At 39.2% G+C, this 72,089-nt stretch overlaps 2 protein-coding genes and 1 pseudogene across 2 annotated transcripts; all 3 read right to left on the bottom strand.

Moving 5' to 3' along the window:
* Positions 1 to 24,916: 24,916 nt before the first annotated feature.
* LOC125478690 lies at positions 24,917 to 25,786 on the bottom strand. The gene is made up of 2 exons (XM_048587108.1): positions 25,242 to 25,786; positions 24,917 to 25,145 (listed from the first exon to the last, which is right to left on the bottom strand). Exons 1-2 carry the CDS (start codon positions 25,723 to 25,725, stop codon positions 25,054 to 25,056), a joined length of 576 nt encoding a protein of 191 aa, XP_048443065.1. The 5' UTR covers positions 25,726 to 25,786; the 3' UTR covers positions 24,917 to 25,053.
* Positions 25,787 to 26,807: 1,021 nt separating this feature from the next.
* Positions 26,808 to 30,741, bottom strand: LOC125478677 (annotated as a pseudogene).
* Positions 30,742 to 33,086: 2,345 nt separating this feature from the next.
* Positions 33,087 to 39,175, bottom strand: LOC103938896 (nuclear poly(A) polymerase 4-like). The gene is made up of 12 exons (XM_048587156.1): positions 38,559 to 39,175; positions 38,394 to 38,471; positions 37,391 to 37,498; positions 37,124 to 37,186; positions 36,862 to 37,023; positions 36,070 to 36,183; positions 35,890 to 35,952; positions 35,465 to 35,794; positions 35,156 to 35,320; positions 34,255 to 35,067; positions 33,792 to 33,862; positions 33,087 to 33,701 (listed from the first exon to the last, which is right to left on the bottom strand). The coding sequence occupies exons 1-12, from the start codon at positions 38,691 to 38,693 to the stop codon at positions 33,677 to 33,679; spliced, it is 2,127 nt and encodes a 708-aa protein (XP_048443113.1). The 5' UTR covers positions 38,694 to 39,175; the 3' UTR covers positions 33,087 to 33,676.
* Between the last annotated feature and the right edge of the window lie 32,914 nt (positions 39,176 to 72,089).

The raw sequence follows: 72,089 nt of genomic DNA on the forward strand, positions 1-72,089 counted from the left end.
GAACAATTATAATCATAGCCAAGGAAAGCATTGACCAGAAAACCATTAAAGTCGTGTACATTAGTCCCCCAAGCTGGTGCCATTCGTGATATCAGAGGCAACCTAGCAATCTTTCAAACCAATATCCTCACATTTTTTTTTTTATTTTTTATTTCAGCCCGAGAACTAACATTGATTCTTTCTACATCATTATAAGAGACATCAAAAATTCATTTACATTCTCAATTTCAGTCTTTAAACACTAATATATCTTAGTCCGCAAAAGCAGCCATAATCCACTTTATTTTGCAAGCTTTTGCACGTAGATAAATATTAATGCCCAATTTCTATTATTTTGTAAGTTCCGTATATAGAAGATCCTTGTGGCTTTCTGCTTAAACCTTTTCGCCAAGCTTCCACTAAACAACAAAGCCAACTTTACATACTTTTCTTTTCAAGTAACAATACATGAGTATCCATCCTGTCAGGCTTATTGTATAGACACGGCTCCCTTTTGAGAAACGACACACATGCATTAGTGCAATAAAGGGCCGTTTAATACAGATGCAACTGAAAAGTGACATTTCGGGCATTAGATGAGCTGTTGATACATAGGACTTGTGGAAGCAACCGAGGTTAAACAGTCATATCTTGTCTAGATAAAGTCTGCATGCATACCCCTAATAACGCATATAACATGAACTCCTCCACTACTTCCCTTTTAAGCTAAGGAGAATATTCCAGCAGTTCCAAGTGTCACGGGCCATAAGTCACAAACAAAGAAAATGCCCAAGACATCATTTATCTAAGCCCATAAAGCCTTGTCTTCATGGAAGCTTCCGGAACATCCCGGAGAAATCAAGAACATGGCGGAGCATTCAAGATAATCTAGGGCATTCCGGAACAATCCACACAAGTGTACATATTCAAGCCTCACCTAGAACAATCTAGATTAGGCAAGTTGTACCTAGAACTATTCTAGATATTTTTGGATGTAAGTAGGGAATTCTAGAACCCTCCATTGAGGAGGTTACTTAGGCCTATAAATAGGAGGCAAGGCCATTTGGCCAAAGCATCCAAGAGTTGTAAGCAATTGTAAAGCTCTCCAAAGTTTCAATACAAAACTTCCATTCTCCCATCTTCTAAGTGATCTTAGCATTCTCCAAGCTATCTTAGCTTTCTTTGTGATTCAATCCGGGGAAGCGAGGCTTCAAAGGCTTACTTAGCTTGTTCATCGAGGTTTCAAGTCTAAGTGCCGCACGGGCGGAAGGCTTAAAGAGTCATCCCGTGACAGCTGGTATCAGAGCCAAGCTCGTGAATCACTTGAAGGAAAGTAAGATATGGCAAGTGGAGAAATGGTGTCCGGAGTCTCCGACCCAAGGGAGCGTACTGCTGAGGTGCAAGATGTTGCCAAGAGCAAGCCAAAGTTAAAGGACTTGCAAGCATCAATGGAGACCATGGAGGAGCGACTCGAGAAGGTGGAACGAACCATACTCGAGTTCGATACTCGACTTGATGAGGACGTTGTCGACAAGGAGGAAATCCAAACCATGGTGGAAGATGGTAAGGATGAACTACGTGGCTTGGTGGAAGGGCTACGAGATGAGCTCCTTGGCGCCCTCAATACCATGGCCGACAAGATGCGGAGGGAAGTCCAGGTTCACCTTGACAACATGGAGGCAAGGCTTGTGGCGCTTCAAGAGGAGATAAAAGACACAAAAGAACTTAAGGGAGATGTGGCGTTTTGCAAAGAAGCAATTGTGAAGCAATTCGTGCAAGGGCCGAGGGAAATCAAGGCGTTGGACTCCAAGGTAATCGACTCCTTTAAACCCAAATCCTATAATGGGAAAAGGGAAGCAAAGGAGCTCGACACATTTGTGTGGAACGTGGAGCGATACTTCAAGTACCTGAAGCTTGAAGATGAAGAGTCCAAAATCGCAACGGCAACCATGTTCTTAGCTGACAATGCCCTTATGTGGTGGCGTCGCCGGAGCATGGAGATTGAACAAGGTACGTTCTCCCTCACCACTTGGGATGAATTTAAGAAAGATCTTATGTTGCACTTCTATCCCCAAAATGCCAAGTACGAAGCCAAGGAGAAACTAAGGTGGCTCAAGCAAACGGGGAGTGTCAAAGACTATGTCAACACCTTCGTGAGCTTGTTATTCGAGGTGCCCAACATGTTAGAAGAAGACAAGCTCATGTACTTCATGAGTGGACTGCAAAATTGGGCAAAACTCGAACTACAAAGGAGGCACGTGCAAACATTGTCTGATGCCATTGCCGCCGCCGAATCCTTGATTGAATTTAGATCAAGCCACCAAGGTGATTCCAAGTCGACGGGGAAGAGGGGTAACCATGAGAAAAGTGGGGGAGCACATAAGCCGAAGGATAAGGCGGAGACAAGCAAAGGGGCTGAGACAAGCAAACCGAAGGAGAAGAAAGCCGATAAGCATGACAAAGGCAAGGGTAAGTCTTGGCAACCCACTTGTTACTTATGCAACGGCCCTCACATGATGCGAGATTGCCCACAAAAGAACGCCCTTAAGGCCATAGTTTTCAAGGAGAACAAGGCTGAGGAGAGTAACGATGCAAGGATGGGATGCATCCGTCTCCTGAATGCCATCCAAACAACCCTTCCACAACCTAAGGCTCAAGTTGAGGGAGGATCATTGTTCGTCGACGTCAAGACTGGTGACAAGACGACGCGTGTGTTAGTGGACACAGGAGCAACACACAACTTCATGACGTCGGAGGAAGCTATAAGGCTTGGCCTCCGAGTCACAAAGGAGCCCGGTAGCGTGAAGACGGTAAATTCCGCTGCCACCCCCATCGTCGGAATTGCGCGCAATGTGCAAGTAGACATTGGCGCATGGAAGGGAAAAATCGACTTCACCATTGTCAAGATGGACGACTATGGCGTAGTCATTGGGCTAGAGTTCATGGACAAGGTACGAGCCTTTCCCATTCCCTTCTACAATATTTTCTGTATCTTGGACGAAGGAAGACAACCTTGCCTGGTGCCATTGGAGAGGCAAGCCAAGAAGTGTACCCAGCACTTGTCGGCAATGCAATTTGCCAAATCCTGGAAGAAAGGCGAGGCCACATTTCTTGCAACCCTAATGTTGAATGAAGGGGAGGAGAAGTACGGGCCTTTGCCGAAACAAGTGGAAGCAGTCCTTATGGAGTTCGCGGACGTGATGCCTAAGGAACTGCCAAAGAAGTTGCCACCAAGGAGAGAGGTCGACCATGCGATTGAGTTGGAGCCTGGTGTTAAGCCTCCCTCCAAATCACCTTATAGGATGTCGCCACCCGAGTTGGAGGAATTGAGGAAGCAACTCAACGAGCTACTTGATGCTGGCTACATCCAACCCTCCAAATCCCCATATGGTGCGCCCGTCTTGTTCCAACGCAAGAAAGAAGGTAGCCTAAGGTTGTGCATCGACTATCGAGCATTAAACAAGATTACCATCAAGAACAAGTACCCACTCCCGTTGATCGCCGACTTATTCGATCAACTTGGAGAAGCAAGGTACTTCACAAAGTTAGATCTTCGATCGGGATACTACCAAGTGAGGATAGCCCCTGGAGACGAATCGAAGACGGCGATGGTGACCAGATATGGATCGTTCGAGTATAAAGTCATGCCATTTGGTCTGACCAATGCCCCTGCAACATTCTGCACATTGATGAACAAGGTATTCCATCCTTATCTTGACAAGTTTGTCGTTGTTTACATTGATGATATTGTTATCTATAGCAAGACATTGGATGAGCACGTCAAGCACTTGCACATAGTGTTCAAGACCCTCCGGGAGCATGAACTCTATGTCAAGAAGGAGAAATGCTCCTTTGCCACAAAAGAAGTAGAATTTCTTGGCCACAAGATAAAGGATGGGAAACTTATGATGGAAAAGGGCAAGATCAAGGCCATTCAAGAGTGGGAACCGCCGACCAAGGTACCAACACTTCGATCCTTTCTGGGGCTAGCCAACTACTATCGGAGATTCATTAAAGGGTACTCAGCTATAGCGGCACCCTTAACAGACCTTCTTAAGAAGAACAAGGCATGGGAATGGACGGACAGGTGTCAAGAGGCCTTTGAGAGGTTGAAGAAGGCCCTAATGGAGGAACCTGTACTAAGGTTGCCCGACCTTAGTAAGCCATTCGAGTTGCACACTGATGCTTCCGACTTTGCCATAGGTGGAGTGTTGATGCAAGAGGGACATCCGATAGCCTATGAAAGTCGCAAGCTAAACAATGCCGAGAAGAGGTACACGACCCATGAAAAGGAGATGACCGCCATCGTCCATTGCCTTAGAGTTTGGAGGCATTACTTGCTTGGTACTTCCTTCATCATCAAGACGGACAACGTTGCCACTAGCTACTTTCAAACCCAACAAAAGCTCACACCTAAGCAAGCAAGGTGGCAAGAGTTCTTGGCGGAGTTTGATTACAAGCTAGAGTACAAGCAAGGAAAGGAGAACGTGGTGGCCGATGCTCTAAGTAGACGAGTAGAGTTAATGGCTACGGTACTCAAGCCGCAAAGCCATCTCTTGGGCCGTGTCCGAGAAGGTTTATCACATGACATCCAAGCCAAGAACATTGTGGAGTTTGTCAAGGAGGGGAAGACAAGAAGGTTTTGGCTTGAGGACGGCTTGCTATACACCAAGGGCAAGCGGATCTACGTCCCAAAGTGGGGAAGCTTAAGGAAGGAAATCCTGAAGGAGTGCCATGACTCGATGTGGGCAGGACATCCTGGCACTCACCGCACGTTGGCCTTGGTGAGTGATGCTTATTATTGGCCCCAAATGCGGGATGATGTAGATTCCTACGTGAAGACTTGTCTTGTGTGCCAACAAGACAAAGTGGAACAAAGGCAACCGGGAGGACTGTTGGAACCGCTTCCCACCCCATCAAGACCATGGGAGTGTTTAACCATGGATTTCATCACACATTTGCCCAAGTCTGATGGATGTGGATCTATCTTCGTCGTGGTCGATAGATTCACCAAGTATGCCACTTTCATACCCGCACCGGTGGAATGCACAGCTGAAGTAGCTGCACGCTTGTTTCTAAAGCACGTGGTGAAGTATTGGGGAGTTCCGAGGAGCATAGTCAGTGATCGAGATGCTCGCTTCACGGGTAGATTTTGGAAGGAGCTCTTCAAGCTACTTGGCTCAAAATTAGACTTCTCCACCGCTTTTCATCCCCAAACTGATGGACAAACGGAGCGGGTTAATGCGTTGTTGGAGACTTATTTGCGGCATTATGTTAGTGCCAATCAACGAGATTGGGCTAAGTTACTTGATGTTGCCCAATTCTCTTATAACTTGCAACGTTCGGAGTCGACGGGAAAAAGTCCGTTCGAGTTGGCTATAGGGCAACAACCCTTGACCCCGAACACGGTCGCGACTGGCTACACGGGGAATAGTCCAGCCGCTTTCAAAACCGCTAAGGAGTGGCAATTAGCCCACGAACTTGCTCGAGCTCATTTGGAGAAGGCTTCAAAGAAGATGAAGAAATGGGCGGATCGTAAGCGAAGGAATGTGGAGTTCCAAACTGGCGACCAAGTCTTTGTGAAGCTTAATGCGTCTCAGCACAAGAGTACTCGTGGCTTGCACAAGAGCTTGTTGCGGAAATACGAGGGACCATTCCCTATCATCAAGAAGATTGGTAAAGCCGCTTATGTCGTGGAACTCCCACCCCGTCTCAAGTTCCACCCGGTGTTCCATGTGAGCAACTTGAAGCCTTATCATGCAGACAATGAGGAACCAAGCCGAGGTGAGTCTCATCGAGCACCCCCTTTGATGACGGAGGCATTTGACAAAGAAGTGGAGAGCATCGAAGCCAAGCGTGTCGTGGTGCGACCAAGACAACCAAAGCATGTGGAGTACTTTGTCAAATGGAAAGGGCTACCATACTCCGAAGCGACATGGGAGAAGGAGACGTCCTTATGGCAATATAAGGACTTGATTAATACATTCGAGAGGCAAGAGTCGACGAGGACGTCGACGGCTTAAGTGGGGGAGGATGTCACGGGCCATAAGTCACAAACAAAGAAAATGCCCAAGACATCATTTATCTAAGCCCATAAAGCCTTGTCTTCATGGAAGCTTCCGGAACATCCCGGAGAAATCAAGAACATGGCGGAGCGTTCAAGATAATCTAGGGCATTCCGGAACAATCCACACAAGTGTACATATTCAAGCCTCAACTAGAACAATCTAGATTAGGCAAGTTGTATCTAGAACTATTCTAGATATTTTTGGATGTAAGTAGGGAATTCTAGAACCCTCCATTGAGGAGGTTACTTAGGCCTATAAATAGGAGGCAAGGCCATTTGGCCAAAGCATCCAAGAGTTGTAAGCAATTGTAAAGCTCTCCAAAGTTTCAATACAAAACTTCCATTCTCCCATCTTCTAAGTGATCTTAGCATTCTCCAAGCTATCTTAGCTTTCTTTGTGATTCAATCCGGGGAAGCGAGGCTTCAAAGGCTTACTTAGCTTGTTCATCGAGGTTTCAAGTCTAAGTGCCGCACGGGCGGAAGGCTTAAAGAGTCATCCCGTGACACAAGGTATGTCTAGTTTGTACTTGGCCACATAATTTACTTTATATTAGAATATGACACCAGAGAGATGGATACCAAAGCATGACAACATACTAATAGAGGAATCACTTTGCAATATGATACAGACATTCAACTCAAACCAGCTTCTAAAATATGAAACGAACAATCCAACCTAAGCACAGTGCAAAGCAAGGATACAGAAGCAGAGAGAGAAACCTGCAATTGGAACAATCGCGGCGATCCAGGGGTACACGTACCGCCCTAGCCTTCGGGGACCAGATTGAAGTCGGCAAAGTGAGGCTCTACGTTGAGCGTGAAAGATTTAACGTCCGAGAACCACCTGATCACCATCCTAGGGCTGACGGCGTAGGAATTCCTGCTGAAAATCCACCGCATGCATCATCTCATACCATGACTTGCACGCGGTCGAGATTGAGTTCCGGTCCTGGTCCGTCGGTATGAACGAGAACACGTGCTCCAGCACCTCCACGGAAAACGAATTCACCATTTTCGGCATTTCCCCTAGCTAAATCCATGATCGCTTAATGGGTAGTTCTGCGCTGACCCACTAGGCGAGTTTTGTCTAATTGAGGTTGATTTGGTGTTTTCACCATAGTACCAAACGTCACAGGACTCAAAAGAAAACCAACAGTCTTAAACCCTAATTGGCCTGAATAAACTCTAAATTGATTTTCACTTTGGTGAATAACTTATGGTGTAATTGAGCACTACATAATTTTCCTTCTCCTGTAATGAATAAAACTGGTGCAGCATATGGCATTACAACAGTTGGTCATGATATAGGAAAATTGCAACAATCACCGTACAAATTCTGTACATGCTTAAAGCATTAGGTTTTCTTATTGATTCATTGGACCTAGGGCTTGTTAACACGGCTTTGATACCAAATGTAAGATTTAACCCAACCCTTGTTAACATGCTGTCTAGATCACAATCAATATTGGGGCAAAGAGACTTACCTGGAGCAGTCATTATCGCAGCAAAATGAAATCTTCTACTGTTGAACTTATGATGATAGAACCCTTTTCTTAGAACGTACCTTTAGTGAGCAGGGAATTCCTATATTTATAGTGGCAATGGCAGCCAACTTCCATCTATCCTGGAAGTATGGTTATTGTCCAATTGCACCAAATCTCGATTTAGATGGAGTAGTGGATAAGTGGTAAAATACCTTAAGTGGTTATTTCAAAGCATTCTAAATGTGCTTCCACAAAAATAGGATGTTAACTTTTCCACGTATTCAAACTCTATAAAATTATATTATCAACATATAGCCTCTCCTTTATCACAACTTGTTAAGTCCAAATAGGATTCTTACATCAACAACAGCACAGCCAATTGTCACAAGGCGACATGTGGATTTTTGGGTAAAAATGACAAAATTACCCTTGAGGCGCACCAAGATTCCTACGCGCAAGCAATGGACAATCATCCCTCAACCAAGTCAAAAGTGCGCAAAATATGTAATAATTCAAAACCTATTTCATCCATCCTCATCAAATCTTCTCCACACGATAACTCCCGAATCATTCCTCTTTTATTATATTAATTAGCTAATCAATTAGGAAATTATTCTATTAATTAGCTAATTAATTGATTTATTATTCAATTATTCCTAATTAGCTACAAATCATGAACCTCACCCAAAATACCAACCAAGTGGCCGGTCTTCCTCCTTCTAAAGGGGCCGGTCACACTCCTATAAATACCACCTCATTCTCTCCAAAACTCAATTCCAAGTCTCTTGCTAAATTCTATAAATTCTCCAAACACTTTTCTCTCAAAATTCTGCATCGGAACTTCTTCAGCCAAAGCACCCCCCCCCCAAAAAAAAACTCATCATGGGCGCGTGAGGCTCTTGGCCTTGACCTAAGGTGTTATTTGTTTTGTAGGTGCAATTTTTTTCCAAGAAGGAAAAGGCGGAAATTTGCATCCACAAATTGGTGCTTTCATTGAGAGTTTGATTCACATGCTCGAAGAAGACTTTCGCATTCAAAGTTTCTCATTTCTCGTTCGTTCATAAATTTTTTATACTTTCTTATTCCAAGAATAATTTAATTCTTTGAATAGAGGTGAGGAAAAAAAAAAATACAAGGACGGGAAATTCGGCGACACAACCATGACGATCCACGAGGCTTAAAGCGATGACAAGATAATCAACTTTGCCACCACGGATCACCACCACTATGGCAGCCACGGAAACCACCGTGGCAGTGGGGAGTGGGCCAGCTCCATGGCAGCAAGCCCACGGTGAGCAGCGTGTAGCGAGGCAGCCACAAGCTTAAGCCCACACCACTTTGCAGCAGCAAGCCTAGGCGCTAGAAGCAGCCTAAGCCACTGTCCCAGCAGCATAGGCCCAAGCCTCGTCCACTTGGTGCACGACCCAATCTGCAGCCCACTCTACAAGGCAGCCAAGCTAGGCCGAGTGCGAGCAGGCCTGAGCCATTACCTTAGCAGCTGCCGCAAGAGAAGTAACCCAACCCTCGTGGGCCTAAGGTTAGCGCGAGCTCAGCGCGCTTCTGAGCCAAGCCCAGACCCAACATGCAAATTCGCCACAGCCCACTCCCACAGTGTCTCAAGAAGCCCAAGCTGGTCCAAGACCGGTTCAACCTTCTTGGCTCTAAATTTCTAGGCCAACGATTGAACCGGGGGCATTTTCACCCCATTTCTCCACGAATTTGACATTTTCCAACTCAAATCTCGCACCCAGAGTCTACTACACTTCCGCTACTCAAGGAGACGTATTCTGTCCAAGCTCTTCCAACCCATATAGAAAACAACACTTGCCTCAACAAGTTATAGAGTTAACCCTTGGTGAATCAGTTATTGCAGCACACCGAGATGCAACGTGCCTCTGATGAGGTGTCCTGAAGTAGGACAAGGGCAGACGAAGAACTTCTCCAGCAGCATCCTAGCAAGTAGCCATTTGACCAGTCATGAATTAAGCATTCTAACAGAGTACACTCCCGATTGGACCTTCGAGATAACATATACTCCTGTTTTAGCACGTGGAGGAGTGTGCGTTCTCAGTTAGGCTCATGGACGAACATACACACACGATTGAGGCTACACTCCGATAATCAACATGAGTAACCTTTCAAGCGAAGTGTTCATTCACGACAAGGCTCTCAGGAAGCATCTTCCACCTCATATTGGAGTAGGCAGCACAATGAACAGAGAGAAGCAGTTATTTAATTCGACTTAGGTTCAACCAATAGCATGCGAGTTACCCGCTCGCCTACTAAGAACATACCACATGCTCCACAACCGCGGCATAGACAAGCTAAACACATGAAAGAGCAGCCTAGACCAGCAAGTCACGATCGGGAGTAGTCGAGAGCTCCACCACTCCAACAAAGGCAAATTTAGGAAGAAGTCAAAAGGCTATTAACTAAGCGATTGCACGATTTCCCATGCAACAAAGCTACTGACAAGGCACTCCAATAAGACATGACCAACATAAGCAAGTCATCTTTCAATGACAAGATCGAGTAGACGGGACTACCCCACATAGGTTGCCTGATACAAAAGACTATTTATGTTCCGATAAACGCAGCAACTCAGCCTAATGGTGCGCCAGGGGTAAACGAGTACCAGAAGGACACACCAGCCCAACTACCAAGAACCGGGTACAAGCCTTGTTCTCAACACTCTAGACGATTCAATACTGAAGCAGCACATCATCAGTAACCGAGCATCACATACCTAGTGGTCCAATTTCTCCTGCTGCGCACAACCTAGCCCAAGCCTTGCTTTCACAGCCATGCCTACTTACTCCACGACTCCCGGCAGCCATTGATCTATCACCATGGCTCATAACAGTGCTAATCTTGCACCACGGCTCTCAGCCATGCCAATCTTGCCCTGTAGCTCACGCCAACCAAGCCTCAAAAGGGCACACGACGAGACATCTAATGATGGCACAATAATTCTGGGAGTAGCTCACTGCACTTACGCCCTTACGCGGATTCCACAGGCAGTTCGGTAATTAAAAGTGACATACAGTCCATTAATATGATAATTAATCTAAAGTTATTGACCTGAAGATCATTTTTGGACATTAATGATTTAATAATTTATTTTTCTACTTTAAACCATTGACATCCTTTCGTAGTCCTGAATCTCTCACACTTGAGTTCCCGAAGCAACTCAAATCCATTACACTTAAATCAGCATATTGCATTATGTGTTCTTACGGGAACCTTTTCTGAATGAACCAATCGTTCATAAAACTAAATTGAACCTGTAGTTTCATATTTAGTGCCTTTGAAACTCGAAGTTTTCATTCAAAACTTACCATATGAAACCTGTAGCTTTCATGTGTAAATTAAACCAATACATGTCTATAGAAGCCGAATGTTGTACGATGTATGTCTATGGATTACCATATGACTAATCACGATGTATTGTACCCTCTGTTTTAGGGACATGTCGAATTTGAACAAGCTCGATTTCACCGCTTTGGAAGTATCTGGAAGAAACTACTTGAAGTGGGTTCAAGACGTAAAGCTCAGTCTTACTGCAAAAAGTATTAGAGCTACCATCGAGGAATCTACTGACGCCAAACCCGTCGATGAAGCTCAGAAAGCTGCTGCAATGATTTTCATTTAAAGACATATATATGATGCAATATAGACCAAGTACCTCGCTGAGGAGGACCCACGCACCCTCTAGCTTGCTCTAGCCGATCGTTTTGATCACCAGAAAGACATTTACTTGCCTGAAGTAAGAGATGACTGGCAGCATATACGCTTCCAAGACTTTAAGTCCGTGAATGAATACAACTCTAAAGTTTATAGAATCCGATCACTACTTAAGTTCTGTAAAGTGGACTTAACATATGTAGATTTCCTGGAGAAGACCTATTCAACCTTCCATGTCACTAATATTATCCTGCAGCAACGATATAGAGCATAGAAGTTCAACAAATTTTTGGATTTGCTCTGTTTTACTTCTCGCTGAAAAACAGAACCAGCTTTTGATGAGAAATCATCAAGCTCGACTCATTAGCTCGAACGCTTCGCTTGAAGTGCATGCAACTAATTTTAGCAGCCATAAACGACGAAAACATCATCGTGGCGATCGTAATAAGAAGTAAGCCTACATATGGGCCCAAGGTTAACAGAGCAAAGGCCTACCAAGGGAGAAAATTTAACCCAGAAGCGCCAACCCCTTACACTTAAGGCCCCAAACCTTAAGAACAAGGGAAAAGCTACCGTTCCACTGAAATGTACATATGTTACCGCTGTGGATCAAATGATCACTGGTCATGTGTATGCAGAGCTACCCAAAGCTATTGCCAAGTATCATTACCCCTGTGAGTCTAACTTTGCCAATATGGAACGAATAAGTTTTATTCTTCTAAACATGTTTTTAGGGTGTTTTTTTACCCCTAGTGGTTGTACCCATTAGGAGTGGCCGTACCCCCTCCCTATTTTTTAGGTTTATGGTTTAATTTTTACACAATTTTTCTAAGTGTTTGGAATAATTTGTTTGGTTTTGGTTTGTTTTGAATTATGGATAATTATTTTATGAATATTATTTCTCGATTGATTAATTGAATGAATGGAATTATATTTATGTATGTGACCAATTTAATTAATTTATTTCTAGGTATGACTAGTGAAGAAGTTAGTTGTCTGGCTGATAGTGCTACTACGCACATTATATTGCATGAGTGACACTATTTTACTAACTTCGTACCTAAGAATGCACATCTGACAACCCTTTCAGGCTTATCCAACCTGATTGAAGGATATAGAAAGACCCATATAATGTTGTCTAATGGTACTGTCTTAACCATTAAAGAGGCCCTTTATTCTCCACATTCTAAAAGAACATTGCTGAGTTTTAAAGACATTCGAGATAATCATATCATGTTGAAACCACTGAAGAGAATGGTTCTGAATTTCTTTGTATCATTTCTTACGAGTATGGCCAGAAAAATATTCACGAGAAGCTGGAATGTCTCCCTAATGAATTGTATATCACAACCATTCGTGGCATAGAGACCCACCATGTGGCCGGCCTTGAGCTCGGGTTCCAGAGCACTTTGCTGCTTTGGCATGATTATATGAGACATCCTAGACGTGACATGATGCGATGCATCCTCACATCATCACATGGGCATCATTTACCTCCATATATTGGATTCCCACCATGCAAAGCTTATTCTTTGAGGAAGTTGAATACTCAACCCTCGATTACAAAGATTATTCACAACCCTCATAAGTTTCTCCAGAGGATTCAAGAGGATATTTGTGGACCTATCTAACCAACATGCAGATTATTTAGATACTTTATGGTGTTGATTGATGCATCAACACGTTGGTCATATGTCTGCTTATTGTCCACATGCAACGCTGTATTTGTGAAACTACTAGCATAAATTATTAAGCTTAGGGCTCACCACCCTTATTATCCGATCAAGTCGATTCGACTGGATAATGCTGGAGAGTTTATGTCATAGACTTTTGACAACTATTGCATGTTAGTTAGGATTGAAGTTGAACATCCTGTACCCCATATTCACACATAGAATGGCCTGGCATAAGCTTTCATAAAGCACCTTCAATTGATAGCTTGACTATGGTTATGCGAACCAAACTGTCGGTTTTTGCTTGGGGCTATGCAATATTGCACGCAGTTATGTTATTTCGCCTGAGACCCAACGTTACCCAACCTCATTCACTGTTACAGTTGGTTATTGGATACGAGCCTGACGTTTCGTATTTACGTGTGTTTGGGTGCGTAATCTATGTGTCAATAATGCTGCCACTACGTACCAAAATGGGTCCTCATAGAAGAATGGGAATCTATGTTGGTTATGATTTGCCATCAATTATTCGCTATTTAGAGCCCTTGACAGGAGATCTCTTTACCACACGTTTTGTGGTTTATCAATTTGATAAGATAGTCTTCCGGTCGTTAAGGGAAGATAAGAATGCTAACATTCCTGTAAAACGTCGCGAATTGTCATGGTATACTTCTACTTTGTCTCATTTAGATCCCTGCACTGCCTAGTCTGAAACTGAAGTGCGACGTATTCTAGATCTTTAGAGCATCACTCAAAGCATGTTGGATGCTTTTACTGATCTAGCAAAGGTGACAAGATCATATATACCTATTGCAAATGCACCTGCAAGGATCAATGTACCTAGAGTACATCATAATACTACTTGGGAAGGCCAAACCGTCCCCAAGGGTGGCGTGGCCGTACTTTCCACGTGACTCGGTACATTGGCAGCTAGCCAATCATTTGCTCCTACCCTAAAGCATGGCAGACCCCTCGTTCAAAGGATTCACAACCCCGAAAGAGGAAAATGGTGCAAACTAGTGACCCTAGTCTGAATCCAACCATCACTCACTCATCTATTCCAATGCATGAGGTTATTCTAGATTACGGTGATGTCTTAGATCAAACAACCTGGCCTCCCAAGAATCGCGAGATTTCGGTCCATTACGCATTATTGGATGAGGTTTGGAATCAAAATGAGATGATCATCGACGATGCATTTGTGTACACAATAGCTACTGACATTATGCTTGGCGATGATATTGAAAACAAGTAATCTAGGTCGAATTCGATTTGCTTGCAAAATGTAAGGTGTTTGGGCATGTAGCTCATACTCTAGCACATGTGAAACCCATAGGTTATAAGTGGGTTTTCGCAAGGAAGTGTAATGAAAAGAATGAAATAATGTGATACAAAGCATGCCTCGTAGTGTAAGCCTTCTCTTAACGCCTTGTGATTGACTACAAGAAGACGTATTCCCTTGTAATAGACATCATAACGTTTCGCTACCTTATCAGTTTGGTAGTTTATGAAAAATTGAACATGCAGCTTATGGACATGGTAACCGCGTATCTCGATGGGGATCTAGATGCAAAAATCTACATGAAAGTTAGAAGAACTTCCATTGATTGGTTCAAATACTTATAGAACACGGAACACTCTCTCTATTAGATTGAGGATATCACTCTACGGATTGAAACAATCTGGGGCGGATGTGGTATAACCGTTTGAGTGAATATTTGACAAGTCAGGGTTATATGAACAACGAACTATGCCCATGCGTGTTCATAAAGAAGTCACATTTCGGATTTACGATCGTTGTAGTTTATGTTGATGACATGAACCTCATCAGAACTCCAGCAGAGCTTGAGAAAATTGTTGTTCACTTGAAATCGGAATTTGAGACGAAAGATCTTGGGAAAACTCGATATTGTCTCGACCTAAAGATTGAGCATTGTTCAGATGGAATTCTAGTACATCAATCGAACTACACCCAAAATGTGTTATGACGTTTTAATGAGGATAAAGCAAAGCCTTTGAGTATTCCTATGGTCATTCAAACTTTAGATACTAAACGAGAACCGTTTCATCCCAAGGAAGATGAGGAAGAGATTTTGGAGCTTGAAGTTCCATACCTAAGTGCAATTGGTGCTTTATTATAATTGGCTCAATGCACTAGACCTGACATCTCCTTCACTGTTAATCTTTTGGCTAGATACAGCAATGCGTTTACACGCAGACACTGGAATGGTGTTAAGGACATTTTTCACTACCTCAATGGTATGACAGATTTGGGTTTGTTTTACACCCATGAATCCTCAAGATGAGCCGCCGCCCCCCTCAATCATCGGGTTGATTCCCACCTTGTTGGTTACGCAGATGCTGGTTATCTGTCTGATCCACATAGAGTACGTTCTCAAACGGACTATGCCTTTACCGTTCGAGACACCGCTATATCTTAGAGGTCTACCAAGCAAACGCTAGTTACAACTTCTTTGAACCATGCTGAGATCCTCGCCCTGCATGAAACATCACATGAGTGTTTTTGGTTGAGAGTAGTCATGGAACATATTCGAAGCACTAGTGGTCTTACTACTGTCGTTGACCTTCATATGACGATCTTTAAAGACAATACAATATGTATCGAGCAGTTAAAGAAGAGATACATCAAAGGAGACTACACCAAGCACATAACGCTGAAGTTCTTTTATTCTCACCAGCAACAACAACATCAGAACATTGAACTCAAGCCCGTTCCTAGGACAACCTGGCCGATCTGTTTACCAAGTCATTACCCAAGTCTACTTTTCAGAAGCTCGTCCAAGGAATTGGTATGCATAAATTATTTGAGTTGAATTGCTTATAGTTCTCTTATTTGGAGGTTATGTCTAACTCAAAGGGAGTATCCTGAAGCATACTCACTTGATCTTTATGTACTCTTTTTCCTACGATTAGGAGCCTTTTCCCATTGGGTTTTTGCTACCTAATGAGGTTTTGATAAGGCACCCATCCTGGGATGATCATACTTAGTTGAGTTCACTACTTTCGTCCTGTTTGACGTTTGTTTTAGACGTTATGCATACTTCTCACTTTTCTCTTTAGTCTATGGGTTTTCACCTGCCATAGATTTTACCATAACGAGGTTTTGTGAGTTTCACTACTTATGCATACTTTCTTTATATTAGAGACTCTGATAGGAGCATATTCATGCGACTTAAATGGCTTGTTCTCGTGCATTTACGTTATGTTTCTTTAGTTATTTTAGTACTTTAAGCTATTTTCGTGTGTTTGTAGGTCCAAAGGGCTAAAGGAGCAAAAAGATGCATTTTGGAGACTTTTGGAGCACTTTTGGGCTAAGGATGGATAGCTTATGCTTGGAGACAAAGTGTTGGACGAAATTGAAGACCTAATTGAAGACCAAAGTGTTGGAACCTTGTTCTCTTTAGTTTTAGGACATTTAAACCTTTCCTAATCCCAATCATGCCATGCATAACACACATCCATTCTAACACATTGTCATTGCACATGCATTTCCTTCATTAGTTAACCCACATGCTCCCATTACTTATCATCACTACTCATTACTTATCATCACCACTTATCACTTATCATCACCACATATCATATCACTTATCCCATTACTTATCATCACCACTTATCACTTATCATAACCATATATCATCACTTATCACTTAACATGCACCCATCACCTAACACAACACCTTTAATTCACATGCATACCTATTCTTTAAATCAGCCACATGCATTTCCATTCACACACCAACACATCCCTTTGTGCCGTGCACTTTAATCATTCAATTCAGCCATTCCACATGCCATTGTCATTCCACTTTAGCTTTAATTCACATGCACATTCATTCATTCAGAAAATACATCATTTGCCATACACATGCACTTCCCACTCTTTAATTCATTTCAGCCACATGCATTCCCCCTTTAAGCCACATGCACTCCCATCCATTTCATCATTGCAGCCACATATAGCTTTAATTCACATGTTTTCACATGCATTTTCAGCACATTTCCATTCACACACCAACACATCTCCTTTGTGCCGTGCAATAATCATTCAATTCAGCCATTCCACATGCTATTGTAGCCACATGCATTTCTCTTTTCATTTTCAGATTGTCCCCTTGCACATGCAGCCACATATTCATTGCACATGCAATTCCAACCCACATGCATCCTTTAATCATTCAAACATGCAGCCACATTCCCTCCTAGCTGTCATGTTCCCCCCCATTTCACCTATAAATAAGCATCCATTGCATTCATACTGATTCATACACATTTCAGTCACAAACACCTCAATTCTCTCTTCCATTTCAGAATGTAGACATCACAAACTGCCCTTGGTGCCGTGGCCTTGAGGAACCACTCCCTATCAATCCAAACACCATCCCCCTTCCATTTTCACCACTCCCCAAACCATTCACACCATCAAACTATCCTTAGACCTTGTACTACGACGAAGAGGAAGAGAATAGTGCCTAAACGTTCATACAATTCAAGTTTGAGTTGTTGGAATGTTTAGGTGTTTCTTTGATTTCTATGTTTAATTTCAATACTCTTTGTTTTGTACGAATGAGGCATGGAAGAGAAGAGGGCCTAAACGTTCATACAATTCAAGTTTGAGTTGTTGGAATGTTTAGGTGTTTCTTTGATTCTCTTTGTTTTGTACCATGAGGAACTAAAACTCCCCTTTAGCTAGGGGGTGATTTGAATATATTTTTATGCTTGCATTTTGATTTGATTACTTCTAATTGCGTTTCATAAGTTGTGGATTCAATTTGTTTAACCGTTTGATTGATAACTTATTTATGTATGTTTATTGAGAATGCGCGCTTAATTTTCATGCATGAATATGACGCTAGAATATAAGTGAGTTTCACCTAATAGTTACGAACTTATATTCGCAAGTAGTGGAGGTTGCTCATAAACAATCGCGTTAAACGAATTCTTGGCATAAGTTTCATGCGTATTCCATAGTAACGAATGCCTCGTCAATACTTATAATTTTCATGATGCTTAATGATCTTTGATTGTATCTTTATTGTGCTGTTCACGTAAAGGACTTTTGGAGAATGTTGTGGATTGCGTTGCGCTAACCCATCCAATTCATTAACTTAAGGAGAACTTGACGGTTAATTTAAGCGGACCTAATTAACCCGGGGTGTTGAGAATTCATGGTTTATTGAAATGCAATTGGAAATCTTTTTATTATGCAAGTGTAACATGTGTGGAGATGAACCCCGTAGTTAACTTTCCATCCATTCAATTCCATCAATTTGTTCTTTCTTTTCTTGTTTCTGTTTTCATGTTTAATTTAACTTGTTGTTCAATTATGTTAAACATGTGGAACTAATTTCTTCTTAGTTAGAGGCGAATTTGAAGCCATGGACATATGTTGGTTATGATTTGATTTACTCCAGTTATGAATTCATGAACTTTAGATGTGGTTTACTTTTCTGTTTTGATTAAGAACTTGTTTATGTATGTGGGTTGAGGGTCGACACTTAATTTGCATGCCTAAACTTGATGCTAGGATATAAGGGAATTTCACCTAATCGTTATGAACTTATATTCATGAGTAGTAAAAATCGCTAGTCACGATTGTGTTTAGTAAACGCTAGGCTGGATTAACATGCGTATTCCATAGTTATGAATGCCTAGTCGATGTTTATGATTTCCGTTGAACTTAATGATCTTTGTTGAATGTCTCTATCATGCGTATTCCATGTTAGGGACTTTGATTAGGAATAATTTGGTTGTAATGCGTATCCCATTCAATCCAATGAATCTAGGGAAATCTGAAGGTTAATTTAAGCGTACCTAATTAACTTGGAGCATTGTCATTCATCGTTTGTTGAAGTCATAACTGGGAGTCAAATTATATGCTTATGTTCATGTGTGGATAAGGAACCCTCTAACTAGTTTTTCATCATTCTATTCCATCAATTTCGTTTGTACAATCTGTTTTGTTTCCAAGTTTCTGTTTTAGTTTTAAATTCGTCAAAACCAATCCCCCATTTATTTTAAAGTGTTAGATTAGTTAGAATTAAATTTAGTTTGTGTTTTTAAGAGTCTTGAGTCAAGTCTTAACTTAATTTCGTCCAAATTTGTGTTTGTACTCAAAACTGCCCAGAAAGTGGTTTTTAGGCAGTTTTGAGTGTTTTGGGTAATGTTTGAGTCTTTTGGTTTGTTTTAGTGTTTTAAAGTTTAGTTTTACATTCTTTGAGTCTAGTTTAGTGTTTTATATTACGTTTTTACGTTTTTGAGTCAGTTTCCAAGTGATTAACAATCCCTCCTAATCCCCGGTCCAGAACGATCCCTACTTATACTTATACTACAATTTGACAAAAAGAGGGTTTAATTTGTGTGCGTATAAATCTCGCATCAGACTCGCATTCGCTCGTTGTGTCGCTGACTTCATCAACTATTCTACCTCAACTGCTAAAGATCTAATGCGATGTTTTGTTTGAGTATTTCCACACTCAAGGGGGAGTTTTGCAGTCATATTTAGAATAGGAATGTGATTATGTAAATCTTAGTGTATCTAGGGATATTTTGGAATATTCTCCTTAGTAGATATTATCCTATTAGAGTTGTAATCCTATTACGGTAAGAATTTAACCTATCCTACTACTATAAATAAAGGCACAATGGGTGATACAACACACACCTCACAATTAAATCTCTTTTGCCGCCGGCCTCTCTCCCTTTCTAATCCTAAATATAGTTTAGTCAAATTGGCCTACAGCAAAGGGCAATTTATATAATTGAACATGGGCTTTATCACTTCTGTGCTTTTTCCCCAAAACCTCGATCAAATCCAATAAATGAATCGAAAAACTTACCTTCTCCACGAGGGGGCTTTCTAGTAGTGATATGAAAAACCTTAGTAGGCATGCAAACTGGAACGTTAGCACTTTTTATTAGAGCTTCACACGTTAATATATGTTAACCATAGCTGATCAATCTAATAGTTCTTGAATATGTATCTTAGAGAGAGAAATAAAGGATTGGAAGAGAGAGAGAGAGAGAGGGAGAGAGAGAAGAGGAAAATCTGTTATCTTTTATATTTCTTAATGAAGAAGTTATTACATCACACTTGTATATTTATAAGCAATAGAATCTAACAACCTTCACTAACTAACTCTACATATGAATGACAAGTGTCGCAATCTATATCCATTGAATATACTCTAACATCCCCCCTTAAGATCATGATTGAGTAATCCAAGCATGAGATTGTTGCAGTGGGTTTACAACAAGGATGCACTGAGACCCTTAGTAAGTATATATGCAAACTGCTCTCGAGAAGACACAAATTGCACTCCAAGTTGCTTCTTGACAATCCGTTCTCGAATGAAATGAACATCAACTTTGATATGCTTGGTTTCCTGATGCTGAACATGATTACAAGATAAGGCAATTCCAGATAAGTTATCACAAAATAGCACAGGAAGAGCAATGACTTTAATCTACATAAATAAAAGCAACTATTGAATCCAATCTAGTTTGTTGAAGTAGTGGACATTGTGCCTCTGTGGAAGATTGTGATAACATTTGTTGCTTCTTAGAAGACCAAGAAATGGGATTAGATCCTAAAAACACAACTAAACATGTGGTTGATCTATGATCATTTGGATCTTCAGCCCATTCAACATCACTGAAAGCTTTTAATACCAAATCCCTTTCTAAATAAGTAATACCATGATGCATTGTACCCTTCAAGTACCTAAGTATGCACTTGATAGCAGTATAGTGTGAAATTATTGGATTTTGCATAAACTGGTAGACTTGGTGCACTGAAAAAGCAATATCGGGCCTTATAAATGTGAGATATTTTAGGGCACCTACAATGCTTCAATATGCAGTGGGATTGTTGTAAGGAACCCCATCATCCTTGAGAAGCCTATTGTATGGTAAACTAGGTATATCACAACTTTTAGAATCAAAGATCTCAGTTTTGTATAGCAAATCCTGCACATACTTGGACTGAGACAAGAACAACCTAGCTTTGATTGAGGTGATTTGAATGCCAAGAAAATAGTGCAGGTCACCTAAGTCCTTTATATCAAACTCAGATGTGAAAGAGTTAATAACATGATGAATAACAGAGGAAGAGCTCCCTGTGATTATAATGTCATCCACATAGAAAAGTAAAATCACAATATCACTGCCAATCTTCTTCACAAACAAAGAAGAATCTGAAAACCAATGGTAGGTATAAATGCAGTAAACCTTTCATTCCATGCTCTTAGAGCTTACTTCAAGCCATGTAGAGACTTATGAAGTTTGCAAACTAAGTGTGGATTCTGTGCATATACAAAACCAGGAGGTTGAGACATGTACACTTCTTCCTGCAACAAGCCATGCAAGAATACATTTTTAACATAAAGTTCCCTTAATTTCCACCCATGATGTGCAGCTAAAGCCAAAGCCAACCTAACAGTAGTAGGTTTAACCACTGGACTGAATGTCTCTCCATAATCAAGTCCTGGTTCTTGACTGAACCCTTTTGCCACCAACCTAGTTTATGCCTGGCAATAATACCATCTGAGTTCTTCTTAATTTTAAAAATCACTTACACTCAACTAAGTTCTTCTATGAAGGAAGAGAAACTAGAGACCATGTGCCCTAAGAATGTAAAGCCCCAATTTCCTTCTGCATTGCTTTAAGCCAAACCGGAACCTTAAGTACAGTCTTGTATATTACAGGTTCAACCAAAGACAAATCAACAGTTTCAGAATCAGCTAGAACTGTCAATAAGGCCTTCTTCTTAATTATTCCAGTCTTGCTTCTAGCCTGCATTGGATGCTTATTGAGTGGAGTAAGGGGAATAACCATTTGAAGACTTTCAGGATCAAACAAAGATCCATAGGGAGTGAGGAGGATTCACTTGCAGTGCTAGTAATGGACTCAGAAGCAGCATAGGGTACAAGAATATGGGAGGGTAAAGCAACAGGTACAAATTGGGAACTAGGGACAAATAGTGAACTTGATGAAGATTGTGATGGTTGTTGTGACACAATATGGTAATGATGGAAACACTAGCACATTGTCAAGAGTTGTGACTAATAGTGGTGGTAAGACAACATATTCATCATTTTCAACTTGTGTGGAAGAATTAGAGGTATTATTTTAACACTGCATTCAACATAGCAATTAACAAATCTAGCAGGACATGGATGAGTACCATCAACAAATCCAGAAATTCCATGACCATCAAGTAGTAATTGCATTTGAAATTGCCAGTTCAAGTAATTAGAATCATCAAGTTTAACATTCACAGATGTAGAAACAGTGGAAATAAGCGAAGTAATCAGCGATTGAACAATCTACAGTTGTGAAGCAGTCACCATGATTGCAAAAATCAATTGATTCAGAGAAGAAAGAAGAACTATCTCACAAATCCTTTCAAACACTAATATCGTGAAGGACAGAGAATCGTAGTAGAAAACCCTACAAATCGAAAGGTACGAACACTGCAAAACCTAGAAATTGCGACAAAATTCACCAACCTTGAGAAATGAAGAAGAAGAGGAAAATATGTAATCTTTTATATTTCTTAATGAAGAAGTTATTACATCACACTTGTATATTTATAAGCAATAGAATCTAACAACCTTCACTAACTAACTCTACATATGAATGACAAGTGTCACAATCTATATCCATTGAATATACTCTAACAATATACATAGGGAATTGTTATTAGCACTCCAAAAATCTCATTCTACACTCCAAACTTTCTATATTAGGAAAGAAAAATACACTTAGGAGGAGTGTAGAATGAGATTTTTGGAGTGCTAATAACACTTCCCTATACATATCATAAAAACCATAATTAAATACAATTTAAACTAAATTTATTAGATATCTCTAATTATTCGACAAGAAAAGGAAATATAGGGCTGGGTTCGGTTGGCAAACTGTGCCAAATTCTTTGTGCCACCTGCCAACCATATATACATAATTACTGAAAATCAGTTACCGCTAGCCAACCGTCTTCTTGCAGTTGTCAAAAATTGGTTCAGCCAAAATTATTGGCTGGTTCGGTTGGTAAATAGGCACAACTGGTGGTTTGCAAATAAGCTACAAAAACAACAACTCAAGACCATGCACCGACCCGTAAACAACAAAGCAGAAAAGAGAAAAAGAAGTTGCTTGCTACTACTTTTCAATTGATGATAAGTCAACGTAATCATGACTTAAAAAATTAAAATGGAAATCAAATCAAAACTTAATAAGCCAACAACAATTGTCAGCAAACATAATTCAAATAGTTATAAGTTCACAAACTCAAAGGTCTAACTAATATAACTGTCTAAATTCAATTGTAGCAACTAATGCATTAACAAAAAACTCAACACTCAAAAGTATGGTTCTGGTTATAAGATCCCTTTATAACCAGGGTGGTGTGTGTTGAAGAGAAGAAGAAAACTGAGAGATCAAGGTTGCTCGAAGTCGTGCAAGAGTTAGAAAAAAAATTGAACCTTTATTTTTTAAACCCTAAAACTAAGGTGTCATTTATTTTTTAAAACCCTAAACTAAGGAGTCAAGCATATAAAAAATACCTAAAATATCTAAATAGAACAAATATATATATATATATTGGTTGGTATGGCATACTGTCGGTACACAAAATCCAATACCAAAGTCATACCATTGATTGTTTCTTCAGTATAATGCCAACCGATTATGAGCCAAAACTATATCATATCATTATGAACCGACTGGTATGATCGGTCGGTAAATCGGTTAATGGTAAAATTTCCCACCCCTAAGAAAATCGTCTTGAATCCAACTTAAAAGATTAATATTTACCTTCAGAGCCATAAACATGCAAGAACTACGAATTATAGAAGAAGAGTAAGAATGTACAAGTAATTGGGAAATAAAGGTGCTCTCTGTACCGTAAGTTACATTTTACATTCTTAAGTTTGGATGCAATTGCAACCTCATATATCATTTTAAAATATTTTAATTTCATATATTTACTTGTATTTTTTACAATTTCATACATTTTTTATATTTAAAATGTTAGTTTGACTATTAAATAATGATGTGGCAACTGCATGTTCTATATTTTTGCTGATGTGACAGTCAATTGTGCCATGTAGATAAAAATTAAATAATAAATAAAGATTTTATTATTTAAATAAAGCTAAAATGAAATTAAATAAAAACAAAAATTTAAGGAAGCTGAGGTCGCCGAGTTTGTCCTTCGACAGACATCAAAGTCTTAGAGGAAGCTAAGGTCCGCCGTGTTCTTGTGAGCCCAGAACACTTGGTAGGAAAATATGTCTGATTTGAGGCAATTCTATGCTTTTCTGTTAGAATGTCCTATGTCAATAATCAAAACAGGGAGATCAGTGGAGCGCTGATGAATCCTTCACGTGAAAGACGGTGATTGTGAAAGAGTGGGGGAAGGAAGGAGGAGGGGGAAGGGAGGAGGAGAGATGACAGAAGTAAACCTGAAAATAGGTTTCACGTTCCCAGCTAGATTTTAGGGTTTGTTCTCTTCTTTTTTTCTTTTTGATCTTTTTAATTATTTTGTAGTATTTTAAATGATGTGGATATTCAACTAAGATGCCACACAAGATGATAAATAATTGCCGTACATATAGATGGTAAGTGTGGCTTACTCTTAACACAACAATAATTTGATATTGAGCATGCCATTAACACAAACAATTCTAGCTTCACATTTATTTTCCATTTTAAACTAATTTGCCAAAGCATAGAACTAAAGTAAAGAAGAGAAGCGCAGATAGATAAAATGAGAATGTTAAAATTTGAAAATTGTCAATATTCTGTATTTATGCGGATCGAGGAGGTAGAAGAATTCTGAAGCTTTACCATAGCATTCAGAAATTTTTTACGGAAAACGATGACATATTTATTGATAACAGAGGTTACAAACAATAAAGAGTAAACAAATAAAAAACATAAACGATTATGTGAGACAGATTACAGATCGGAAATTACACAATATTACACAAAAGGAACTAATTAAATACCGAAATGTCCAGAAAGACAATAATTATCTTATTCAATTCATGATTAGACAAAAAGATTTCGTTAGTACATACGATATTCAGACCAATATTGTTTGGGAGTGGATTTCTCTCTAACATTTTCTACTATTCGATATCTAATTATCGATTCTAATTCTTGATATGCAGATATTGTAGCAGGTATCCAATTGGCTCTTCATGTTCTCTAAAATATGGTTCTTTTCAGCAACTGTCGAAATGTTAAAAGAAATATGCAATTAGATAAATAATACAAAAAGAAAAATGAAAGTGAATAAAAACCTAGAAATGAATTAAAAGAGCGTACCAAAAGCAGCGGCAGGATAAGTGGGTATAGCCTCAATGCAGGAAAGTAGACACTTTTTTAGTGATTTTGAACCTTCGTGAATAATCCTGCAATTAGAAGGGCAGGCCTCAAAGCATGCCCTTCTTAGTATCACCTTGTCGTTGGTGCAGTTTTTCCGGCATCTTCTCAGACATGAGTGTCCTTTTGGAGGAGTATGATGAAAAGGTGGAGGAGGTGATGACTTGGGGAAGACAGGTATAATGTCTTGAGAAGGTGGTGGGGTTACAGGGCTAGGGTTTCTAAGACGAGGTGGGATAACAGGAATAGGGTTTTGATGTTGTGGTGGGATTGCAGGACTAGGGTTTCGAAAGTTTTCGAAAGTTGTGAAGTCGGCATCAGTAAGTGAGTAATCGACAAAGTCCGGATCGACATATTGACCGATAACAACCCCAGCCATCAAGAACATCGTAACCACAAACCCTAAATTGCTTCCATTCATCTCCATAGTTAATCTTATCTCAGAGTCTCTCACTCTCAGTGTCTTTCAAAACCCACTACTGGAAATTTTTTGTGTCGTTGAGATATCGGTGCACACATAGCCCCTATTTTATAGGATTGGAAGCACACTATTGTATTAGATTGAGCCCCTAATTTATACACTAATTAAGGAAACCGATTAATGTCGATGCCTAATAGCTGATTGTGGACAAATTATAGGGTGTGATTGATTGTTAATTGACACCATTATGTTGATTGTCAATTCCTTCATTTACCTTCGACAGTTACCTCAATCAAACGATTAATGCATTTTGTGGCTTAATCAAAGGAATTAATAAAGCAATATGCGGCCGGATGTGTGGAATTAATTAATTTGTTCCAGTACAAACATACATGTGTTACAAGTTTTTATTTGTTTAATAGTTCTTATATTTTGTTAAATACGACACTCTAGTAGACGTGAACCTCCAAGCAGTAAAAGCCTCTGTAGTAAAAGATATTTTCTCCAATACAATGTACTCTAGTAGTCGTGAATAATTAAAGCAAAACACACCATAAATGCTCTTTAAGGCGTGCCTTAATTGATATTAGATATGGCGTTAATGGGGTGTTGTAATACTGGGAAAACAATTATGGCATACCTCCGTGTTGTGATTTATATTTGATACGAGTGAAACAATTACGGCATATGATGTACATCGTAAAAGAAGACTACGATCAATCATTATTGTTGATTTTGCATGGCATAGTTTAAATTTATTTTCCTTGCATTCACATGCATTTAGACAGATCTTACTCATTCAATTAATCTAATTGAAATAAAACAATCCACGTCGTATCAGAATAGAATTCACGTTTGCGTGTTGGAAAAGCTTCAACTTGTGATTCATAATTGTCCAATTGAGAATTCAATTCCAATAACTAATATTCCATTTGCCCTTTTTCTTAAGAAGGGTATAGACTAGTAGTTACGGAAATAGGTAATCTTGATGAATAGGTACAAATAGATAAGAGAATGGGTGTCTTGTTCTTCAATTGAATCTTTTTGGGATTCACTTATGTTAGTGACCCATAAAAATGCACGGACGGTAAATTTAGAGACTCGGGATCCCAAAAGTATATTGAAATAACGTCATGATTACAAGTAGCGTTTCACCACATTATTTTGAACATAAGAATTAAGAATTTCCACGAGGTAACAACGAAATGGTAATTTGCAGGCCGAAGCAGTATAGCATGGCCGCTTACAGGTCCTGCCTTTATACAATAAATCCACCTCTCTTGCACATTCTGCAAAGTCACAAACTAAAATTCACCAAAAAAAAACACATTCGGTAGGTGAATGAGCAGAGCAGAAGAGGGATGAAAAAAATGGGAGATGTTCTAGTTGGAACTTGGAGAAAGATTAAAACGCCAAAAATGTGAAACCTTCTTCAGCAAAAAGCTCTACTACCATCCTGATAAACTCAGGATTCATCAATTCCAGGGTATTGTGAGTGAGAGGCAGCGAGAAGGGCAGCTCCAATCCCAGACCCATCATTAGAGTGCTCAATAACAATAGTTTCAGCAACTTCCTCTCCAAGCAATTCTCGTAGAGTATTCTCCATGCACTTGCTATATTCAGTGTAATGCTCGTATAATCCACCATCCAAAGCTACCACTGTCTTCTTGTTTTCCCCATCCTTGACCGCGTCTCTTCCCAGCTTTTTCAGTACACCCAAGACTCCAGCAGCAGCAAGGCGTGCCCCACGTGTAGCAACTATATTGCAGAGCTCAACAATAACTTTTCTTACTTTAAGAGAAGTATTTGATATCTGAAACAGAATTAGAACACTTCAAAAATTTTAATCTACACAAACTTATTGGATTAGTATGGCCAACAACATTTAAAGTCATTCATGTGAAGATAAGAGCATCGTCCTTAGATTCAACCTCTTTATACGTCTTTCGAAGGCCACTTCTGATATTAATAGTTTAAAGTGAAAATTAAGCACACCTCCAATACATTCTTCAATTTTTCTCGTACCACCCTAAGATCAGAGGATGCATCCTGATGCATCGCAGACATGTCAGGTGTCCTGCATGATTCAAAGCTCACATTTTAACTGCTTAGCGGGAAACAAAATCCCAAAGGCTATAATAAATCCAAAGAATCTAAAAAATGTAAGGAAAGTAAAACTATATGTACTAAACGTCAACATATACAGCTACAACTACATAGTTGATGTACGGGACAACCTCAAATTGAAAGGAACTTTTAACTTTGGTGGAATAGTGTCACCAAAAAGGGAAGCTTCTTCAGCAATCCTACAAAGAACTCTGCGAACAATTTCTCCCAAGTACATTCCAGAAATTATCTTCTCAAAAATCTAAAGAATCAGTTCAACGACATTAAAATAAATGTATTATAGAGTTCGTTAGAAAAGAAAAGATAGACAAATTGAAGAAGTATATAAGTACAATCACCTGATCACCAGGGTTCAAACTTTCAGTATCCAATGAGTGATCATATTCTGTCAATGGAAGGTGAGCTGACTTAAAGTTACCCCATTCCATGTTGATAACCTACAGTCCACAGTCAGCAGCTTCGAAATTCACTTTATAATTTTCAGTTGCTATTGGTTTTCATAATCGCACAACCCTAAGGCTAAACAAAAGTTTGAAAATAATTTTTATTTTTTTTATTTTTTTTGAAGTAGTGAATATGAAATTGACACAAGTCGATGGCTGTGAAGCCGTGAAGGAGTTGCTAACCATCTCTCCTGATTTAGGTAGCAGACCATGCCATTTTGGTATTGCTTGTGCACGTTCCACATATGCTGCATTTGTCCCTGTACCTAAAATCACAGCAGCGACAACATCCTGATTGACATACCTACCTCCAGCTAATGTCCCAATTGTGTCATTAACCTGGTGATAAAGTGACCACTAACACTTAATTTTAAATTATAATTGATCTGAAAAAGCATTTTTATGTCGTACCAACGCAAAGCCAATAAATATATTCATAGAATCAACACAAAGGCCTTTTATTAATAACTGAAAATAACTCATCAAGTTTTACTTACCAGAGCAGATACACACATATCAAGGCCTGTTCTTTCAATGGCTTTACTGAGTGCAGCCACTACATCTTGGCCAACCTATTCAGCATCAAGAGTTAGTCATGAAGGTTGAAATACGAGTGCAAAACAGGTTTCGCGAGTTTAGAATATGTTTATTATTGCACATCATGCAATAATTTAAATACTAGATACTACTTATTGCTTCAAATGAACATAATATACTAGAGTATTTTGCACTGTTGAATGAAATGGCTGGCCGGGGAAATGGACTAGAGTATTTTTGCTGTGCATTGTTTATAGTTGATGAAGCTCACTGAAAAGACAGTAAGAAGTGACACCAACTACAATTGTTAAGAAACAAATGCTAACTTTAACAATTCTGAAGTTTCAGGATTATGAGGACAACTATTTCTCAGAAACTGAACCACAATCACTAGTTACTGATTCACGGAATTCTTTATCTTATGAATTCTAGGACTCAAGTGAAATAACTTTCTTTTAACAGGGGAAAGTGGAGTAAAATAGTAGCTGTAGCAGATGGACAAATGTATTACTAAATCCCTCGCACTAATATACCTACACTTTATAAGTGCTGATATTCACTTTCTTCACAAGAGATTACCATTGGAGAATATAGAAAACATTAAACTACGGAGAACAAAAGTAATAGAGAATTAAAGGAGCCAAAGTACTAAAGTAATGAGGACTGAACTGCATCATCTATAGAAAAGCCTTTCGTCCACTTAATAAGGGTCCCCTGAATTAATTGATGATTGCAGCACAGGGAATGAGAAGGTAAAACCTAGTTCCCTCTGCCTGCCAGGAGGGGGTTGATGATCTTGACCTTCTTTAGCAACAAACTTAGCAAGTTCTGCCGCAATGTAGTCAAAAAGTGCCTGAAATCACAATCATTCTTTAGATTTGAGAGGTGATTTCACACAAAAACATTAATTTACATTGGCTTAGTTAGCGATAATCTACTTACGTCTGAAGTCCCAACCATAAGATTTTCAGGAATTGAGACCTCAATAAATTCTTGACTAATAATTCCACGACCCTTTCCCCCCAAATGCACCCTCAGCACACGGAAGTTTGTTCCTCCGAGATCCAATGCATAAAACAACCCTTTCTCATTCCTGAAATAGGAAATAGAGATGTCAAAATCTGACAGCAGAAAATTTCAATATGACACAACTGTCCAAGTACTACGAAACAAACGCAATGTACAATTCACACATCAAATTCTACACCAAAATTGATCAAGAAGAGATCAACCTTCAAAAGCAAGATTTGGACAAAATTTGATCAACCCTTTTCGCAACTGCGAATATTTAACCGAAACCTTCACTTCATTTATAAAGAAAGATTAAAACTTTAGAGCTTACTCCAAAAATATACACCAAAGAGATCAAGAAATGGACTTTGAATCCAAAGATGGAGACCCAAATCAATATAAGCAAAAACAAAAGCTCCCCACATCAATCAGACCCAAAACAGATCAAACGGTACAAGTCGATCCAGAATATACATTACACATATATGCATGTCAGGAAATCAAAAGGGTCATTAGATTGATTGAATATCTACGTACCCAGTGGGGAGTTTGTCGACATAGCTAATGATCATCTTGAGCTTACTGCCTCCTTCGGAAGCGAGGCCGGCATGCATCTCCACAGCCATGGCGTCAGCCACCTGCCTCAGCTTCTCAGTGGGGGTGCCACACTTCTCCTCGAGCTCCTTGATGATGGCGGATGCCCGGGCCCACCGTCCCGAGCTCCGCATGCGGTGGCGCACCACCAAAACCGCCGCCACGGCGCAAACGGCCGTTGCGGTAACGATTATCACCGCCTTCCTCCCCATTGTTTCGGTTTATTTCGGGTTTGGAGTTGTTTGTGGACAAGTAAATGAAATGCTGTGTTTTTTTGGTTGGGGCAGTGTGATGCAAATTTTAACGGGTCAAAACAAAGCATGAATTATTAGATGGAAAGTTTTTCTTCAACAAATCATATTATTTATATTAAGGGGTGCGAATTAAGTTAAACTTGACAATGAGCTAACAATTATGTGTTTCAAATTCTTTTCTGGCGGAAATTAAACCTAAAGTTTCTCATTTACAAGTGAAGAAGATTACAACTACACCGTAGTACTAAGTAGCTATATAAAAAGATTTTAAATGAAGGATATGGATTTAGAATTTCCTATTAAATGGCTTAATGTGACTGAAACTATTAATAATTTTCAAGGTTCTAAAAGACACTAGGTGCTAGTTGAGCGGAGAGTTAGGCCTAGCGCCTAGGCGGCTAGGCAGGTACCTAAGCGGATTTAAGTAAATCTATTATATTTCGTGTAAATAAGTGTTTGTTTATACTTAAAATATATATAATTTCATTATAAACTACAAAATAGAATGACATATATATTAGGAAGTATTGGAACATAATGAAAACATAGGGAACATGCATATAATAAAATGCAAAATAAAAGTTATCTATTTTCTGTCTAAGTGGGTCGCAACCTAAGCGGGTTTGGGGGGGGGGGGGCTAGGTGGGTGTCTAGGCGGTCTAGGTGGGCACCAAAGCAGGTATAGGCGTCATTTCTTAATTTTCAAACGTCTAGGCATTAATCGGGGTGTTGGCCAACCCTCTAGCGCCTAGACGGAGATTTTTAGAACAGTGATTGTTTTAATTTCAATAAGGAAAATTTGTATACACATTTTTTTCTTGTTTTACATATTCATATTTAAGCTGACGACGAAAAGATGATTATATTGAATGTAAAGGGTAACTGAAATCAACTCCATCTTAATATAAAAATGATGGGGTTATGTTAAGAATAGTGAATGATGTGTATAACAAATTTTAAAAGTTAATGTTAGGGAGAACAAATTTTTTAAACCAAATTTATAAACTCAATGATGTGGTTGTAGATGATTGAATTATTACTAAGTATCAATTAATGTGCTTGTTTCTCATTGGTGACACATCATTCTATCTGGAAAGAGAGAATCTAAATTTGAGTCTTGGTAAGAACTGAGAAGTACCACTACACTACTAGTTGGTCGGTGTACTACACTAATAGTTGGTCAGTGTTGGAATCAAAATCATGCACTATCGTGGACGGAGGAGCTACACAAATGTTGATACCTATAAGAGGACAAATAACCACGATTAACCTAAGGTACTGATCAAAAGCTCTCTGACGGTCAAGCTAGTAAGCAATATTGAGACTCAAGCAGTAGGCAAGAAAATAAACAAAGAGCATGCATGAGTGAATTGTGTTTATTGCATCACCCAAGATGAACCCTAAATGAGAGTGTTTATACTAGTTGGGAAATAGATCTTTTAGGATATAAAATTCCTATTAAACCGGAAGAATCTAAGAGGATATCTAGGATTAGATATTGTGTCCTTTTAAGGAATATAATTACTTGCGGTGTATGTCAATCCTTATATTTTATGAATCTCCAAGGATATAGAAAACATGTATGATCCCCAGTGGATTAAGATTATGTGTCTTGCAGAGCAAGAATGGTCAATCTCAACAAAATGCGCAGACTTTGCTACCTTTACGGAGTACAACAAGATATGGTGGGATTGCTAGTTCGTTTAAGCAGCTCAATTTGATCGGAGTAGTTGAGTCCATAACCAAACTTCTAAAATACCTATATTTCAGTTTGTCTTATTTCGACCCTAAAAATTAGTCCCGCAACTGGTGTCCATGCGATCGATTTTGGCACCGAAGGCTGACAAGGAATTTTTCCTTTTTCCTACAAGTTTGGGTGGTTATCCTCTTTTTAACTTTTCTAGAAACCTCTTGAACTACTTCAGTGTGAGTTCAACATAAGAAAAGTCCGATTCGACTGTACACAAATAAGCAAATGCCAACATTGATAAAACCATTGTTTCCCAAAAGATATTGTCCAAACAATACAACCTTCAAGTTTGGCATTTGTTGGGAGATAAATAACCAAAATCGGACATTGTTGTCAACACGTGTATTTCTAACGGGAATTCAACCATATATTTGCACAATCCCAGTTAAAACTCTCAAATTCCAGGAATTATTTGGGTAGCTTGATTCCAACGAGGATAAAATGCTTTATCAAGATTCGAAATCAAGTCACAAACACCACGTTTATGAATCTCTTAAATCGGGGCGAACCGGACGGTATGGCGTCTTTAGTTCAATGCATTACAAGAGTGCAAACCGTACAGTATTCTGATTTTGGCAGGATTAATAAATAAACAATCTAAACCAGACATTCTCTCTAACGAACAAGTAACGAGAGATGGAGATGGGGTCGTTTTAAATATTCATTACATAGCATATAATGTACAAAGGTTTAGACATAACCTCAACAATGGTCCCACCCAAACTCGAAACAAAAAGGTCCTAATACCAGTGCACATTGAGCACATTACATAAGCCACACAAACATGACGACTGTTCCCAAAAGAAGAAACTATAAACGTTTTTTTTTTTCTTATTTCAATTTTTTTGGTTTTTTTCATGGATCTGGAGAAACCTAAGACGACGAAGGGTAAAAACCCTTTGCCACACCCGCCCAGACGACGAAAAGTAAAAACCTAATGCCTATCTGCAGAAGTTCAACGAGCACCTGAATAAATTCTCTTAAGACTCTTAAGAGCATCCAAGCTCAAAACTTAAGCCGATAAACATAATTCACACATGCTAAAGATGAAAATTGTACATAAAGATGACTTCCAGTTCGAATCCCCTGGCTTCATCCGCAAGGTTGTATAGACAAGCAAGCCTGGAAAAGAACGAAATGAAAGCCAGCAATAAAAAGAACACTTACCCGAGCTGCTGGCTTTCGTCCTCTCATTTTTTGAGTCCCCAAATTTCAGAGAAATCCACTAAGATTCAACATGCTCAGGCCGTTGATGTTAGGCTAAACCTGTCATTACCACAGCAAAAGGCGAAGCATAAAGATAAACAATACGTCAAATAATCAAGAAAAATGTATGTAGAAGTTCAATACACATGCCTCAACCCTGTTATTTGTTCTGAGTTTACTCCCTCGCTGGAATTGAGTACCATCCCAAATGCAGCGTTCACCTTCTTAGTCAAATGCAAAACAAAAATATAAAGATAAAAAGAAATTAGGTAGATTGGTCAGAACAAACTAAAGCTCCAAGATAAGAGATCTTAATGAAAATGAAAACGAGCTAGTTATGGTGCAGGGTATTCCCAAATGTCCAATGTTTAAACATGTGCAGCACAAATGAGGACCAACGCAGATCCTGGCAGGACTGGCATTAGTGTTCGAGATACCTCAGATGTTGCTACTTTTATGCCATTGGTGCATTTGGTCATAGAGTCTGAGTTAGATTGAAGAAATTAAGACGCCATCCAACTATCAGAATACTATGTTGCAAAAGAAAGCAACCAGATAATGCAAATGTTTCACCAAAAAACTGAGTCCAAGTAAAGGAACTTAAATCCAAAACCTCTAATGCTTCATGGGATCCATTTTGCTGTAGGTTTCCATTTACGCATCCATTATCTAAAAGACCCTTGGAGTCTGCCTCACATACATCACCCTGCAAATATCCTGGGTTGTGACTCCCAACACTGCTTCCGTCGACGCTCCTAGTGTTCCCTTCACAGATACCAGCCACTAATCCAAATCCAGCATCATCACAACTGCCCTTGCTTGAAAAATGTGTAATAGTACTGGAATTGGAGGCATATTCAGGTTCCATTTCACCAGACAGCGTTCTTTTATTTGACTCTACTACTTCCATGCTAAAACCTTTATCTGAAGGCTCTGGAGATGCACTGCTTGCATTGTGACTGATAATTACAGGAGAAACTGAATCATGGGGCGGAGGGCTAGTAGATTGCCGTTTCTGTGGTGTAGTATCTTGATTCACCTCCACCCCGTCAAGATCCTTCCTCTTCAGGTGTCTCTCGCTAGAACCACTCCCACAAACTTCGCCATCATTAGCCTGCTGCTGGGCGACAACTCTAGATGGTTGAGGTCGTTTACAACCATCAGGGTACACATAAAGAGGAAGTTGCCTTCTACGAACGTGAGAAACATAAATTTCCATCCCTGGTTTCCAAAACATGTACATATTAATGGAATGCCTGAACTTATCAACAGTCCCTCGTATATCAAACTGCTGACCCTGAACCTTTTCACCCTGTTTCCTCTGCAAACCCATAAAAAATGCACCATGTGCACATTGTTTATTCACATCAAAATATTCATGCGGATAAGGATGGCACTGTAACATCCCTAGAGTATCTCGTTCAATCTGCAAATGTAAAAGACACACCAAAATAAGAGCCACAAATATACTAACATTTCTATTTTTAAGAGAAGCCAAAAATAAAGATTATTACCATTAGAGTTAGTTGCCTCAGCCGAGATTCCACCCAGCCTTTCCAAGCACGCAAGTCATCAACATCAGCAGCAACTATATCAACCTGGAGATAGTTTTTGTAGCTTTCAAAGAACAAGTACGGCTCAAACAAAGCACACCATTGAGCTTTATTCAATTCCACTTCCTGGATTTAAAAAATTAAAAGAAAAAAGGATAAAATAGTCAGTCATTAGAGTTAGTTGCCTCAGCCGAGATTCCACCCAGCCTTTCCAAGCACGCAAGTCATCAACATGAAAAGGGCGGGCAAGGGAACAGAACAAGTACAAACCTCACAGATTTTGTTTCCGTAACGGAACTGCTCGACCATAACACGCAGAGTACTTTGTGAAACATTATAGCTAGAATTCATACAAGGGTATGCAGGAGTAATAATTGGCATATGATGAGTCCGGTCACGAGGATATTTGCGAGGGTCCCAAACAGAAAAGCCGAGTTCATCCTCTTCGATGGGACACAACATGACAGGATTTGGCCAACGCCACTGCGTATAGACCCTAAAGAATCGAGAAACCAGCATGCTGGGAACTGCATTGGGATAAAGCTGGCAAACCCGGGCAACAAGAAGAGCCCAGTTCACTCCGCCAAGAAATCCAGTAACCTTACATATTTTCAAAACAGGACGCAGTCAGCTTAAATGTTGAAAAATAACAAATAAAAAACATAATATAACTTATTAAGTGAGGAGGCACTCACATTGGAATAAACACCGCGTCTTTTTGCCCAAAACTTCAAGCATCTGAGTGTTGTACAAAAATGCTACAACCAAAAAAGTACCACAGGAGAGATTCAACACTCCAGTAAATATATGTCTTAACAAAATAAAAACCAGCAATTGGCAGAAAAAATAAACCCATTCGATAGGAAGCATTTCACCTCAACATTTGGAACAAGCTTTAGAATTTGATCAGCGACCCTGCAGCCATTAAGACTTCGAACAGTAGGCTCATCGATATCATACAACAGAGATACATCAGAAATGTCCAGGTCCTGTTTAATTAAAAAAAAAAAAAAATCTCTAGAGCGATTAGGCAAAAAATATGAAGAGGGTAAATGCCAACGCTACAAAAAAAAAAAAAATGTGATTAACATGACAAATTAAAACCATTCTAAAATGCAATGCACCTTGACAAAATGAAAATTAGCTAAAGAAAATAAGTAGCTGAACCTGGTATTGTACAAAACCTATTTTCCTACAAACACCGTAAAGGAATTTTATAAGCTAAGATTATTCATTCAGATAGCCAACTGAACACTTATATTTCTCTTGAATTACATGTGAAGAATGTTTTATTATATTTTTCTATGTACTGCAGAGTTCTACTAAATAGAAACAGCTAACGTATACATGGTTTGCATTCATTTTGATTTGCAGTGAAGGCACACAGGTCCTTATTCATCCAGAAGAGGCATCAAGGTAAGAACGAGACAAATTAATCTATCCAAGACAGCAAATGCAGTCCAAGCCTGTGGCCAACCCGCATGGGACATCATACAAATAACAAAAAGCAAACATAGAGAGAGGAAAAAGAAAACCCCTAAACCATCTCATCCACAAAATAGCACATCAACTTCAGAAAAAATAAAGTGTTGCACTTCAATAATTCCATGACACTTGGTTTTAATTTTTTTTTTTATTTTCAAGTTTAACAAGAGTTCAATACTTACTTCTGGTACAACCAAGAGAGAAATACTAGCATAAAGGAGGTCGATGGATATTCCGTCAAACTTAAATTTCATTACAGGAACATGAGCATCTGGAACTGGTTGCAGTTCGGTCACCTCTTCCATCTGAGCCAGAATGTTGTGCAATACAAAGAAAAAGTCTTCCTGAAGATGACATAACAGTACTGAATAAATATACACTCATACAGTGAACAATGACAAGACTCAGAACTCCATGGAAAACCTGTTTCCCGTCAATGGTTACCTCTCGATTGATATAGGATGGCCCAACACATAATGTGTCTATGTCAGCACCAGGACCATGCACCTACATAAAAAATAAAAGTGCGCAAGTAAAATCTGAACATGCAAAACCAAAATCATTGGCAAATAAGAATAACAAATTAGTAAAAGTTGATGGGGCAACATTAAAGCATTTTGAATTTCCAAGCATTTTTTCCCTCTCTCTCACAAACCAATTCAGACCACAAAAAGAAATTCCGCAAACAAAATCAAAAGCAACCATACTTACCCCGAGTCTATAGGAGCCAAATGTAAAAATAAGAGCATTAGCATCCTCAACCATTTGATCTGTGTATCCTCTCAAGCGAGTAAGTTGCTTCACCCAATCCTTGACAATCTAACAATCAGAAGATGGGGAATGGGAAAGTTGAAAATGACAATTCAGTAAAAATAAATTGATTATTATAAAAGGAACAAAAACAAAATGTCAATGCCGATTAACATATAAAGTAATCGCAGATCCCATAAGGCTGATATACCTAAAAGCATGACCTTTAATCAGAAACACATCAAACCCAAAACCATGACCTTTATTCCAAGGGAATGATTTTAGTAACAAAAATAGTTGCGTGTCCAGGCTATCATCCTGTTCATGCATACAAGTTAGCTTTTCCTACTTTATTAGTCATATTTTTTAAGGGATACTATAATTTATACAAGACACGTACTCTAACTTTACCTCTATAACCCTCCGTCTGCAACTTTTTACTCCTTTGAAGCTTTGACATCATACACTAATACAAGATCATTGCCCTTACTGAAGTCCAGAATATTTTCAGACTTTTCAGTCTTCTAGTTGTTCTTATTCTAAACATCAGAAAACCTATTCGATGTTCAGGTATGCCACAAAATTTAATTACACATCAAAACCCATTGGATATAAACACCATTCCAGTGCATATTTGTGTTTAAAATTGGCACTTAAACCGAAAAATTAGGCAACTTGGAATATATAGGACAAACAAATTTGATAATACTAAAATAAATCACACCTACAATTAGGACAAACAAAAGAAGGCAATCAACTGAGAGAGATTTATATTCTGCATATTAGATTCTGATTTGGAACATGGGTAGGCATCAAAACAATTATCAAAGTAATGACAAATAATTACTGTCCTAAACCATAAATTCCTAATCACTCTCTCCTATTGACTCAACAAGTCTACAATACTAAAACTGTATTAAGTGTTCATTAGCACACGATTTGTTTAAAAAGGGCAAATAATCACCTGCCCGATACGCCGAAGAACCTCCTCTCTCTTGGCAACTTCCTCTTTGCTCTCATAAAGCCCAGCTTCAACCAAAAACTTCAAACACCCAGAAACAAAATATTCACAAACAGAACATTAAGAACCAAAAAATAATCAATATTCCCAAAATTCGATAGCACAAACCTTCTCCAACTCCAATGTCCTCTGAATATCGACTTCGGTAGGCCCCGCAGTCGATATTGGCTTTGTCACTCCGTACTGCCTCGCCGCCGCTTGAGGAGGCGACAGCGGATCACTCAATCGCTCTGAACTCACCATCTCAGCATCCCAAAACGAATTTGAAAAAGAAGAAAAAAAAAAAGAAAAATCCTTTCGAATAAATATCAGAAAGCCCTAGAATTCCACTAGAAAGATAACAGGATCTTGAACCCAAACCCTAGAATCTACGAAAGGCGGAGAAAATAAGGCAGGACGAAAGGTTTTTAATAGTGAAGAAATACCCAAAACCCTAATAACGGAAGGAAATCGAAAGCCGACAACTTTCCCAAAATATCAGAATTTCGAAACCGAAACGAATTGGGAAATTTGCGAAAATTCAGATCCAAAACGGAACAAGGAAACCCTGAGGGATTCAATTCTACAGACGGAAAACAAACCCTAAAACGCGTCGGAAAAGAGAGATGGAGAAGTCAGAGAGAGAGATCGGGAGAGGTGTTGGTTGGCGGTCGGTTGGATTTTTTTATGGGTTTTTTTTTGTGTTGATATTTTTTTATTTATGATTTTTGTTTTATCTTGGGGTTTTATTTGCTTTTGAATTATGGGGCTTTTATATTTTAACGGCGTTGCGGTGGTTACGCGGGGCTCGCTTTTAATAAAGAAAGAAGGAAGCCTGGTGCGCTCGCGTTCCACCGGCACCACTGCACCGTATTAGTAACGTCAACTACAAGGAAACTCTCGTCACTTTTAACGGACCCTTCGGCCTCGTTACACGTGGCGATGTGGGAGTGCTCTTTTATTTTTTATTATTTTTTTTTTTGTCAAATTTTTCTAATAGCAAGTTGTAGGTAGATAACCTTTTGTTCTCTATAGTAAGAGTTTCACGAGAAATTCGAATTTGTGATTAGCAAAAAATCGCTTTTAATTTTGAAGAATTTGTAGCAACAAAATAATTAAATACATTTGATCAATGATCAAGGTTGTCGATTCAAGAGCTAAGAAGGTTTTACTTAATAAATCTCCGATGTTGAAGACAGCTTCTTTGAAATGAGAGAGTTTAAAGTTTAATTGCACAACAAACGCTTATCAGAATTTGGTAGAGAATGAAGTACTTATAGGGAGATAGCCGGTCACATGTGTAAGGATTGTCATGCCATGTGTTGACGTCCAATTGACCAAAGTGTGTCATCTATTGAATGTAGTAGGAAATAATTATCTTGAAAATATTATTAATTAAATAATTTCCTTAAACTGTTGTGAAATTCTTGATTGGATCTGATTGTGATTCTTTGCTTGATTGAGTATGTCTTCAATAAGGAAGGTATAAAGATAATGATTTAGTTATTAATCATCTCTTTTACAGCTTTGACTTTTTTCTTTGCCATAGACTGGATAGCTTGGAGAAGTCGTAGTTAATTCAAGTCGTTTTGAAGATTGAATTGCAAATGTAGGTCACACTAATTTAATGAAGGCATTCTCGTCTCTAGGTCAAAGTTCACGTGTCAACTCCAAAAATACCACACATTTGTTGTGCTACGCTTAGGAGGTGTGGGACATGAGAAGTCCAAGTTGAGTAAATCTGCCACAAATTTGTTCTTCAACTGCATTGAATCCTCTGACTTATAGTAAAAGCCTTTTGGAGATGGAGTCAACTACTTATAAAATTGATTTAATTCTATCTTTACTAGAGGATTAAGTAAACTTAGAAAGCAATTCTTTACAGTGTTACCATGGGGCAGCTCGAGATACGTGGGCAGGGGCCTGTATGGTGGACACGGCAGCAGAGGTTGCCTGATGGTGGCGTCGGCGCGGCTCGATTGGAGCCGAGGTGAACTACGAGAGTTATTTTCAATTAAGGTATGAACTTTATTAATCTCCACTTGCGGCCACGGGAAGCCCAAGTTTAGAACCTATACATATTTGTCATGCTTTAGGCATGGAACAGATTAATTTACGTCACTTATGAGACAAGAATGGATGTATCAACGCTTATTCATGATGTTCTTAAATCTGTCATTTCTCCCCCTAACGTGTTGGAAATAAAGTATAAGAAATACAAAGAACACGAGGGAATATAGAGATTTGGTGGAGAAATGTGAGTGTATTTCCTTCTTATTAGAGTGCCTAGTTATAGACGTAGGATTTACATAGGAAGGTGTTCAACTATTGAGATATTACATAGTGACCGGCATGAGAATAGTCATATAATAAATATCATTCATAACAATCCTTTGTTTTTTATTATGAAAAAAAAAAAGGCTGAGTGACTCGAATTTGAACGATTCTTTTTTGAATGAAGAATGAGAAGGACGCAATGTCTATAAGATAGACGCGGCAAACAGGTCGTGTTCGTGTTGTTTTCATGTCATACATGTTATTTTAATAGGTTTTCAACGAGTGACCCGATAACGATCTGGGTTGACCCGAAATCTATTTTTTCGTATCGTGTCGCGTCGGATTAATGGGTCGTGTAAGAAATTGTCAGGCCATCTAAGAAGTACACATAAAAATGTTTAGAGGATAGTACTCTGTACAATGCAGCAATTCTTGACAGAGTATTTTCACTTTTTGAGTGTAATTTACATCAATCTACACAACTGGTTAACTCAAAGCTCCGCTGAAATAAAATCTTTCATTTTTCTGAAATTTTGTTTTCCTAGTTTCTATGATTACTGACTATCCAAATAAAGCATCCCTCTTCCTCTTGAGGCCACTCTCACCAGCACCAGATGCACAAACTTCACCATCATCGTGAGACAATTTATCAGCCTAATTCTGCAGCATAACTCTAGATGATCCAGGTCGTATATAACCATCCGGAAACACGTAAGCAGGAAGTAGCCTTTTATGAACATGAGAAACATAAATTTCCATCTCCGGTTTCCAAAACATGTACATGTTTACGAAAAGCTTGAACTCATCAACAGACCCTCGTATATCGAACTGCTCATGGCCTTGAATTTTGTCCCCTAGCTTCCTCTGCAAACCTATAAAAAATGCACTATGCGCACATTGTTTGGTTGTGTCGACATACTCATGGGGATAAGGGTGGCATTGCAACATACCTAATGTATCGCGTTCAATCTGCGAATGTAACCAGATGCACCTGAGTTAGGGACAACAGCCAACAGGTATTTATATATTCGAAGAGACCAACGAAAACAGATATGAGTGTTACAATTCGAGTCAGTTTCTTTAGTTTGGATTCCACCCAGCCTCTCCAAGAGCGCAATTCATCGGCATCAGCAACAACTGAGTCGATCTGGAGATAATTCTCGTAGCTTTCAAAGAACAAGTATGGTTCGAACAAAGCACACCACTTTGTTTTATACACTTCCACTTCCTGGATTCAAGAAATGATGAGGAAAAAGTGACCAACAGTCAATTATGAAAACGTAACTTAGTGTTACACACTATTCTTCTTTTCTTTTTCTTTTCTTTTTTTGTCGAATTACACACTATTCTTCTTACCTCACATATTTTGTTTCCGTGTCGAAATTGCTCTACAATAACACACAGGGTACTTTGTGAGACATTCTTGCTAGAGTTTGTACAAGGGTAGGCAGGAGTTATAAAACCAAGTTCGTACCATACTCCTGCACAAAGCTTTCAGTTGCCTTTTCACTCGACATTGTTTCTTTCTGAGACCCCTAAAACCTGGCTCGTATACCAAATGTTGGTTTTAATATCCCAGAACTCAAGAACCCTAGTTGTCTTTTATGAAAACTCACATGAAATAATGAACTGATCTTCTCATGTTATTATCAATCTGAAGATTACAGTTTTAAAGGGAAGAATACAGAAAACAAATGACAGCAACTCTCCCACGATCTTATGCTGATTTCGTGGAGAGTCTAACCTTAAACAACGGAAGCAATCCTAACTGTGGTGAACATGCTCAACCACGTCTCCTACTTACTAGGGATTGTGCAAGACTTGGTCTCTGCATGGCCAGTCAGCTTTTATTTAATTTAAAACTAATTAAACTTAACTTAACAATTCTTAACACCCTCCCTTACACTGATTTCTACTAAAAAACAGTTTAGGGTTTTGGTTACCAACACAAACTCATCATCAACTTATTCAACCTTCATGCATCCTGCTTGATTTTCTGCCCACTGTTTCTCAAGATTCTTGAGTGAAAGCACTCCAAGTAGCTTCCTCAATTTCTCGAACTGGGGCTGTTTGAGTAACTTTGTAAGTATATCTGCCAACTGGTCTCCACTCTTGCAATACTCGAGCTCAACTATACCATCATTGCACAGATTTCGCAGAAAATGAAAACGAACATCAATATGCTTACTTCTTCCATGCATTACAGGTAGGCCTGGCAAACGGGTCGTGTCTGTCGTGTTCGTGTCGTTTTCGTGTAACACCTGTTATCTTAACGGGTCGTGTCGTGTCACACCCGTTATCTTAACGGGTCCTTAACAGGTCGTGTCACTTTACCCAACGGGTAAAGTGACCCGACCCGTTATGACCCGTTAAGAAAAAAATATTTTTTTTTACAATTTGCACATACCACACATTGCGACATAAATATTACTTGAAAACATTAAAACATTTCTCGTTCAAGTACTATATCTACACTCGAAAATGAAAGCCTAATAAAAAAAATAATACATACACTACTAATCTATTACAAATATTAAATGTATATAATTATTAATATTATAGTTGATTCATACTTTTATTAAGTATATAAATTCCACTAGTGTAAATATTTTAAATTGAAGATCAAATTCATTCTTTGTATTCATATAGGGTCAAGGAGTGTAGCTATTAAAATTCATCAAAATCAGAGTTAAAATAACCGTTAAATCTTGATTTTTCGTTTATAACCGTCGAAAAGCTTTGTCCCATTACTTGATCTCTGAATGTTTTTTTTTTTGTGATTTTTTGCTGATGTGATCTCCAAGCATATACAAACAATTTTGACGGTTTGGATCGTTGAAATTAGTTTTGGAGAATTCGTAAAACGATAGATTGACTAACACTTAGAGTTTATTTATACTTTCATTAAGTATAACATAAGATTTTGTGGTATCCACTTGTGTAAATATTTTAAATTGAAGATCGAATTCATTCATTGTATTCATATAGGGTCAAGGAGTGTAGTTATAAAAAATCATCAAAATCGGAGTTAAAATAACCGTTAAATCGTGATTTTTCGTTTATAACCGTTGAAAAGCTTTGTCCCGTTACTTGATCTCTGAATGTTTTTTTTTGTGATTTTTTTGCTGATGTGATCTCCAAGCATATACAAACAATTTTGACGGTTTGGATCGTTGAAATTAGTTTTGGAGAATTCGTAAAACGATAGATTGACTAACACTTAGAGTTTATTTATACTTTCATTAAGTATAACATAAGATTTTGTGGTATCCACTTGTGTAAATATTTTAAATTGAAGATCGAATTCATTCATTGTATTCATATAGGGTCAAGGAGTGTAGTTATAAAAAATCATCAAAATCGGAGTTAAAATAACCGTTAAATCGTGATTTTTCGTTTATAACCGTTGAAAAGCTTTGTCCCGTTACTTGATTTTTGAATGTTTTTTTTTTTTGTGATTTTTTGTTGATGTGATCTCCAAGCATATACAAACAATTTTGACAGTTTGGATCGTTGAAATTAGTTTTGGAGAATTCGTAAAACGATAGATTGACTAACACTTAGAGTTTATTTATACTTTTATTAAGTATAACATAAGATTTTGTGGTATCCACTTGTGTAAATATTTTAAATTGAAGATCGAATTCATTCATTATATTCATATAGGGTCAAGGAGTGTAGTTATAAAAAATCATCAAAATCAGAGTTAAAATAACCGTTAAATCGTGATTTTTCGTTTATAACCGTTGAAAAGCTTTGTCCCGTTACTTGATCTCTGAATGTTTTTTTTTTTGTGATTTTTTGCTGATGTGATCTCCAAGCATATACAAACAATTTTGACGGTTTGGATCGTTGAAATTAGTTTTGGAGAATTCGTAAAACGATAGATTGACTAACACTTAGAGTTTATTTATACTTTCATTAAGTATAATAAAAGATTTTGTGGTATCCACTTGTGTAAATATTTTAAATTGAAGATCGAATTCATTCATTGTATTCATATAGGGTCAAGGAGTGTAGTTATAAAAAATCATCAAAATCAGAGTTAAAATAACCGTTAAATCGTGATTTTTCGTTTATAACCGTTGAAAAGCTTTGTCCCGTTACTTGATCTCTGACTGTTTATTTTTTATGATTTTTTGTTGATGTGATCTCAAAGCATATACAAACAAGTTTGACGGTTGAGATCGTTGAAATTAGTTTTGGAGAATTCGTATGCCATCAATCAAGTTCCGTGTGTGTGTGTATATATATATATTTATTAAGTAGATTTAAATCTATTTATTTTGTACGTATAAATTATAATTGATTGGTACACGGAATAGTACATACATCACGTGTCACGTGTGTCATTATAAAAATAGTGAGATATGTCATGACAGTCATGTTTGTGATAAAAAGTTAATAACTTAAAAAAAAAAAAAAAAATTTCTCACCACTTCTATTAATTTTCATTTTTCCCTATTTTTTTTGTTTCCTTTTCAACTTTTTCTTATCATTTTCACTTTTTCCTCCAACATCTTTCCTTAATTCCCTCACTTTTTTGTTTTATTTTCAACTTTTCTTAACATTTTCATTTTCTCTCCATTGTTTTTTCAAAAAGGGCGGCAAGTTGGCAAATGCATGATCATGATTCATGCATATTAAATTATTAATTAATATGCATTATAGTTTTTATAAAATTTAATATATATATATATATAATTAGTATAGATAGACTTAATATTTTGAGGGTATAATTATTATAGTATATATAATAATTATAATTATTATAAATTTTATAGTTAATTTAATATATATATATATATATATATTTATTATAAATTTTAGGGGTATAAAATTGTAAAATTAATGTATATAATTATTACAGTATTTTTTTAGGGTTATAAAATTATAAAAATAATATTCTGCTTATCGTGTATCGTGTTTACCCACGTGTATACCCGACCCAACCCGTTATCTTAACAGGTGCTTATCGGGTTACCCGATAAGACCCGATTCGTTATCGTGTCGACCCAAACACCTGTTAATTTCGTGTCGTGTCGTGTCGGGTTATCGGGTCGTGTCAGAAATTGCCAGGCCTAATTACAGGGTTTCTGGATAACTTTATAGCAGAAACATTATCACAGAAAATGGTTGTTGAACCCTCTTGATTTTCACCGAGTGCTTCAAGCATTCTTCTCAACCAAATAACTTGGCATGCACTAGAAGCCGCTGCTACGAACTCTGCCTCAGTAGTGGATAAGGTTACGATTTGTTGTTTCTTTGAAGACCATGTAACTGCTCCAGAATTCAGGATAAAAGCATGTCCTGAAGTGCTCTTCCTGTCATCAATGTCCCCTGCATAGTCACTATCGGTGAATCCGACAAAATCTGAACCTCCTTGACTTTTGTAGAGTACTCCATAATCACTTGTTCCCTTTACATATCTCAGGATCCGTCTTGCTGCATTCATATGCATCTCAGTTGGTCTTTCCATATATCTGCTAATGACACTTACTCCATACATTAAATCAGGTCGTGTGAAAGTCAAGTACATGAGACTTCCCACGAGTTGCTTGTACAAGGAACTGTCTGCTGCTGCTCCATTTACATCCTTACTCAGCTTTAATCCAGGCTCTAATGGTGTTCCAATCTCCTTGCAATCGGCCATTTTAAACTTCTTAAGAACTTCTAGTGCATATTTCCTTTGACAAATAAATTTTCCAGCAGCCTTTTGAATCACCTTAACTCCCAGGAAATAACTCATTAGTCCGAGATCAGTCATCTCAAATTCCTTCATCATAGAATTCTTAAAGTCTTCTATCATTTCAGCTTTATTGCTAGTATATATTAAATCATCTACATACAAGCAAAGGATTAACATATCTCCTCCAATCTCACCTTTAACATAAAGTGAATGATCATAGGGACATTTTTGAAACCCTAGCTTTTCAAGATGAACATCAATTCGACTATACCAGGCACGAGGCGCTTGTTTCAGTCCATAAAGCGCATTCTTCAGTTTATACACCTTTCCTTCTTCTCCTTTCTTCTCATAACCTTGTGGCTGATCGACGTACACCTCCTCATGCAATTCTCCATGCAAGAACGCTGATTTTACATCCAATTGATAAATCAACCATGAATGTTTAGCAGCTAGTGAAATAACTAACCTTATTGAATCTTGCTTAGCCACGGGAGCAAACACTTCCTTATAATCAATGTCGTGCTTTTGCTTGTATCCCTTTACCACCAAACGAGCCTTGTGCTTATCTACTTCTCCTTTCTCATTGACCTTTGTTCGAAACACCCATTTTACACCAATGGTCTTATGTCCCTTTGGCAAAACTGTCAACTCCCATGTGTTGTTCTTTTCAATGGATCTTAGTTCACTATCCATTGCAGCCTTCCACTTTATCTCTTTTGAAGCCTCTTCAAAAGTGATTGGATCACTATCTACAAATTGCGCAAAATGAACACTGTCATCATCTGAGCTTGTATAGCTTGTATCATAATCCATCATCCAAGCTGGCCTTTTTCTTGAACCTCCACCCCTTAAGTTATATCTTTCTTCTTCAGCTTGATGTGGTACTACTTCAGTTTGGAGTGGGGTTTGGGCCGTGATGGTTTCTTCATCAGAGTCATCATCAACTTGTATCTGTTGGTTGTTCTTCTTGTCTGCACACCATCTCCATGTTGTATTCTCATCAAATACTATATCCCGACTGATAATTATCTTCTCAGTTTTAGGATTGTACAACCTATAAGTTTTAGACACATCACTAACACCAAGAAACACACATTTTCCACCCTTGTTATCCAGTTTCTTTTTTCTCTCATCTGGAATGTGTGCATATGCTATGCACCCAAACACCTTGAAATGATCCACAGAGGGCTTTCTCCCATTCCAAGCCTCTTGGGGTGTCATATTTTTAACAGAAAACGTGGGACTTCTGTTAAGAATATGGACTGCCCAAAGAACTACTTCAGGCCAAAACTGTTTTGGAACTTCTCCCTTTGCTAGAAGGGTTCGAACCATGTTGAGTATGGTTCTATTTTTCCTCTTCGAGACCCCATTTTGCTGCGGTGTATAAGCTGCAGTGAGCTGCCTTTTTATTCCATTTTTGTCACACAAAGCTTCAAACTCTTTCGAACAAAACTCTCCTCCACGGTCAGTGCGCAAACACTTGATTTTTTTTTCAGATTCATTCTCAACAAGAGCCTTGAAACTCTTGAATGCATCAAATGCCTCTGACTTCTCATGCAGGAAATAAACCCATGTTTTTCTACTGAAATCATCAATAAAAGAAATAAAGTACCTTTTTCCTCCATTCGAACTTGGATTAATTGGTCCACATAAGTCCGAGTGAACCAATTCCAAAATTGAGTGAGCTCTCGTTGCTTTTCCAATTGGGAATGCTTCTCTAGGTTGCTTTGCTATGACACACTCCTCACAAACCTTGGTTAGATTTGTGATTTTAGGCAAGCCTGTCACCATTTTCTTCTGGTAGAGAGTTCTTAAGCCATTAAAATGCAAGTGACCAAACCTATGATGCCACAGCCATGTTTCATCATCTTCTTTGGCAACCAAGCAAGCATTTACACTCTTAAGCTTCAACGGGAACAACCTGTTTGGTGACATTTTCACCACAGCAATAGAGCCTCTCTTTGGATCATATATTTCGCATTCTCCTTGAAATATAGTGATCCTATATCCTTTATCTTGAAGCTGTCCAGCGCTTAGAAGATTTGTCTTCAAATTAAGAATGAAAAAGACATTTGAAATTGTCTCAATGAAGTCATTTTTGGTCCTGATTTGAATATCTCATTTTCCCATCACGTTCACTGTTGACTTGTCCCCAAAACTCACAGTAGTACGAAAGCTTTCATCCAGGTTAACAAATGATGCTTTACACCCGCTCATGTGATTGCTACACCCAGTGTCCACATACCAAGTCTCTTGGTCAAAGTCCTCCGCAACATGAAATGCCATCAGCAGCGTTTCTTCCTCATTTGTCTCAATAAAATTTGACTTTTCTCCCTTCTCTTTAGGAAGCTTGGTGTAGCACTTATTTCTGTAGTGTCCATAGTTACCACATCTGTAACATTCTATCTGTGATTTGTCAAACTGCTCCTTGCCTTTTCCTTGACGATCATCCTCTTTCTTTGAGACATAAGATGATTTGCTATCATCTTTATTCCCAAACCGTCCACCATCTCGATTTCCACGACCTCCTCTTCCACGACCACGTCCACCTCTTCCACGTCCTCTTCCTCCTCTTGAACTTGAAGATTCAATGAAGGTGAAAGCCTTCAAAGCTTGCTCTTGGGAGCCTCCTCGGTTGAGCTTCTGCTCATGAACCAGCAAAGAACTTTGTAGCTCATCTATTGACATATCCTCGATGTCATTTGACTCCTCAATTGAGCAGACCACGTAGTCGAACTTAGGAGCCATTGATCTCAAGATTTTCTCCACTACTTCATTATCTTCAATCTTGTGACCATGGATTCTCATCTTGTTAGCCATTGACATAGCCTTTCCAATGTACTCATTCACAGATTCCCCATTCTTCATTTGAAGAGTCTCAAAGTCTCTTCTTATAGCTTGAAGCTGTGCTCGCTTCACCTTTCTGGATCCTTGATACTTCTTCTTCATTGACTCCCATATTTGGTGGGAGGTGTCCTTCTCGAGAATAGTTTCGAGAATGGATCTGTCAATCGCCTGGAATAGGTAATTCTTTACCTTTAAATCTTTCAGTTTCTGTTCATCAACCTTCTTTTGTTGTGCCGTTGTCAAAATACCTTCAGGTATCTCAATCCCCATTTCCACAAGGTCAAAGTACTCTTTAGACCTTAAGAAGTTTTCCATCAGCATGCTCCAATGGTCGTAATGATCATCGAACTTGGGAATGGCTGGCTGCACAAAGCTTTCAGTTGCCTTTTCACTCGACATTGTTTCTTTCTGAGATCCCCAAAACCTGGCTCGTATACCAAATGTTGGTTTTAATATCCCAGAACTCAAAAACCCTAGTTGTCTTTTATGAAAACTCACATGAAATAATGAACTGATCTTCTCATGTTATTATCAATCTGAAGATTACAGTTTTAAAGGGAAGAATACAGAAAACAAATGACAGCAACTCTCCCACGATCTTATGCTGATTTCGTGGAGAGTCTAACCTTAGACAACGGAAGCAATCCTAACTGTGGTGAACATGCTCAACCACGTCTCCTACTTACTAGGGATTGTGCAAGACTTGGTCTCTGCATGGCCAGTCAGCTTTTATTTAATTTAAAACTAATTAAACTTAACTTAACAATTCTTAACAGCCTGCAATCATGGCCCTCCCCCCTGAAAGGAAAAGAACCACATTTATCTACTTTGACAGAATTCCGGTTTCTTCTAGTTACCTGAAAAGCACAGAATTTAAATCATTTTTTTGGCAGTCAAAGAAACCAAAATGTTACTGCGGTCAATAGCGTAACCAACTACCTCATACATGCCCACTTTCATACTAGAGGGAATAGGTGGCAAGGACTTCCGAAAGCCGTACTTGGGATCATACGGCTCGAAGGCTAGTTTTATTGATTTGCTTGGCCAGTGCGGGTAATCATATTGGGTTGCAAGATAACAAAGCTTGCCAAACACAGAAATCAGGGTTCCATAAGGCTTCATTCCTTTGGGGCCCTTGAAGTTATGGAATGACTTAGTCTTTGTGTCGAAAGTATATCCCTAAGTAAGTCCGAAGGCGTGGGGACGGGCGAGATGGATGTGTCTCTGTGACCTCGCAGCACGAATAACTTGGAGTCGATGTTGAACCTTGCACCCGCCAAGATACTACAGTGAGTGAGATCCACAATGCCCTTATCAAAGAACTTGGTTAAAGGATGAAGCAGTGGTGGTCGGTCTTGATGATGAAGTCCAATTGCACATCTTCTTCCCCCTAAACTTACTGCAGATCCTTGTCGGATTTTTACTTCATAGAGCCAACGTTCATGCGGACCTTGATACGGATTTTCATGAAAGTGCGCCAATGCGAACACAGATATATAATTAGTGTCGTGCTGCTTTACCACATCGGACACTCCCCGTCTCCCTCCATATGCAAGCTGGACAACAATATTACAATTTGATTAAAGTGGTAATGAAACAAGGCCAAAAGCATAATTACACGAAAGAATGAAGAGAAAAACCAATCAAGGGCTCGTTTGGATGTGATTAGATAAGTGCCAGAATCACTTTTGGGGCATATTCATATAATCACTTTAAGCAATCCAGAAGTACATGATGATAAGTTTTTTCTCCATATCATTTAAAGAGATTTTCCAAGTAAATTTATGGAGAAACACATACCCATAAGTAATTTGAGCCCTCTTATAATCATTTTCAAATGAACCCTAGTTAAGAAAAAAACAAGTAGATAGACAGATTCACACAGAATACTATCATAAAAAACAACCTATAGGTGTCATTATTTTGTAACATGCACTTATAGTCCGCGATCAGTTATATGATGGGAAATTGGCATTCTGAAAAGGTTATAAACATATGGGGGGAAATTTATTGGCCAAGAAGTATATGATTATATTTTTTGGCGTCTCAATAACAACTCTCGAGATTGTTGCATCTTTTACACCCTAAAAATAGAGAAAATTGAGTTCAGTTAGCAAACCATAGATGGTTGCAGTCCATTCAAATTGGCCCCTATCGTATTGTCTTTTGCGTAGTTGACCACAATTGCGGATAATAACATAGGTGTGGAGCCTAAAATAATCCCAAAAATTCTAGAGCCTTCGCAGCAGCCCAATTCTCAAAACCCTGGGCAGGAGGCCTAGGTCCATTACGTGGCTCATGGGCAGGAGGTCAAAGATCTTCAAGCTGCAAGCTGAGCCCAGGAGACCCAAGCCGCAGCAACTTAAGCCAACAGTTAGGCAGCCCAAGCCGCAGTAGCTAAAGCCTAGCCAGCAGCCCAAGCTGCCATAACCCAAGCCCAGCGCCAAGCCCTACTTGCTGCAGATGTAGCCCAGGCCCAACGAGAGGAGCATATGCTGGCCTAGCACACAACGTAGGCCTAAGGCTAGCCGTCACACGCGAGAGCCCATCGCGCCCACACGCATTGCTCAGCCACCTAGTCAGGTTGGCATAGCCCTCAATCCACTCCAGCGACCCGGCCCACGGCCCAATCCAATCCAAGGCCACCTCCGAAGATCCAGATTCCGACCATCGATCCCGTAATCGACTCAGGGTTATTTTCACCCTACTTTTCTGCAAGAATGCTCGCTCTAAGCTCAAGCTTTGTACCTACAGTCCACTACACTTCCACCACACATGTAAACACCCATTATCTAGACTTTTCCAATCCAAATGACGAGCATTGCCTGCCCCAGCAGGTCTCCAATTTGACGAGCGCCCTTGCACAGCAAACTACCTCGGTAAACCAGCTCTTTGAGCACATCCAGACGTAGCATGCCCCCGACGAGGTGTCCTAATGTAGGACAAAGGCAGAAGAACGTGACTCATTCCAGCGATGTCTTGACAAAGAACCGCTCAGCCTGCCATGAACTGTGCGTTTAAGTAGTGTGCACTCTTTTTTGGGCCTTCGAGAAAACATTTTCTCCCGCTTAGATGCGTAGAGAATCGTTCCTTCCAGACTCAGCTCATGAGTTAGTGTACATTCGAGGTTGGGTCCACACTCCAATGAGCACTTAGGACATTCCAGGTGAATCGTCCACTAGATGCTAGGCCCACAAAGAGATCCTCTTGCAAGGCACCGGAGTAGGTAGCCACATGACGAACCAGAGAAAGCACGACAGCAGTCCAGCTTAAGTTCCACTGGCAGCCTCCACCAAGCACAACGGCAAGCAACACAGAATGAACCTCATGCACCGCTACCAGGGGCATAGACGAGCATGACATTCCAAAAAGCAATATGGACTAACAGGTCAGCACCAGGGGCAGCTGGAGGCTTTGCCGCCCCACCAAGCGTAAATCTAAGAGGAAGTACAAAGGTTTATAGAAGAGCAGTTGCGTGGATTCTAACACATTGATACCACTGATGATGCTCTTCATAAAAACGTGGCCAACTTGAATAGGTCACCGTTTACAAACAAGATCGAGCAAATGGAGCCATCGTAAAAGTTCATCCCGCCACATTCACCTTGTTCAAAGGAGAAGAAGATCCCGATAGGCACCCGATGCATTATCGAAGCGCCATGACCCTTTACACCAACAATAACGCTCTTATGTGCAAAATTTTTGTCATGACACTCCAAAGCGAGACGCAAGACTAGTTCCACACCTTGCCGCCACGCTTAATCCGGAACTTCAACGAACTTTCCTTGGTTTTCATTAAGGACTAGTCGTCTTACCGTTTGATAAAAAAGAAGTCTGACCACCTTTTCAACCCGAATGAGTCACTTTGCACATACGTCAAGAGGTTCAAGGTGGAGAAGGCGAAGATCGTCGGATGCAATGACAACATTGCATGCTCAACCTTCCAAAATGGGCTCCCAGCAAATCACCCATTTTTCAAAGAATTGATCATGGGAGAAAACTTGACCCTGGCAGACTTTCATGCTTTGGCAGAAAAACACTCCCTCTAGGATGAGGCCAAGTGCCTCCAAAAGTAGCCTGAGCAGTCGCGCAAAGACGCAGAGCCGACTTAGAAGAAGGTGGGCGATAAACCGCTCAATGAAAAAAATAAACAAGGAAGTAGACACATGGATCAATCCCCGACGAAAGGAGGCACGGGGCCCAAGACGTACACCAAGTTCTCAGTCCCGATCAACTAAATCCTTCGTGACCTCAGGGCCAAGATGTGGTTCAAGATGCTTCCACTCATGAGGGGAAACACTTCCAAGATGAACCAGACAAAATACTGCACATTCTCCAGAGTTTTGGGGCATGCAACCAACGACTGCACCTCATGGATGAAGTACCTTAAGAAGCTCGTGAAGGAAGGCAAGTACGACCAGTATGTCAATAAGCCAGCTGCCCGGCCCAGACGAGAAGCAGACGTCGATACCAAACCCCCAACCAAGACAATCTATATCAATGACATCTTTGCCAAGTCCGAGCATCTTGGGGCCACCAATAATTCTAAGAAGAGGAAGATCCAGCAGGCGAGATCGATTTTTCAGGTTCAAGCCATAGATCCTGTACTTGGATCAATCGGCGACTTCACCAAGCAGGTCATGGAGGGAGTAGATTTTCCCCACAACGACGCCTTGGTGATTTCTGTTCAATTGGCCCATGCCATCGTTGACAAAATTATGGTGGACAATGGCAGCTTAGTCAACATCCTACAATTATCAGCTATCTAGAAGATGGGCCTGGAAAACATGATTAAACATAAAGCGGAGGTCTTGACCGGATTCAACTGACTTACCTCAATTGTCGTTGACACTATCACGCTTAACGTAACCAGCCTACTGATTGTCTCATCCCAGACTTTCATGATCGTCAACGACCCATCTCCTCATAATTGGATATTGGGTCGACCTTGGCTAGTGAAGATTAGAGCTGTGACCTTGATGGAGTATCATAAGATCTGATTTTGCATCCTAGGAGGAGCAGTCAGAGAAATCAAAAGTGACTAGGCCATGTCTCGGCGATGCACTGTACAAGTTCTCAAGGAGTTAAAAAAGAAGTCTGTCGCCCCATCAATAGTAGCTGAAGTATAGAAAAACGATTCTACCTCTGCCAAATAGTAATTACAACAGGCAGGTTAAGAAGATGGTGTTAAGGTCAATAATGCCCTGGAAGATGAATTAGGATGGAAACCCGAAGAGGACGTTGAGAACATTATTCTTGATCCCTATAAACCGGTGAAGATAGCTAGGACTGGCTCACGTCTGAGCTTGAAAGAGAAAGAAGAACTCACTATTTTCCTTAGGGAAAATCGTGACGTTTTCACATAGTCATCCTCAGACATGCTCGGTATTGATCCAGCAATAGCTTACCACTAGGTGCACATTGATCCTACTGTCAAATCTGTGATCTAGAAAAGGCGACATTTCACACCCAAGCGAGTAGCGATTATTAAGGCGAAGATCGACAAGTTACTGGAGGCCGGATTCATTGAGGAAGTGGTGTACTCAGAATGGCTGGCCAACGTTGTGCTAGTTCTTAGGGTACCTTGTAACCTAGCGAGGAATTAAGGCTCATCTAAGGCAGATCAGAGCAATATTGGACATGAAGTCTCCCACAACTCTGAAAGATATCCAAAGTCTTATTGGACAAGTAATCGTTTCCTCTCGCAATCCACGGATCAATGTAAGTTATTCTTCAAGGCAATCAAGAGGGCGTAGAAGGACAAACAGGACAACGAGTGTGAGAGAGCATTTCAAGGCCTGAAGTAGTACTTGATGTCACCTCCACTACTATCCAAGCCAGAGGCAGCAGAGGACCTGTATATTTATTTGGTGGTATCAGAAGTAGTAGTGAGTTTTACCCTCGTACGAGAAGTGCAGGGGGCTCAATTGCCTGTATTCTATACATCTAAAGTTATCCTTGATGTGGAAACCAGATACCTGAAGATTGAAAAGCCAATTTTGGCACTAGTTGTTGCAGCTCGGAAGCCCAGACCTTACTTTCAAAGGCATCCGATCATCGTCATAACCTAGTACCCACTGCGATTAATTTTGCATAGTCTGGACGTTTCTCAACGAGTGATGAAGTGGGCATTGGAACTTAGCTAATACGGCTTAGCATACTGATAGGAGCATATTTATGCAACTTAATTGGCTTGTTCTCGTACATTTACATTGTGTTTCCTTAGTTATTTTAGTCCTTTATGCTTCTTTTGTGTGTTTTTAGGTTCATATGGCTGAGGAAGCAAAATGGTGCAATTTGGAGCATTTTGGAGCAAAATTGGGCTTGGAATAGATAGCTTATGTTTGGAGCAAAAGGAATGGACGAAATTGAAGACTTAATGAAGTTAGGATTCCTAATCATAAGAGGATTCCTAATCAAATGAGGAATCCTAGTCAAAGAAGGTTTCCTACTTGAAGTAGGAAAGTTAAGCCAAGGTTTCCTATTTTGGTTTAATCTTTCCTAAAGCCTTAATGACTCCATATTTCAGCAATATCAAAGGATCCTACCTATTCTAGGTCACAAAACTTGCAACCTTAAGCCATGTCGTGTGTCCCTTTGTGTTCCCCCTTCCTTGCCGTGCAAGGAGGGGCCTTGTTTCCTATTTTAAACCATTTAAACACATTCCTTTTTCATCCCAAGCTCAGCCATAACTCACATACCCTTTTCTATAACAAAATTCTTGCCTAATTTCAGAAATAAAAAGCATTCCTTTCTTACAAGCCTTGCCGCAACTTTTAATTAAGTTTCCTTTAAAATTTTGATTTGATTTCCTTTTTCTAGAAGCTTTGGACTTAATTTCTGATTACCTAAATAACCTAGGGTTTTAATTCCTGAAATCCTATTAATAAACCTCCTTGTTGCAGCCACAATTTATGGATTCATTCACCATTCACGCCAGAAATTCATCCCATCCCTCTAACACATCCATACTTCACCATTCTCCATATTTTCTGCCCAAAACCAACCCTTGCCGTCCCCTACATCCATCCCAAACCTAAGTCCATCATTCTACGTCATCCATAACCCCCTAAACTCACAGAACCTCTTGTGCCGTAGCAAAGGAGAGGAAGAAGAGTGCTTGAAGATTCTAGCTATTCAATATTGGATCGTTGGAGTATTTAGGTGTTCTCTTTCTTATATTTACAATGTATAAATCTGTTTTCCTTTGTTTTGTGAACATGAGGAACTAAGCCTTTTGGCTAGGGGGCTATTCAATACCATGATTATGCTTGCAAGATGAATTGATTACATCCAATTGCTATTTCATAAGTTGTGAATTCAATTTGCTTAACTGTTTGATTGATAACTCATTCTTGTGTGTTGATTAAGGTGGCCACTTAGTTTTTCATGCAGGGATTTGAAGCTAAAATATAAGGGAATTTCACCTAATAGTTATAACCTTATATTTGCTAGTAGTGGAGGTCGTTTATCGACGATCGCGTTAAGTGAATTCTTGGCAAAAGTTTCATGCTTTTCATAGTAACAATTGCCTCGTCAATACTTATAGTTTTCATGAAACTTAATGATCTTTGATTGTACCTTTATTGTGCTTTTCACGTAAGGGACTTTTAGAGAATGTTTTGAGTTGTTGTATGCGCATTCCCATCCAATTCAATAACTTAAGGAAAACTTGAAAGTTAAAAAAATGCTGTTCACGGTTAACTTGGAGTATTGAGTTTCATGATTTATTGAAAGAAGCAATTGGAAATCAATTTGAATGCAAGTGTGTCATGTGTGGAGAAGAACCCTCTAGTTAGCCCATCATTCATCAATTCACCTAATTTAGTCTAAAGAATTTGTTTTCTTTGTCCTTGTCTTAATTTACTTAATTTTCGTCAAAACCACTTCCCCCATTAATTTAAAGTGTAGATTAGTTAGAAATCAATTTAGTTGGTGTTTTTAAGTGTTTTGAGTCAAGTGATAACTCAATTTCGTCCAGATTTGAGTAAAGTGTTCAAGACTGCCCAGAAAGTGTTTTTAAGGCAGTTTTGAGTGTTTGTTTGCTATTTTGAGTCTTTTGGTTCGTTTTGGTGTTTTATAGTTTAGTGTTGCATTCTTTGAGTCTAGTTGATTGTTTAAACTTTGTTTTTATGATTTTGAGTAAGTTTAGAGTATTTAGCAATCCCTCCTAATCCCCGGTTTAAGAACGATCCCTACTTGCATCCTTACTACAATTTGACAACAAGAGGGTTAATTTGTGTGCTTAACTATTTTCGCATCACATACCAACCCCACACAACAATAAAAGCCCAAACATTGGCAGACTTTATAGCATAATTCACCCCAAGCCTGAAAGACGGAGCAACTCAGCCTACTAGCGCCCCAAAGGCAGTTGAGCATGCCGTAGCCTCACCAGCCCCACATGCAAGAGATTTCTAGCGTTTACATGTCGACGGATCATCCAACTACCATGGATTAAGAGCAGGCCTAGTTCTTATTACCTCGGATGGTTCGATGCTCGAGCAGGCAATCACTCTAAGCTTCAAGGCGTCGAACAACAAAGCAGAGTATGAAGCCCTATTAGCAGGTCTCCAATTGGCAAAAGACCTAGTGGTGAAGAAGCTCGCGATCTATTTTGATTCCCAGCTAATCACCAACCAAACCTCAGGGGAGTACGCAGCAAAGCATTCAAAGATGGCCCGATACCTTGAGAAGGTACAAGAGTAGCTAGAAACATTCTAGGCGTACACGCCCACTCAGGTTCCATAAGCAGAAAATACCCATGCAGACGCACTAGCAGCCCTAGGCTCTGCCTTAGACCATCAACTTGAGCGCTTCATCCTAGTCGAGTACTTGGAAAAGCCAAGTATAGATAAGGAACCAGCAGTTAAGATGGCGCAGATCAACATAACCTCGAGTTAGTAAGATCTCATTATTAACTACCTAGTCAATAGAACGCTCCCTGCATATAGACTGGAGTCTAGAAAGCTCTAGATGAAGGCAACACGCTACTACATGTGGAACGGCAGATGCATTCATAGATCATTTTCAGGACCATATCTCTGCTGCCTATCGCCTCTCGACGACCTGAAGAATCTTAGCTCAATCCATGAAGGCGTCTGTGGAAACCACTCTGAAGGCCGCTCCCTGGCGCAAAAAGCTCGTAATGCTGGCTACTACTAGTCAACCATGCATCAAGATGCCAAGGAGTATGTACAAAGGTACGACAACTGTCAGTATTTCAAGCCTATACCCGCACTACCAGCCAGCGAACTCAACCCGCAAATGAGTCATTGGATATTCATATAGTGGGTAATTGACCTGGTAGAACCAATGTCGCCTGCCATTGAGGGCAAATGCATGATGATCGGAGCAACCGACTATTTCACAAAATGGGTCAAAGCCGAACCCATGACTACGACTACCCAGACAAACATAAAGCACTTTATATGGAAGAACATCATATGCCACTTCAGCATCCCTCACTTTATCGTCACAAACAATGGTCCGCAATTCGCGAGCAAAGACTTGGCGATGTTCTTTGAAAAATATGGCATTAAGCAGCATATATCCATACCCTAGTACCCGCAGGGCAACGGGCAGGCCAAGGCGTCCAATAAGACCATTCTCAATTGCCTCAAGAAGTCCCTCTTAAACAAGAAAGGCAAGTGGCTAGACAAGCTCTCTAGTATTCTGTGGGAGTATCACACATCTGAGAGACGAGCAATCGACAAAACTCCATTCTCCCTGGCGTATGGCTCTAAGGTGATCATCCCTCCCAATGTCATGATGCCAAGCATCATCATTGTACTGTCAAATTTCAAGCAGAACGAGAATGAGATGGCCACAAACTTAGACTTGGCAGAGGAAGAGTGTGAGAAGGTTATCATCCGCATTACGGCATATCAGCCGAGTAGGTGAAAATGGCAGCTACACCCTCACCACTATGAGTGACAAAGAAATCGAAAATTAGTGAAATGCCTACAACCTAATGAAGTACAATGTGTGGCCTCCCACTATTCCTTGGACCTTGTTCAAGACAAATAAAGTTTGAAGACTCAAGCAGCTCAACGAACAAGAACAAAGTTAATACATTTCTTTATTTTCAACGAAGATTGTAGGAATTATTCACAAGCCTGGGCCGAATGCATAAACAAATTGACCACCCTTATGACAGCAGAAGATGTCCTTGCCCTTGCAGACATGGTATGTGTTCTTTCATTAAGATAGGGTAAACTGATCCGGGATATCCAAATGTGGATGGGTTGTACGACCGCTCAATTTCCTTTGAATGCATCGACTACCTGAGCTGGACGACTCCTAGAATTGGCCATAATAGTCTTTCTCCTAAAAAGACTTAGTCGACTGAAAGATTCAATTTCGCGAGAGCTCGGGCCTCTAACTGGAAGAGACGCTAAGTGTAAAATTCCTGCCCATGAAAGAATTCTCGTGACCAAATGGTTTGTCTTTGACGTGCAAGTCTTCATGAACATAGCTTGGCTCTAAAGTGTTGCAATACTAGTTAAGCGATCTGCGGATCAAGTTACAACTCGAAAGGATATGGCTTCTGAGGCGCAATTCTGCCTATACCTTAAGCCTAAAACGCTTCCGAGAGCCAGAGACGATGCGTAAAGTGGTCACGTGAGTCGTCTAATTCTGTAAGTAAGATGCTTGGCCGACGACCCAATGGCTGGTAGCCCAAGGCAATCTGTAAGCTAAGAATTACACCTGCTATGACTACATGGACCCGTCTGCTTATTTAAAACCAACGCTTCCGGGCGACAGTCTACAATTTAACTTTTGCAAGAGCTAAAGTTGAAGTATGACTATAGCAGCTACATGGATTTCTTCTGCTTTCTATAAGAAGCAAGTGTCTAACTGTCAGTTCTATAAGTTAAAAACTTCGCAACACGCCCCGGGATAGCTAAGGCTTGTGCAGCTGCTAAAGCTGAAGTATGACTATAGCAGTTACGCGGATTTCCTCTGCTTTCTACGAGAAGTAAGTGTCCGGCCATTAGCTCTGTAAATTAAAAACTTCTCGATGCGCCTTGGGAGGGACAAGGCTCGTGTAGCCGCTAAAGTCGAAGTACGACAATAGCAGTTACGTGGATTTCCTCTGCTTTCTATGAGAAACAAGTGTCCGATCGCTAGCTCTATAAGTTAAAAACTTCGCAGCACATCCCTGAGGGGCCAAGGCTTGTGCAACTGCTAAAGCTGAGATTCATAACTATAGTAGCTATGCAAACTTGCCTGATTCCTTCAGAGGCTACGAGTTTGGCCTTTGACTCTATAAGTTAGAAATCTTTCATTTTTTCCTTTTACAGGTAAAGCTTCTTAAGCATCAAAGCTGAGACTAAAACCTAAGTGACGACGTGGGATCGATTGCTTCATTAAGGTTGCTTACCCAGTTACTCGTCTTATGGTAAAGTTTTGCAAATGACATGGCGAAATAGAAGGATGAAGCAAAGCCAGGAAAGTTGTTTATTAAATTTCTAACAAATTGATAAATTGGCTCGAAGGCCAATAAAGTTCAAATAAAGCAGAACGAAAAGGAAAAGAAGAAAATTCTTAAGTTTAAGCAAAAAGACTACTCATTGGCAGCTTGTGCAACCACTGGTCCCTCGACCGCCACGCCTTCAGCAACCGCACCGCTCTTAGCAGCCAAAGCTTCCATCAGCTCATACTCAACTGCATCTGCCTGGACTACCTGACCCTCAGCTGCTCCACCAAAGGCAGCCTTAAACGAGAAGTCAAGTAGATCAATTAGAGAAATAGAGAAAGTCCCGAAGTCCTTCTTGGAAAATTCATAATCTGACAGCTTATCCTGAAGATGGTTTACATAGCCAAGCTTGTAGAAATCAGCCTGACAATAAGCAAACGCCACTTCGTGAACACCTTTCTCGTTCTTCAGTTATGCATTCTCCTCAATAAGCCCAGTGTAAGTACCTTGCAGCTCATCCAGTTCATTTTTCAGGTTCTTGCTAGCAGACAGCGCACCATGCAAATCCATTCCATTGGACTCAAGCTTACTGGCAATATCCTTGAGACGAGACACTTTAGCTTGCATGAAGACAAACTCTTCGTCCTTGGTAAAATAAACAGATCATAGATCCAAATTGACATGCTCAAGGTCCTTGACCACTGGTGAAACACGATTGACTTCCTTCTCTGTAACTTCTAACATCGCCTAAGTCGCACTAAGCTTAACCTTCAAGTGGATGACTTCTTGATGAGCGGTTTCTAGCTGCACAGAAGTGAGGGCAAAGACATCAGACCCTTTCAAAATGACGATTTTAGATTTGTGCTTCTCGATTTTTTTGGTAGCTAAGCGAACCGTTAATGCCGCTTCGACTTCTTTAGCACACTTGACAGTATCCTGATCAACTCGCATAGACTCAGTTGCCAAGATCAAGGTCTTATAAATTATAGTAATGAGGGAGGACATCCTCGAGTAGGTAGAATGCTTCGTAAAAGAGTCTGAGCGGATGACAATTTTCCCAACATTGTCAACGAACTTGACACATGCATTAACGTCCTTAAGCAGGTCAGCCTTCAGCAGCGCACAAACCTTGGGAAACTCTCTAGCCTCATACTTGGTGGATCTCACATAACTGCCCGTGCGAGCAAATTTCCTTTTCTCAGTAGATGAATCAGTTATAATAGGAGGAGGAATAGGCCCAAGCGCCAACTTAGCAACAGAATCCACTTTGCCCCTCTTCATAACGGTGTGCCTCTCACAAGCCAAGCCAAACTTAGCTTCTGACATGCGCTTCGACACAAATCCAAACACTAGGGGCATCATCGAACCTTTCCACTGGGCAATCCTCTCAACAATAGACGTGGCTACTTTTGGAGCAACAAGTTTCTCAGGCTCAGACTCGATAAACTTTTTCATCCCTTTGGAGAAATCAAATCGATGACAAGTTTTTCAGCAGCAGACAAGCCCCTGTAAGTAGGAGAAGAAGTCATTAGCTTCTTATAGGACGAAGACTCGCAAGCAGGCGAGGAAAATTTCTTTTTTCCACCTTCATTAGCAGTAGGCTCTACAGCTGCATTCATACGAGCAAACGCCTTATCCTTTATCTGCTTTATCTCTTCCTTCGAAGGCAGCCCGCCTTTCTCCGATGAAGAGGACTGAGTAGCTAGCGCCACTCATGGTACTCAGCAGGAATGCCCAAAGCGATGTGCACTTTCTTCATATGCATTGAAGTTCTTGGAGTTCAGCCAAATTTTGAATCTACACAAAGTAAGAAGGACAATCAATAAACTAAAGTCATGGAACAGCTCAACAAAAATTCAAATAGGTCAAGAATGAACCAGTTCACTTACCATTAATAAAGACAGTCGGAACACGCAGCTCAAGAGAAGAGTCAAACTCCCACTCTCCACTAAACTCCAAAGTGTTTCTCGCCTACTCATGATCACCTTTGCAGGAAGCATCAAGCAGTCTATGGCGAGACCTCAATTGCCCCACGCCTTCCTTGTGGCCAATTTTGAAGAAGTACCAGAACTCATTTCTGGTAAAGCCGAGATAAAAAAAAACCTGCTCAAGTTCAAGAACCTTACCATCGCATGAACTGCATTCGGGTAGCATTGAGTAGGCACGCATTTCATAGAGTAGATCACCTCCTGGAAAAGACGTGACATAGGAAAAGTAAATCCAAACATGAAGTAATACGAATAGAATTTGATAACCTTTTTTCTAGCAGTGGCACCCTCGCCGCACGGTTCATGGCCGCTATCATCATTCACTTGCTTAACGCGAACCCTAGACAAAATCACATGCTTATAAGCCTTAAGAAAATCCTGAAATAGCTTATCGGAATTAATTTTGACATATGCAGCCTTGAAGTAGCCCACCTTGTCGGAATAACCACCTTGATGGTACAAAGGTGGAAGATACTCGTCCAAAATCCTTATAAAAAGTACGAAGGAAAAATATTTAGAAGGCAACTCTAAAAAAAAAAAAAATAAAGGACCGCAGAGCCCAGCGCCCCAGCGCCAAGCCTTACGGCCCAACTCACCCTCATTCAGCACGGGCCCAAACCGCAAAAGTCTAACAACAAGCCAAACCCCACAACCTAGACCTGGCTCTTTCTTTCTCTCATATCCAGCGCACCACAATCGGCCCAATGGCCTCTCGACCTAGTCCACCAGCGAGAGGGGGTGAACACCTATCGCCTTTCTCATTTTCCTCTGAATTTTAACAGGCTTGAGCCCAACACTCCACCCCTGCGCCCTCGACCCATTCCGAGCTATCACCTGGCCCATGCCAGCCGCGTGCCAAGCCTAGCTTAAGTCACCAGCATCTCGGTTTAAGCCGAGCCGACCCCATGCCAAGCCACTAGCAGCCCTATGGCACCCTTACCACGTGTTTCACACATCCTCGGTCTTCGCCGAGCCAATTTTTCAAGTCCCAGGACTCCCAAAAATGAGAGATGACTCTTTGCAAGGGCAAGATAAGAAGAAAGCTAGGGAAGGGGGAAAATCCTTTGGCTTCTCTCTTCCTTGTTGGAATGATGATTGTTCTCCAAATTTATTTAATCCCCAGCTTAAGGAAGAATTAAATAGGTATTAGGGGCAATTGGTTTCCTTTTCCTAGAAAATGTCTATCTCCAAATCAAGAAAGGAGATCAAGTTCAAATTGGGAAACAACTCTACAAGCCCCATCTAGATTGGGATTTCTACACCTACTGCATTTTCCTGCGTGCAACCTAGTTGGTGTGGGGCATTTATGGAGCCTAAAATAATCCCAAAAATTCTAGAGGTGACACGTGGACTTTTGCTCAAGAAGGACAAGATTGCCCTCAATAAATAGGCAGGCTTCTCATATACTCTCACGTGCAGTTCACACCCCTGAAAGACCCAGCAGCTGAATATGACCGTCCACAGTATTAAAGATAAGGATTAATTACCCAAATCCTATCTTTAATACATTTTCAATTGAAGACTAACTTCAATCAAGTAAGTAATCCCAATTTAAATCAATTAGGAATATTTACTCCATTATCTCAAGACATTATTTCCTATTTAATATCTTGAGAATATTTCTCCATAAACTTTGACCAATAAAATGCCGCAATATGCAGGGTAAAACCCTAACACTATGGCCGGCCCTCTCCCCTATATACCTCATATTCTACAAAATTTCAGAAGCTTTTACTACCCTAAAAAAGCCCTAAACACTTTACTCTTCTCAGAGAAACTGACTTAGGCATCGGAGATCCATTGGCCTAATCCCCCCCCCCAACCTCGTGGTCGCGTAAGGCTTAGGTCTTTGATCAAAGGTATTGATTGTTTTGCAAGTGCATTTTCGTCAAGATTGAAGACGACAGAAATTTGCATCGACAATAGGCACCGAAGTTACGCTTATTGAAGTGCACAGAAAACTTGTTTGAAAGTTGTTCTTGACAATAAACAAGAGACCTAACTTGAATCTCAAGCTTCTCCAATCTTTCATCCACGCTCATCATCAATTTACCTGACTACAAAATACAACCTCCACTCGAGCCACTATGCATCAAATGTTTGAAAAGGAGGAAACTAACCCTATTAGTTTACCAAAAAAACCTAATTAATAGATAAAATGGAGGGCAAGTAACATATGAGTTCGGAAAAAAAAAAAAAAAAAAAAACTAAATGTACCACCTAAATAACTAAGGCCAGAAAATGAAAGAATCTGAAATTCAGTAGGACGACTATACGCAAAACCATAAAATTTACCCAAAACCATATCTAAAACCTAACTTTCTTGATTCTGCAAACCCAACCCTAATATACTTTTCACAAAAAAAGTGCATTAATTGCTTTTGAAAAGCAAAAACAAATAATAGAGGAAATTACATTTTACACCATCTAAGTTTGTCAACATTTCATTTTTCTTGCATAATTTTTCAAATATTGAAATGTCATATAAAAAGTTATTGTTTTGTTGCAGTACTGTTACACCTCTATTGCATATTTTATATTTTTTTTCAAATTGGTCATTAGTGATGACATGACAAATATGAATACCACAATTTCTCTGACAGATACGTCAAACTTGCGCTACATGGATAAACAAATAATTCCTTAAATTGTTTGAAAAGTTTGCATTATAATTTAAAATTAATTGTTTTTTTTATTAAATATTTTTGTATTACAATCGATATTCTATAATAAAAAGAGGGGAAGGGTTTGAACCTAAGACATAAAAGAAAGGACTTAACAACTATGATAGTCCACCACTAAATAAAAGCACTTAGAGACACCAAAACTATGACTTAGTCCCCTCTGCACTTTATTTACTCCCCTATAACGACCCAAAAATTATTCGGAAGCAAAATTCGGTGGTAGGTCGAAACAATGTGATAGTTAATTACAACCCTATTAACCACAATAAACTTATTTCGATTACTTTATGGCTGCATCTAACCTCCTGGTTGGAGTGCCTACGTACCCTCAAGCAGGATCAAGCCATTCGTAGTTCACCGTCGTATTTAAATCGTTTACTAATAATATTTAAGTGGCGGATATGTTCCATACTAGATTCAAACAATCGAATCACATCAAACGAATATCCTATATGAATTCAGAATATAGAAATTAGCTTAAAAAGGCAAAGTCGCCCCATTAGCCATGTGCCGCCACAGATGTCGGTTTCTGGCGAACGGAAACCCAATTTTCCGACTAACTCCAAATTCTACCAAATTTTATGGGCATGTAGAGCTGAATGAGAGAAATAGTTTTCATACCTGTGTCAAAGTCTCATTCGGCCAGGAAACATTTGAAATCAGTCACAATCCGTCAGAAACCTTAAAATTGGTGTTCTTAGATTCGTCAAATCCGCAGCTTCGCCTCCCCCAAACTTGTTTGGGCTTTGTTCCTGGCCTCAAAAGGAGTTGAATGAGGGTGGTGGTCAACTGTACTACCTTCAGAAGTGGCAAATCGCTGCCAAAGAGTTCTTGGCCCGTGGGTACTATGCACCACGAAATGAGACAAAACATTGTTGGGGTTGCGGCGGAATTTGTAGGAGGAATGGTGAGATGACGAATGGTGGTGGGGGATGGTCGTGATTCGCCAAAAAAACGACCAAAATCGCGACAAAAACTGTGCAGAAACCAGGTATGTAGTCAAGTCAGAAACGGGTCACGTGGGATCCAGGTTGGCCGGTTCTTCTCCTCCTTCATTTCCCTCATTTTTCATCTCCCCATTGTTCCTTATCCCCTCTCCTTTCTCTCATTTTCTTTCTTTCCCTAATCACAGCCACACATGTGGCTTGCACTATCTACTCCAGCAAAGCTGGAGCCTTCTAGATTAATGGTCAAATGACCTATTTGCTCTTGTCTTTGTTCGTTTATATCTCATTCATTATAATTTCGTTTGGCAAACGGTTTTCGCCTATGTGCTCATAGGATTGAGCTCTATCTAAACATGCCAAGAAATACGGCAAAACATATAAGGTAAAGTGGATAAAGTACGTCATCGTATAATTTGGTTTAGCCAACTAGGGGCATTTTCATCATTTTCACTTATTGAACAAATATACGCGGTAAATATAAATGTCTTGTACTAACTGCAAAATATTTAATTTAATAATAAAATCTGGGAACATGATTTCACATTTCCCTTCACTTAGATTTCAAAATCATCAATTAATTTGAATTTCATAACTAAATTACATATTTAAAAATATTTAGGGTGTTACATCTCCCACCGCCACCTCTTCCCGTGATATTTGTTCTCCCAGGTGTTAAAGCTATTAGAAACACGTAAATCAAAACATAAAGAATGAGATTAAAACTGTATACAAAATACATTTGTAAATGCGTCCATTTAGAAATTTTTGTCCAAAGAGCACATATTTATAAATGTTTTACTAGTAGCAATCTCAGTAGAAGCACATCGAAATTTTTAATAAAAATCTTAAGCACTGCCTTGAAATCCTAGTACTTCTTCAGAGAGCGTCGAGCAAGTGCTTACAGACCAAGAACTTTTAAGTGTTTTTCAAGCTCATAAGCACTTTAAACGTTTAATATTAAGGGTTGATTTGGTATTATTGTTCTTTGAAAAAAAACTGCTTCTGCTGTGCTGTGAGAATAAGCAGCTATGAAATAAAGCAGCAGAGTGTTTGGTAAACTTTTTTGTAAAAGTGCTTTGAAAAAAAAGAAGCAATATTATAGTATTTGGTAAACTTTTATGTAAAACAGATGTGAAAAAAAACCGGTTTTTCAAAGCTGGGTTTTGCATCTTCTTGTTTTTGGTTTTTTTCAGCCAAAACTGTGAAAAAAAGCTGAAACTGAATGTTTACCAAACACAAAAACAACTCCTAGCTTTTTTTGATACTAGCTTTTTTCAGAATCACCTCAGTACCAAACCAGATCTAAACATTGTCAAAAACATTTTTGGTTACTTAAAGGTTTAGCAATTGTAAAATCACTATCAAACATACATGTACATATCTTTCACTGTATCAATTGGTTTTGGAATTTGTGTATTGAGTAGGTCAAATCAAACAGTCTCATACTTAGCCCTGGTTTGGTACTGAAGTGCTTCTGAAAAAAGTGGGTATAAAAAAAATGGACTTTTTTTTTTTGTTTGGCAAACATTTAACTTTAGCTTTTTTTTCACAATTTTGGGTGAAAAAAAAATAAAAAACACAAAGCTGCAAAACCAAACTTTGAAAAACCGGCTTTTTTTGCTTGCCCAGCTTCTGCGCTAATTGATTTCGCAAGAGGCACTGAGGCCTTTAATGAAATTTTCCAATACGCAAAATGGCCTTTAGCAATTAAATAAATTATACATTATACCTGTCGACTTCGTTGCCGACCCCGCCACGTCTCTCTTCCGTCCTCTCTGTCATAATAAAAGAAAAGATAAAAAAAATATTATATAATATTCAACATCATATCTTTTTTAGTCATTTTACACAGTCGCGGCGGTTTTACATAAAAATTTACCAAACACTTTAACACTGATTTTTTTGCTAAAAGCACTTTTACAAAAAAAGTTTACCAAACACTCTACTGCTTTATTTCACAGCTGTTTATTTTCGCAGCACAGCAAAAACAATTTTTTTTCAAAACACAACAATATCATACCAGCCCTTAATTTTTCCCATATGTTTCAAGTAAGAAGATTCTATGATGAAATTTTAGATAGACAATAACAACTCCGAAAAAATTCAAATTTGAACATAGACAAGTTGGGCATGATTGATGTCTCATATGTAACATGTTAGACAACTTGGGCCTTCTGGGATATAAATTGGATATGCAAGTCGTTGCCGATGACTTGTTGCCAAATCCACCCAACTGATCATGGTCCAAAACTGATAACTTGTTGAATGAAAGATAATGATTAATGTATGTGTACGGACGTAGAAAGCTCTGGGACTAGTACTGATTATACACAAGTTATACAACTACACGTAATAGGGTTCAGAAGATTAATGGCAAAGTTCGTATAATGGCTGCAAACCTACAAAGAAAGCAGCAAAGCTTGGTCCCCTTCTGTTGCAAAGTTCCACTGTTCCATAAGGATTGTAATCTTCACAATGCAACTGCCAATTCATTTTGCTGCAACTTCAGTCAATCCTACTTTTTTCCCCACATATTTTTGGCATGATTTCGTAAATGGATATCGTCAGTCACTCAATTGTTTAAGTGCATTTACTCATACATCTTACTATTGACAACAACACCACCTAGGCTGCTGTCACTCCCACCACCATTGCCTCGTGTCTCTCGTTCATAATAGCTAGACGACCACCATCAGCACAACCATTTTCACCACTACCTCTATTGTTTTCATTTAGATATTGATGTCAAACATGTTTTAATTTTTTTTATTTCTCAGGGCATCTCTAATAAAAGATGCAGTCATGTAGAATACTTTGAAAGGTGTATTTTGCATTTTTGATTGGCCGGAAAACTCTCCAATGAGGAGATATAAAGTATACGAAAAATGTAAATAAAAACGACGAATAACTTAAAACTTAAATTAAAACTTGAGTGGGCAGTGCGAGAAACAACTCCTATTACCAAGCATATAGTGTCCGAGCATAGATAAGAGTGCAGCAAAAATGGAGGATATTCTCATCTTGAATAGGATGATTGTTAATACAAACTAACAAAAATTAACTTTTTATATTATTAAAAGTGGACATAAGAGAATGCTAGAAATCCTCGTGTCCACCGAAGTACAGTCGCTAAGCTTTGAAAGGGGGCAAAACAGAAACGTATGAGCAAAAATAAAAGTTCCCAAGTGGTTAAAGTTCTATAAGTCAACTGTATTAAACCTTTAGCATGCCCACAATTTCATTAGTACTACTCATCATCTCTCAAAGTGTATAGACCCTAGCACCTCAATTAATTAACTGAAAAAAAGACCATTGCACCTGCACCTCATGAAATTATTAATCAAACAATGTGTAAAACTATATAAACTCATAGGCACATCAACACTACCCCTTTTAGTTTTGGCCTTTCCTTATTTCTTATATACAATAGATTTTGGTACTTTAATGTCTAATCCAAACTAAAATATGAGAAAGTTTGAAGAAAAAAAATCATAACCAACAAAGCAATTCAACACTTACAAAAATACAACCCGACCTAGATATCTACGTGGATATCAAAATTGAAGCGTGCTAGTCGATACTCGAAAAGTGACGAAGCCACAAAGTAAATATAATATGTAAAAAAGTACGAATAACTTAAAACTTGAAAGGGTATTTATTACAAATGGTCCCTGAAATTGATCCATACCATTAAGATAGTTCCTGAAAATGAAAATCAATCATAATCCAGAATATTGGTGTCACAAATAAATGTAGCCCTTGTGTTAGAGTTTCGTCAAAATTTCTGTTAGTTTGCTTATGTGGCACTTATGTAGAATAAAATTATTGTCACATAAATTCATTAAAACCTATACAAAAATTTAATTTGAAATAGTTTAAAACTAATTAAAAAATATAAAAAAATTGAATCAAGTGGCCCTTTACCATAGTGGTGGAAAGGTGTTGAGCTCTTACATAATGACATGAGTTCAAACTCTGTCGGTGGCTAATCTAACATCTAATCTAACAAAATCTATCGTTTGACAAAAAAATAAAATAAAAGCTTTCCTCTTCAAAAAAATAAAATAAAAATAAAAGGTGTTCAACAAAAAGACGACATCTTCTTGGCTGCTGCTTTTTTGAACCCTGGCGCCAACAACCAAAACTCCACTCCCTCATTAGCCAGTAGAAGTATCAAAGCCAAACAAGAATAAGCAAAGTTAGGTTATCTCTAATTGAAGGGACTACGTTTAGCCTCCGTCCAGATTATAACTTTGCAAGAAATTATTTTTTAATGAACAGTGTCAGATCATATCTATATACAATCTCTAATCGAAGGGGGCTAAAAAACAAGGTTTTTGAACATATTTTGAGGGCCACTTATCGCTGAACGTTGTTTTAAGTTTCATGTTATTAAATATTTTGATTTTACTTGCATGTTAACAACTTAGACATTAAAATGAGGTAAGATAGTATGGAAGGGTGAAAAAGATGTGAGAAATTGTATAGAAATGGCTAAGGTACTTGTAGGAAAAAAAAATTAGAATTTTTAATTTTTTTTTATTTCGTCTTTGAAAAAAAAAATGCTACATGCTGTCAGCTAGCAGCATGACTGGGCCCAACTTTCCAGGCTGGCTGTCTGGCTATGTTTGGCCACCGCTTTGGCCATTGGGCTATATTTTGGCTTATGGGTCCCAAATTTTTTTTGGCCCAGCCCTCAATTGGAAATGAGTTTTGTGTCAAAACGGGCTATATTTTAGCCTATAGCCCTGTTGCCGACTTGGTTGGAGATGGTCTTAGGGACTCTGCAACTCGAGAAGCCAGAGTTGGACGATAGCTGCAATAATGGATGTGTTCAATGCTAGTGAAATATGTATTACGACGATGATAATAATCAGCATGGGCTTATTAAGGCTTTTTAGTCAAAATGATCCCTGAGATTTGCGTAACACATCACTTTGGTCCTTGAGATTGAAAATCAATAGAAATGATCCCTGAGATTGTCCACCATCCATTATTTTGGTCATTCCGTTAAAAATATATCAAAATGAAGATAGGAAAGTGTTGAACAAGATTATACCTATTTGGAAGCCCAATGGTTGCTGGAGATGGTCGGAAAATAGCTTGAAAGTTGACTGGTCCGCAGGAAAACTGGAAAACTCCCCGGAAACTGTGTAACTTTTAAACGTTCGTAACTTCTTCAATACTCAACGAAATCGAGTGATTCAAAAATGAAAATCATACTTCTCAATGAAACGAAGAGAATGGTACCTTTCTTAACAGACAACTAGTCATGGTTTGGCCAGAAAATAGCCTGAAAGATGACTGGTCCACGGGAAAACTGGAAAACTCCAGAAACTGGGTAAATTTTAAACGTTCATAACTTCTTCAATAATCAACGAAATTGAGTGATTCAAAAATGAAAATCATACTTCTCGACAAGAAAAAGAGAATGGTAGCTTTCTTGATGGCTAAATCGCCGTGGTTTGGCCGGAAAACGGTTCGAAAATGGTTGTCTTGGTTTCATCGAGTTAGCCAATTTCGAGCCATTTTACGGCCAAACCACGGTGATTTATTTGCCAAAAATATACCATTCTCTTTCTCATCAAGAAGTATGATTTTCATTTTGAATCACTCGATTTCGTTGAGTATTGAAGAAGTTATGAACGTTTAAAGTTTACCCAGTTTCCAGCGAGTTTTCCAGTTTTCCTGTAGATCAGTCACCTGTCAGACTATTTTCAGGCCATCTCTGGCAACAATTAGGTTTCCAAATAGGTATAATCTTGTTCAACACTTTCCTATCTTCATTTTGATATATTATGGGTCA

The sequence above is a fragment of a genome, unplaced genomic scaffold (assembly GCF_019419815.1).
Source record: "Pyrus x bretschneideri cultivar Hongxiangsu unplaced genomic scaffold, Pyrus_bretschneideri_v1 Contig26, whole genome shotgun sequence".
Taxonomy (NCBI): domain Eukaryota; kingdom Viridiplantae; phylum Streptophyta; class Magnoliopsida; order Rosales; family Rosaceae; genus Pyrus; species Pyrus x bretschneideri.

What these genes read in the sequence shown, in the direction of transcription:
- LOC125478690 (XM_048587108.1), bottom strand. Translation starts at nt 25,725, where the DNA reads ATGGAGATGAATGGAAGCAATTTAGGGTTTGTGGTTACGATGTTCTTG. An exon ending in TTATCCTGCCGCTGCTTTTG is followed by an intron (nt 25,146 to 25,241) that starts GTACGCTCTTTT and finishes ACATTTCGACAG; the next exon opens with TTGCTGAAAAGAACCATATT.
- LOC103938896 (XM_048587156.1), bottom strand. Translation starts at nt 38,693, where the DNA reads ATGGTGAGTTCAGAGCGATTGAGTGATCCGCTGTCGCCTCCTCAAGCG. An exon ending in TTCTTCGGCGTATCGGGCAG is followed by an intron (nt 37,499 to 38,393) that starts GTGATTATTTGC and finishes TCTGATTGTTAG; the next exon opens with ATTGTCAAGGATTGGGTGAA. An exon ending in CATCCTATATCAATCGAGAG is followed by an intron (nt 37,024 to 37,123) that starts GTAACCATTGAC and finishes TGTCATCTTCAG; the next exon opens with GAAGACTTTTTCTTTGTATT.